Here is a 72089-nt window from a genome sequence, read left to right as displayed (position 1 = left end):
TGTGGACCTCTCATGCAAGTTTGCATGCTCATGCAACACTAAGGCACGGAAGACAAGCTGCAAAGGGCCGTGGGCACCATCCCTAACAAGGGGGGAAGAGGCACAGATGGTGTGTACAAAACCGTGTGCACATAGGCTTGACGTGAGCACGACATTGAGGGGAGAATTCTTTGTCTTAGGTTCAAAGGCCGAGGCACACCATAGAGATCACCAACTCTCTCTCTCTCTCTCTCTCTCTCTCTCTCTCTCTCTCTCTCTCTCTCTCTCTCTCTCTCTCTCTCTCTCATGGAATCCTCTGCATGAGATAGCCACTACAACAAAACTTTTTTATTTCACACCAACTAGCCCGAAAATTTGACCTTGGGAAAATAATGGTCCAAGAGAGGGTGACCACGGGCCCCTCCCCCTTGTCTCATCGGGATTTCAGTTAAGCTTCAAGTCCGCTTAGCAAAAATCAGGAAAATCGATAAGTTCGTTTGAATTAACGATTTCATTTTTACATTTTAATAATGTTTGCAAAACTATTCAAAGGAAAAACAAGGTTGTGGTGATGCAAAGGCAAGGCCTTTTGTTCCCTTGGATGGGAGGTGCCAGAAGTTTGGCATCATGAATCTTTGTTGCTCAAGGAGTAGTAGGAAGAGATTTAATTTTTTGTATAGCAAAACCAATCCAATGGGTTTAAAAGTTCACTAGAAACCGGTGCATACAGGTAGTATGGAGGAACTCAGGTATGCTTTGATTCTACAATTACTATTGGTATTGTTATGCTACTAGTATGGTATATTGTTTGACAAGGTCAATAATTGATGAGATTAACTTTCTTTTAACTCTTTTTAATTTTCCATTGCCATAAGATACATTACACGATCAAGGCTTCATATACAGACACTCAACACACTGACTTGCATATTACGTTGGCTAATATATTTTTTATATCTCCTCCTTGTCTAACTAGAGGAGGGGGAAAGCAAGGCTTTAAGGAGCACAGATCCATGCATTGGATGCATAATCACTTCAAAACCATTGTAGCTTTCTTGGGAGTAGGCAACATAAGTATCCAAAGCACTAGAAAACACATTGACATCCGCAGCTATGAGGTCATTCCAATGACGACCACCACACATACGAGATGATATGACTTTCAATGCAAAGGGCAGCCGATAAGTATCTTAACTTTAAGTTCCACTTTTGAACTTAAACACTTTTGTAGGAACTTTCACAATGCCAACTTGTCAAGCAAATGTTTCTTTGATCTAACAGTATTTGGCAGCCTGATGGGTCCACCTTCCAAAAATACCTATAGCACGTGCATTAAAGAGGTAATTATAAAACCTTTCTACACACACACTTCACCGTGAATTAAAAGACCTTTCTTCCTTCATAAACCCATAAATTTTTTAAAATTTTGTATTTTTAAATCCCTCTTGTACATGTAACTCTGTAACTCTTTGATATTAAAAAAACCCCTTTGGGTGAACTCACGTGCTACACCTACATATTTTTTCAGGTGGACCCCCTGGGTTTGGCAATAGATGGACTTGATAGCTAAGTTGTAGATGCTATCTCTACCAATATTGATAAATCTCATGATTCTCAATAAGATGCATGATTTGGCAAGGCCAATTCTCTATGAAATTTTGATAAGGTCGATTCTTTTTTTCTTTGACATATGTGTGTCACCAGGAGCACATGATAGCTATGAGCACTCAGGCTGGTCTCTGTCTCATCTTTTTGATGAATTTATGAAAAATAGGGCTTCAATTCAAGGCAATTTTGTAGAAGTTTCCAAAGATTGGAATATGCTATCAACATATGGACCTTGGGAAACTTGGCACCATGACTATCTGATTTTTTTTAGAGGTTGGTATGACCCAAGCCATGGTGGTAGGCAAGGTACATCGAATAACTCTCAAATTCTTAGCATACATGGCTATGAGCCAGGTTCAAACAATGGCCGCTCGTCCTAGAGGGGCAACAAGGTTAGTCAATTTCAAGTTATACTTGTTTTTTCTACAATTTAAACTTCCAGTTCAAAAGATTTCTTTACAGTGCAATGCAAAGTGCTTTGCGAGATTTCATGTGAAGCAAGGCTTCTCTTATGTGCCAAGGTGTTATCAATTGACTTCAAATCAAGGATAATGGCACAACTCTTTGGCACTAAGTGGATATAAGTTCACATTTGGAGTTTGAAAACAACGCATTGTGATGTATCCATGCTAGTGTAATCGTGCAAGGCATGTATAGTAGTATCTCACAAGGTTGAGACTATTATTGAAGCCAAGGGCTTAAGAATCCATTTTTTTTATATGCATGCATGGCATATGATGGTAGTATAGTCTCCATGCATGCAGTTTCTTCTCCAAACACCTAAGAAAATCTAGTTTGCCTATTTTTCTTTGGGGGTATTTGGCATCTTTCTCATCAGTTCATAGAAGAATAAGATTATCTCATGACTTAGTTGTGAATAAGATTCTAGTTGGAGAAGATCTGTTGCTTAGTTGCAACATTGATTATGTCTCTAGGAGTGGTTTTGTCAGGAGTATGACTCCGCTAATACACAATTATTCCATAGGTGTTGAGAGCCATGATTTGAGACTTCAAGGAAAGAAGTATGTAATCTACCAAGGGGTAGTGGAAAAATTCAACTTTCTTAGTTGATTCCTAACACTTTCAACCATGGTGGACTATGTTCGTCACTCATCGTTGGATGCTAGTTTGAACAAATTCCATGCAAAGTCTAACCAAGCAGTTTGACATTGTAGAAGCTAACCAAGGGGTTTGAATTGCAAAGGCAACACCTAGGGTTACCAGCTCCTATTGGTTGTTTTTGGCTGAAAGTAGGGTTTGGTGGTACAAAAAAAGGACAATTTTTTTCCACCTTATTAGTACTAGCGGAAAAGTGGAGACCAGTAAAATTTTGTAGTTTGTGTCAAAACTTATCGGAGTTTGTTTTTTTATGTTCTTCTTTCCAAGATGTATCCAATGATATAGAATATGGTAAGTGATTTCTTCTGGGACTTCAATAGATTGCATTACAAAGATTTGTCAAATGTCAAGGAAAACCAATTTTGTACCACCATCCCTTGCTTTTAGCCTTTTCACTAATCTTTTCTGTAATGTTTAACAAGTGGCCAATAACTACATCTTCAATGTTGGTTTTATGGTAAGTCACCTTTCCAGTTGTATGTTTTAGGTTTACAAAGTGGGCATAACTATGCGTAAGTGAACGTTATGTTCAACCTCTAGGTATACATATGATTTGGTTTATTTCCATTTTTGAATATGATTTGCTTGAATTTTTCAAGACGAATGAATAAGCTTGAATGCTACCATCCATCTTTGCTCTTCAAAGAGATGATGAGGTCATGTAAGAGCCAATAATTTTGGGCCATAGTGTCCAAAATACATTTTTGCATTACATAGTGTAGAGCTACTTGTAGGGTTTGATTGGGCACATGTTGTCACATGGGATACATCATGGTTTAGGAACTCAAGGAGTTTGGTCTAGCCAATGTGGAGCAAGGTTAATGAGGGTCCCTCTCACGGACATCGTAGCGTGTTTGCAATCGCCTCCACACACAAGTACATCTCGTACTTGAAGGATTTTTTTTTTCTAGACATCCTTCTTTGAGACATATTCCACATGTGGAGAATATGAGTCTCTAGGACTGATACTGGCACCCTTTTTTTTCAATTATGTGGTGCAACAAAGTCCCTAGATGCTGGTCAAATCCGTTTATAAGACCATTTTGAGCATGTTGTATCACGAACAATTTCAATGTGCCACTTCCCCCAACTTGAGAGCCCCGTTTTCCTGTGATTCTTCACGTCCCTTGTATTCGGAACTTTCTTGCAATATTGATCATTCGTTCGCGTCCCTCAATCTCGTGTCCCTCTTGCGTTCAGTTTTCAAGTTGCGTTCTTGTGTGCACGTTTGCTTGCCTGCAGGTCCCGTTTGCAACGCAGGTGAGCCGGCGCGGTCCCGTTTCAGCGACGTCCCGAACGAGGGCGTCACACTTGGTCGGATACCTAGTTAGACTTGTTAAGGTACAAGTGTTGTTAAACAACTTTAGCAAATGGTTGTTCATACATGTCGCAAGGCTCTGTTCTGTCGATGAACATGTTTCATTGGTACCTAGGTGTGATTGTCCAATGTGAGGCCAAGGCCTAGGGTAATACCGTGTAGGCCAAGGAACAACCCAGGGGGGGTTATGGAGAGTATAGGCGAGGAGGGAGCTTTTGAGGTAAAATGAACGGGCTAGAAAATTTATTGAAAAAGATCTCTCTATGAGCACTGTGTTGGTTTCTCCAATATTATGCAAAAAGCTTTCTTTGCCAAACGATGAACTATGACTTATTTTGGAGTCCGTTACCTAACATTGTACCACCACATTAATAGACAAGGAGATGGGGGATGATTGATTGGTTGAAGGTTATATTTGCATTTTGAACCATGTGCTTGCAAGCAAGATATAGTAAATGTGAAGACAATTGCATTAGTCCAACTTTAAAAACAATTTAACTAAATTATGAGGTTCAAGGTGCTGGACATAACTAATATGATGCAACGAATGTTGCGTGGGGGAGTTGAGAGAGACAGATAGAGAGAGGTGTACTTGAAAATTCAAGAGAGACAATAACACCGCAATCATCATGTTACAATAGGTGCGATTTTCAGGAAGACCTTTCAAAATTTTTTTGCACATGTTTTTTTAATAATTTCTCAAATATCAGAGTCCCAACAATTCGACAATGATGGACAAAGGGAGAGATAGTTAGAGAGAAACTAGACGAGAGAGGATAAATCCTGACTGCAGAGCTGGAAATTTGTGATTGTAAGCACAACTACAAACAAAGTAGAAACACAGTGATTGCAAAGCCCACTGAAACATGCTACAACAACACAAACATTTATTTACGAAAGACAACAAGAAGCAATCGTTCATAGTGACTACAAAGATTATCAATACACTATGCGAGTCAAAATTTGAAATGGTTATTTGAGTTGAGTGTTGGGAGAATCTGATTCCACAATTTTTGGATGTGGTTTAATCAATGATGCTTCCTGTAATGCTCGATCCACCTCCTCATCAAGCTTTCTATCTCGCTCTTGAATCTCTCTTAGCCGTTGCGCTTGCATTTCAAGAACTGGGTGCAGTTTGTTGGAGAACTCCTCATTGCTCTCATATATTTTCATCATTCAACCCATCTGGATCCCCAACAAAGACATTGCTCCACAGTCACCTCCGTATTGCACGGCAACATCGTTCTCATTTATATATGGGGAAGCAACAAAGAAACCAATGTCCACATTCCATACCTCCTGGATGACAAACAATAGTCAAAGACAGTAGAGAAACTTTACTATGATATAGGGATGCCAAAGTGTACCTTGCATAGGTGTCCCATCAGTCTCCTTTGTCCAATCACTCTCTTCCAGCCCATCAAACTAGGCATCATCCGATGGTTTGTCAATTGCCTCTGAAGTCCAGGTTTGCTCTTTTCTCATTGCGGACACCAAAAATGTGCGCACAGTTCTATTATCTTTCTTGCCTATCAATGTCTTGCAGACAACAACATTCATGTGGTCTTCATGCCATCCAGTTGTAGTGGCAATATCATGCACCATTCCATAGTTATCTGATAGACATACAACTACAAACACACCTCTATGTTCCCCGATGCAGACAGTGATAGATGGGCAAGCTGTCCAAACTTGCATATCTCCATGTTGTTCCATTTAGGCACTTCAATATTTGACAGCCCATACACAGATGTATTGCGATGCAAAAAAACAATGGAAGTATTTACTACTGAATCCATGATTGATTCATCTTGTAAAAATGAACGAAGGGATTTTTCCACAATATGTGGCCTACCAGAGCACAGCAAGTCCATCTTCAAGTCATCTTCTGTCTTGTCCGAGCCAAAATGAACAATCTGAATATGGTCACCATTGCTTCCTGTAGATATCTCAATTAGCAAAAGATTGATCTCGAAATGCATTGCATTCTCAAATCAAGATTTCCCGTTGATGGGTATGTAGCCATTGGTAGGTCTCAGACATACTTGTTGCAAAATCCACCACCTCCTTTGCTAACATTCCATTTCTCTTACCTGATCACCAAGACAAGCACAATTTTTAAAGCGCATGAAAATATGTTCACCATTTCGATGTTAGTAAGCATTCTTACATTTCTCTATTGCACAAGATGTCCCTTGCAAACCCAAATCCTCCTTGGATTGCTCCATCTACAAAGAATTATCAAATACATAATTCAATACTAAATCTAACAATGTGGATAGGTACTATCCAATTATGAATTCATCAATTTTCATACCTGAGATGTTGTATCATACCCCTCCATTTGAGGTCTTTGGACACTTGACTCTGCTATCACAGATATTTCTATGTCTCCATGTGCTCTTTCCTCTTGTGTTCCTTCTACTTGTTCGGAGGGAAGTATCCCTCACCATACTCCAAGAACAATGGCAAATCCTGGTAGACTTTGCTTCTAAAGCTCCATGCTATCCGCATTGGCTTAAAAAATGCTCCGAATTTTCAATTTTGAGCATTGCTTGCAAACTCCTGACGCCTTTCAAGTTAAACTTGCAAACCCGCAACCACCTCATATGAGCAAGAACATAGCTATCATATTATAGTTCATAGTATGTAAGGTTTAGGGCTATTGCGCATACCTGCAAAGACATCTTTTTTCGGCATCTGCCAATGCCTTTCTCAGCTCAGATTTTCTTCCCTTTTTTCATCACACCTAGCTCTAAGCGAAGGTCTTGCTCTTATGTATCATCTTAGAATCTTCAATGAATGACTCACTGAGTCCAAACCAGGCATCGATTGTAAATGTATACTGCGGGTACAACTGTATACATTTTGTGCCTCTCTAATAACGGAATACCAAAATACTTTGATCCTCAACCACTCTAAAAAAAAATCAGACTCTCTTGTGATGATGAAAACAATGGATATGTCAAAATGATAAAATCTACCTTCATAACTCACGAGTCCAACAACAAGGCAATCAAATACACTCACTAGTCTGAGGGATGTCTAGACTTTTCACATCTCCTAGATCACTAAATTCCATCGCACACAAGATGAAGGTTTTTTTTAATGACGGAAGAGGTGCAAATGCCAACCCATATAATCTTTCCTCTGTTATCCACTTTGGACGACTAGTCCACTCGATTGCGCGCAATGTCCTACACAAGAGTCCAAAGGATTCAATGGTAACCTGCAGTAGGAGTTGTATTTGTTCTGACTGAGAAAGATAGACAAGACCCAACCCACCTCCACTATTGATCTCCTAAAGTAGGGTCGTCTATTGCCAATGCATATCTTGTCATTTCTTTTGACTGTGTGTCTACTTCAAAGAATGCTTTTTTTGTATCGGGCTAGAACCACGATCGGCAACATGCTATTCTTTTTTGCCACAATTTTTTTCAAGGCAAGTGTATATTCTTCATGCAAACATGAGGACAATGATCAAACAAATTTATGGATCTATAACTTTTTGAAACTCAATAATTGAACAATCTCAAAACACATACTGGATGTAGAAGCTGAGACATTAGAGCTACAGGTACACTGTACCAGAACTTCTTTCCCACCCTTTTATCTATGTTTTCTTTCATCCAGCTATATACAATTCATGGCAGTTTCTCCATGATTGCTTCCCTAAAAGGAAGACCCATTGCCCGCACCATCCATACAATGTCTGCAATGTTTAAATATTTGTTAGTCAATCTTGCACTATTTTAAGACAATTGCATACTCAAATACATCAGAGAGATTTTACTTGCATATACGCATCACTATGCTCAACATTTTGGCTTCATTTGTGGAGTCTAACTTGACTAGTTCAACTCGAACTCGAGGGTGTAGATCTACATCTTTCTTGTAAGCAACACCTAGCATCATAAAAATAGATTATTAAATGTATTTTTTAACAAAACCGCAAATTGATACCATCAGCAATGCAACTAGCTTACTCTCTTTCAGTACTCCCATCTAGGCCGCAAGTCTATGGTTGCCATCCCACGAAAAGTGTCAGACTATAAGTTTTCACAAATAGATTGCTGGCTAAGTTGGTGGCATGTGCGCTACCCTCACTGGAGAAAGCACTTCGTTGGGATAAAATAATGTATTTTAATGGAGATTAGTATAATGTTGCTTTTGTACAATACCTTGATAACAATATGATGGAGGAGGTGGATGATTTGTCATACATTCCTACTACAAACCTTGCTGAAACAAAACACACAAGTTGGATAGCTGGCAAGGGAAACAAAGAAATGCTGAGCTTGTACGATGCCTGCGTTTTTTATCTTTCAAACGCTCTGTTGCAAAGTGTAAAGATCCTTGCTTTTGTCGAAGGTAGATATCATGGAGCTCGGCCTTCTGCTGAAAAACTTGGTTGTAGGGCTCATCAAGGCTGGGAACCAAGTTTAGCTGCTCTAGCTAGAGAGATTGAGGATGATCTAATAGGTACACAACTCTATTGTGCATAGACAATGGAGGGAGATAATATTACAGTTGCCAAGAAGCGAAAACATACTGCAGCAATGAGCTATGAGGAAGAGAATGCATCGCATAGACCAAAATATGTCACACATAACATCCCGCAAAGTCGTGGGGGACCTCAAAAACATCCATGTGAGCAAATAATGTGGTCAAAGAACAAGAAGGAGGAGGGATGATGGTTGAGGAGACAAATATTCACAAAACAATATGGGCAATCCGTCGTATTCCGAAGGGGAGCAGGGTACAATGCCAGGGGTGGTTAGGTTCTAGATTTGGCAAATGCAAAAAAAAAAAAAAGAACACGGGTGCGGATTCAGTTGCAACGTCCTTCTAAGGGATTCGCACTTGGGACAGAGCAGATGGCATTGGTCAAAGGGACTGGTACAAAGGAACAATTCATATGGTTTTGCAATAATAATGTGGATCACACATGGAGGATTTGAAACATAATCACCCAATGCCCTGCAAGAGTCCCTAACACTTGGCCAGTGGAAAGGGGAACAAACTTGAATGCTTCAGTGCTATTGGAATTGGAGACGGGAGGCTTCACATTCAAGAAAATTGCGGCAAAGGAAACAATCAACACGTGTGATCGGATCGGAGTGTCAATTCAAGCCTTGGAAAGAATTGAGTCGGCTGCAACCATGGAGGCACAAATTGTTTAGCACACCATAGTGAAGGCAGGCATGCATGAAAAGTTCATGGTGGAAACATCTTCTTCCCAAGTCGGGGGAGAGAGGTATGAAGTTCATGTTGCTAGTAGCCTGATGTGTACATGTGGAGACTTTGCTGAACGAGTGGCACAAAGCAAACCATATATGGCCTACAAGCTTCCTTTGCTACATCTTCCTTTGCTATTTTGGCTTGGATCTGAACCACAATATGTATATCCATAAGAGAAAGCTGACTAGTGAGAATTTGCTATATGTATTCAACTATCGACGAACAACATAGAAGATAATGTTGATTGGGAAGATAATTTTGATTGATTTGTTTTATTTGGATTTCATATTGTACATACAAATCTATATGGTACAAGATGTAACTAATGACTTAATATTGTATTTCTTGTTGTGAGAATTCATGGTTTGAGGAGATGACTTCTATCTTGCTCTTGGTATAATTTTTGAATGGTGTGCTCTATGGATTGCAGATGATATAATATGACACCCAATTGTTATGTTTCATGAATACCATGGTTTGATAGACGGGCTTGAAGCTAATAAATTGATGTTTGCTGAATGCCATGGCTTGATAGACGAGCGTGATACCATGGAAGTGTGTTCTTTCTTTGGTAGAACGAGCTGTTTAAAATTCCTAATAACAAAAAAAACACTCTTGAAGGCACAAACTCCAACTGCCTAGTAGATATATTAGAAAAAGCTTCCTCCAAAAGCTCTCTCCATTCCCATCCCCGGTTATGGATACGCAAGTTTGGATTTTTTTTTGTTAAATGCATGCACACTAGGTGTTATGGGTCCTAGTGTTTAGCAAAGGCTTACTTGGAGCGGCATGCATATTCATCACATTAGTTTCTTATGAAGCATTTCACACTCTATATGTAGTATCTCTATGAGATTACTTTTGGATATACCAATCATCAATAGAGGTCAAGGCTTGGTTTGGATGCTTGTGGGATCTTTCAAGTTAACCAAGATGGTTATTCATGACATTGTTGATTCCTAAGCAATGATGTACAACATTGTGATCCCTGTTGACCAATCATTTTCAAAGTTTATCTGTAAACCATTGGGTAACACACCTCACTATTGCTAGTTATCCAAAGAGGATAGGCAAATTACAAGTTTAATCTTGTGCTAAAGGATATGTGAAGCACGTACGTTAACACCAACCAATCCAATTAGCAAGCATGTATCACTCTAGTTGGAGTTTTCTTACCATAAGGTAAAGCATGTTTGTGACTCGGTTTATTCCCTGGGGGATTCACCATGAGAAACTTAGAATACCATGTAAGTGCAAGGGAAGGGGTTCTTTGGGAGGATAGACAAGCGTATAAGTTAGGGGCAGGACCCTAATAATTTCTCCTTCATTAATAAAACATAAGTAAGGGGGTTGTGATATATCCTTGAAGGGGGAAATGAGGGGTTTTTGGAGGTAGTGGAAGAGATTGATAGCATACATATAGACATATAAATCAAGGATTTTGTGGTTACCCCATTCGATGCCCCAATAAAGAGAATACAAGCCAATATGATTAAGGTATTGACTTAATGGGTGTTGGACAAGACACTGCCAACACTATCTACACTAATAGTCAGAGCACATTGGTAGTTGCGAGGAACCCAAATTTTCATGCTCGCACAAAGCACATTGAGGTACATTACCACTATGTCACGGAGAGGCTCTCAACAGGAGAGACCAACTTGGCTTATGTGCCAACACAGGACAACCTTGAAGTTCTTTTCACAAAGGAATTGTCTCATGAGAAATTCGAAGCTTTTCACAAATATTTGGGCTTACTCCCCTTTGTGGACTGATCGTGTCCTCAGGGCATGGCACTTCCCTATACTCTATGTACCAACTTTCGTTCAGTGCATCACTTCCAGGCGGATTTGTTACCATATACATGTGGTAGTGATGTGTGTGAGCAGACTTAGGACCACCGAGGAATTTTTTGCCTCGCTAGGATTTTTTTCCCCTTGTGCATTGTATATACACCCATCACTCTAGGGTTGTCTTATATTTCCATTGCACACTAAGTAATACACTCTCTGTTGTGTGTCTTAAGCTTCCATCATCTTCTCAAATCTATGTGTGTCATCCTACAACCCTAATTCAAACAGCCTCATATTTGCATAACCTTGTGGCTGCTCTATATACACAGTTTCCTCAAGTATCCATTCAAAAATGCATTCTTTACATCCATTTGTTTCAACACCCATCTTAATGCGGTAGCCACTGCAATATACACATGAACGGTAGCCATCTTTGCTATGGGGCCGAACGTGTCCTCATAATCAATCCCATAAGTCTGTGCATAACCTTTGGCCACAAGTTTAGCCTTGTACCTACTCACACTGTCATCAACATTATGCTTTATTTTGTAAACCCAATTACACACAATTTCCTTCTTATCCTTTGGTAATGACAAGAATCCCATGTTCCATTTGCATCAAATATAGCCATCTCTTCATCCATATCTTGCCACCATTTTTCATCCTTGACAGCATTCTCAAAACATGTGGGTTCTACTTCCTCTATAATCTTTTCCATAAATGCATAATGAAGAGCCACACAACTGTCATAAGTCAATCTCTGCACATGATTTCTTGCTTTTTTTGACCTCCGTTGTCGTGCCGCTCCGCTTCCATGACAAGAAAATGAGCAAAGGAATGACAATCAGGTTTATTTGAATCCTACAGGATTATTCAACAGTAATGAGGGCTTGTTAACAAGACAATTTTAAGTTAAAAGTGTGTCGGATGCGGCTCTAAGGGCCAAAAGATGTCTTGGTAATGGTAAACAGTGAGTATGCTTGAAGTGGTCATAGCTAGGATTTTACTAATCAAAGTTGAAGTACTCAAAGTGCTCTACAGGCCTATCTTTACGGCTCGTTGATTGGAGCTATGGTAAAGAAGTTATGGCAGTTTAAAGTGTAAGTCGATTGCAGATCCGTACCGGATTGGGCAACTGCAGTTAAGGTGACAGAATTGAAATGAATGCACGGGCCTAAAGTGCTCACTTTGTGGAGTGCATCAGTATTTTCAGATCAGTGGTCGGAGTCTCGATCGCTAAGATATTGGCCGATAAAGATGCATCGGGGGCCGGTTCCGTACTAGTCGAGTCTGCTTGATCGGTGTGCCATTTTGAAATTTTGAGCAGCAACCAAGGTTTTGAACGCAATAGAGGCAACAAATTTCATGATGAGGTTTCTCAACAGGGGCTGATAGGGAAAGGTGTTATGCTTACTAATGCCTTGCCCGATATTGTATCAGAGTGGCGTATATGGGTATTTGGAAAGCTTGCAGTGTGATTGAAGCCATTGACAAAGGAAAGCACATTCATGATGAGATTGTTGGTAGGGGCTGCTTAAGTGAGATGTTATGCTTGGCGATGCTACGGCCGGCATGTGTGCTCAAATATGATGCCCTTACAATGGCCATGGCCGCCCAATGAAGTAAATAGGCCGTCGGCCCAATGGGTAGAATAAGGGCAAATTGGAATCGAAGAAAAAGAAAGAAAAAGGCATGGCGTGAGCTGCAGTAGCGAGGACGAGCACAGGGGAAGGGAGGAAGGCTCGCGTCGGGCTATAGAGCGGGCGATTGAGGGCGTGCCTGAAACAAAAAATGCTCAGCAGGGCAGGGCGACACCTTCCGGTGCCACTCGCAGCGCCTTTCGTGAAGGTCGAAATAGCAGGCTGCCATGTCATAGGGTGGCTACCCATTAGCGACATCGCTAATGGGTTGGCCAATTTTAGAAAGGAGGTCCATGCAGCCTATAAAAAAGGGGCGGATCTCTTTTAACGCTCTCTCCTCTTTTCATCGAACTCCTTCTCTCCCGGGGAAGAAAGCCTTGATATTCATAAGCTCCTTAATCCAAGCAAAAGCTCTCGATCTCATTAAGCCATCATTAGCCTTGATAGATACAAGCTCTCCAAGTCAAAGATCATAAGCTCTATTTAGCCAAGCCTAATCTTAATCTCATTAGCCAAGCTTAATCTCTAATCTTTAATCTCGCTTAAGCCAAGATTTCCTAAAGCTCTCAAATCAGAAGCCTAAGCTCTCTAAGACAAGCCTCTCAAACTCATTAGCCGTCAACCTAAGCTCTAAACCAAATCCTTAAGCTCCTTAACCCGGATAATCCTAATCCCGGATTTCCTTAACCCGATTAATCCTAAGCTCTAAACTAGGTCATCAAAAGCCATTAGAATCATAAACTCTCTTAATCAAGGCGACATAATCCCATTCAAATCCGGAATAAAGCCATAAATCCCAAACGGAACACCTTAAGCCGGAAACCTTAAGCCAAATCGGACCACCTAAGGCCATTGGAAGTCGAAGCTCATAAAGCCATAGCAGGAAGAAGCAGAAGAAAAACGAAGCAGTCCAAGGTAGTTCAGTATTGATTTTCTTAATTAGCACCTGGATTAAAGCAAGATAGTCCTTGTAAGGAGCATAAACGCCTCCATTACTGTTTGATTAAAACAGGGGTACTGTTCAATATTCAATTTGAGTTATCAAGTTTCAATCTGTCTGTTTTAAGTGCTGTCTTCATTATTTGCGTCTGCTGCACCTCTTTCCCTCACACCTCTCATAGTCAGGGGCCCCGTGCCTTCCCAGCTCACCTTTCAAATACAAATCCCCCGACATTGTGGTCCAAGATCACTTGCAGGTGCCCCATTCCCTACTTGCATTCTTCTTGCACTCGAAGTCTTCATAGAGGGTATGCCAAGCTCCTCATCTAAACTCTGTTGAGAACCAATACTATCACCATCATCATAACCAACCCTCAAATTTGGCAACTTAGGGGCATCATAAAATTTTTCCTTTCCTTTCCTTAATACATTTGAAGAGTTTTCAGGACTCACTCTTTCACATAACCTGCCACTCCATGGATTCTCACCATGATTTGCATTCGAGGACCCTTGCCACCCACTCAAAACTTGTTGATTGCGCACCTATATTTTTTGCACCCACATTTTCTCTTACATCAGCCCCCAAATCATCTTTTACATCAGCATACCAACTTGCCATTTCATAAAAAACAACATCCTTGCGCACCTCACTTTATTGTGACAAGAATTAACAATTGTACCCTTTTTGCTCAAGAGAATAGCCAACAAACACACATTTTTTTTCTTTTGGATAAAGTTTACTTCCTAGCTCATCTGGCACATGCACATAAGCAATACATCCAAACTCTTTAAAATCTCATACATCTAGTTTTTCACCATTGAACTTTTCTTCAAGTGTCATATCATGTGTTGCAACAGTAGGGGTTATGTTCATAATGTGGACACTTGTAGCAACACCTCACCCCAATAAAAATGAGGCATGTTCTTCTCGTATATCAATTCTCTAGCCACTTCTACAATGTGCTCAGCAACACCATTTTGTTGCGGATTATACTTGCATGAAAATTGCCTCTGAATTCCATATGTTTCAAAAAACCATTGAATTCATTGGAGAAGTATTCTCCCCCTCCATCTGACCTAAGACACTTTACATGTTTTCCAATGTGTTTTCAACCATAACTTGATAAGTGTGCCATCACTTTGGTAGGTATATCTGCTTGCTGTAGTACATCTATAGTATCATTGGCAAAGATATGCGTATCCACCAAGGCACGCCAGTGATGTGATGACTGTTGATGGTAGTCATCCAAGAGTCGTACATGTTGATCTTGAAATCTCGACATTTGCGGTACATCTTTGTTGTGATAACTCGTTTAGCATGCTCATCTCGGTTCTAAATGGAGTCTCCACTCTATGATGGATATATGTCAATTACCCAAGACGGTTGCAAAGGGACATCAATCTGAAAAATCAAGATGTTATTCTTCATTTCATTGAATCGCCTACAGAATCATATTCCAGTTAAACAAACAGCTGGATCCATGAAGGATTCCACTCTGGAAAAAATTAGTGTTCTTATGAAGATACAACCACTTTTGTTTTTGAGGACAAAGACACTTCTCCAAGGGGGAAGTAATGTCACGCCTAGGGTAAGACCACGCACGCCAAGGGCCAAGATGGAGCCATGAGGTTGAAGGGGGGCCTATTATTATCATGGAAGGGCATATATAGGGCATGGAGGGTTGAGAGATGCAAGCTCTAGTCCACTATGTCTCACAGAATATATGCAAATTGATGAACATGAGGACAAGAATCAAAACCAGCCAATGGCACATGTGATGCACACTCACAATGAGTGTAGTCATCCTAGATATTGACTCAAGAAATCTACATGCATTAGCAAGCACCCTTAGAATGCGTTGCACACTTACAATGACTGTAGTCATCCTAAACATTGACTGAAGAAATCTACATGCATTAGCAAGCACCCTTCACCCACAAGTTGTTGAGTCTGGTTATATAGGAACATTTTAATTATTGTAGTATGTTGGGGGCTTTTCGCGTAGCTCAATCCACCGACATAATGTCAAACCAATGGATCGATAACCCGGCTAGTGCATGAAGGCATGGAATCACTAGAAGTGCAAGAAGAGGATCCTAATCAAGAGAGTTAAGAAGAAGAGAAAGCTATGAAGAAGGCTAATCACTCAATGCCTACTCTTTAATCTTCTTTAATCTCAACAATCAAGAGGACAATGGGTGCACACTCTCATCAATCACACACACACATCAATCAAAAGCTCAATGAGCTCACAAATAATGTAAAAGTGAAGATAAATGAGAGAGGGAAACACTAATTAGAGACTAATTTATGCTTAAAGACACACCATAAACACAATTGACAAAGAGAAAAAAGAACAAAAGCACTTAGCTTTCCATTGCATGCCATAGAAAGTGGGTGAGCACAAGAGGAAGCTCCAACTCCAAACATCTTCACCTCTATCTTCTCTACAAGCTTTCCATGAAAGCTTAACTCACATGAGGATCCCTAAAAAATGACCTAACTTTCATTTTTATACCTAGGGCATAAAAAACATGTCCAACCACCCATGAGATGCATAGAATTGTGTGCATCTCTATAGCTCCTAGGCATCATGGTAACATCAAATATACAAGCTGGAACTCATGTAGAGCCTGTAAATATGTCAAAAGTACATATACAAAATAATGTGTCTGTCAAAAAATGAAGCAACGTATGCTAATACATCATAAGCTGAAGGTCATTTGCTACTTTGTGTTTGCGCTGCCAAACACTGCCCCCCTCCTAAGCTTTGTCGTCCCTGACAAAGCCATGTTGTGGTAGATGCTATGTGAAGAATGGACCTGAAAAAGAAAAAGGCAATGAGGTAGCAAGCTAAATCATATGGCAATAAAGCATAAAGGAAAGGAAAATCATTTATGTGGTAATGAATGAATACAAATAATTATGGAATGCTACACTGCCATTAAGGACAAATAAATTGCACTTGCTGAAATTAATGAATCAAAATTTTTGGGCTTATGGATGAGTCTATCAATTAGTTAACTACAACTAAAGGTTAAAAAAATTACTCTAGTACTAGTTAAGTTAGAAAGATTATCTAAATGTAAGATTCCCTATTTATGTTTTTTTAGCTTTGATTAGCTTACTAACTCTCACAACTCCGAACAAAAGCTTGAATTTTTTACTTGAAGCTCAATGGAAGTCTTTTTCATGTCTTTTTTTAATTTCTTTTCATTTTTCTTTTGTTTTTCTTTTCTTTTTTTTCTTTTTAAAACATGTGTGTATATTTTGTATGCCTGGGGCTTTTTGCTTCTCAAAGAAAACCGCCCACACTGGGAACCTCTAGGACTCTAATACCATAGGCAATACAATGAAGCTGGGATTTCTCTTCCAACTTTTCCTTCCACTTCCTTTGTATTCTCACTAGTGGTCGTTGTTGTTTGAGTGAGCAAGCCTCTCTATGCTTAAAACACTCCTAAGGTCTCAAACACTCAAATAATATTTCCAACTAAACCTAAAGTCACAGTCTCCTAACATCAAGGCTCATCAATAAGATTAAACTTAAGGTCAATTACCTAAAGCAAAGACAAGTTTATACATCTTTAATGGCATATAACAAAACATATCTAAATGCACTCAATCAAACCATGGAATACAACAATCAACAAACATAAATTGCCACAAACATAAATCTCCACAAACATAAATCATGGAAAGTAGTACACCTGGAGATATGTGCTGCATATCGTCAATAGCCAAGGAAGAAAACATGTGAAGCTGGAACTCGAGATGTCCATGCTGTGTGAAAGCTAAAGTCCATCTATGCTGCAAAATCATAAACAAAACACTACCACCTAGAAAGTTGTGTCAGCATAGAAGTGGAAGTTTTATTACCTAAACACAAATAAAAATAAATCCTAAACTAAGGTCTCAAACCTAGATGTCTAGAGGGAAAAAACCGAAAGGGAAAAAAGTGCCTCTAGCATATGCGCATGTATCTAGTGCACCATAGTCAATCAACCTGTACAAGTCAAGGGTCTCGTGCAACTAGGAGGGATAAGAGAACTCTCTCCAAACAATAAAACTTGTAGTCTCCTAGCTCTCTCTAAAATGGTCATCAGCTGGCTAGCACCTAGCTCCATGTCAATGGTAGAATCTATAGCACAACTAATGAATCTAGGGATAACATCAATCTGAGACTATGTGGTCAATGAACTATGTGGCTCAAGATCCCTGAATGGCCGACTCTTGCCAAGCTCTAAGTCAACAACATGGTCAATGGAAACCTCAGACAAGCTATGACTAGTGTCAACCTATGATGTGATAGGTGGTCGGCTCTTTGGTAGCCAGATCTTCAATCCCTTCAATCTCATGAGGAGGTCATTGGGAGATTTCTTCACATGTGAATGTAAAGATCTCTCTCTCTCTGACACAGTCTCTATGGTTGTGGTCTCTCTAAAAATGATCTCTGAGATCGTCTAGAAGGTCTAGAAATCTCTCTCAAGTCTCTCGTAACCAAATGTGATCGTGAATGCTCACTATGTGCTACAGCTCTCAACATGGGAACCCAAATCTGTCTATGTCCCTCATAATAACCCTGTGCCTCTAGTGATCGTCTAGATGTGAGCCAACCATGTGATAATCCATCATGTGTAATCCGGCTCTCTATCCACACATAAGTGTCATCACTAGGCAATGGTCTCATCGATATGTCTCTCCGTGGAACATATACTCGTCGAGTCCTATAGGAAGCTCTGGGTGTAGATCTATATATCTGATGTGGAAGTGGTAACTCCTTGGTAGCACTACTCTGAACTCTATCTAGAGAAGGCTCTAATTCTCGCTCAGAATCAGACAATCCTTGTGGTCTCCAATAGAATCTCGCAGGTGCTTGTCTATCCTCATGATGTAAATGTCTAGAGGTCATACTAGTCTGTGTAGGCTCAATGATATGTGGTGTGACCTCTATATGTGTGGTATCTATGTGGTGGTCTAGAGGAACCTCATGTGTCAATGTCTCTGCAATTGTATCTGCTCGCTCTATGATCGAGGAATGAGATCATGTCTCTGCAAGAATAGATGGCTCTATGGCAACATCTATGTGATGTGGGTGCTTTGTAGGTGAATCAATCACTAATGTGTCACTCTGCTGCACATCATGATGATGAGCAACACATGTCAACTCTATGTCATCGGTCTCATGCTGATCTAAGCTATGAAGCTCACTATGTGTTAGGCTAAGCTCAAGAGGTCCATCTAGGGGTGGCATAGTCCTAGTAATCTCTCGTAGAGGATCACAATCACTCATGGGTGTAGGAGGTGATCTATGACCAGACTGGTGGGCTAAAGCTGTACTAGGTAGTCTAGTGCTACAATGTGCTCGATCGATCAATGATCTAGGTGTGTATCTCACTCCAATAGTCAACACATAGATGGCATGATCAGTGCCTCTATATACACGCTCTTGAGGATCTTGATCAAACGAAAGCATGGCAGTCACTCTCTGACATAACTCACTAGATGTGCTAGACTCTCGTGTGTATCGACATCCAGAGTCGTCAACATATGTCTTTGCCTGCTCAAGTCTATACAACTCTACCAATGTGGGATGAGTATGCGTATCTAGGGACTCGACATATGATAAAGGCTCTATGGTCTGTAAGTCAATCTCAAACATCGGCAAGTACATCACATCATACTCGTCTCTAAAAGATCCTGGCATGCCTAGGTTAGGCATAACTCGCACTAAGTGATGTGTGGGAGGATCCTGAACAAAGCGCTTGAGTTTCTGAAAGAAACTCGATCGGCTCATATCATGAAATATGCATAATCCCATCCTCTCACCACACAAGACTAGCATAGGTCTATCTGTCTGCAGAGTAGTGGCTAACTCGTGTAGCTCATCTCTCATCGTAGGACTCGTGTACTCGTCGAAACTATAGCCCCATGTGACATAACTCTCTCATGGTCATGTGATCCTGAAACATCAATATGGCTCAATGTTATGGTCGTAACAGCCTCTCTAGCTAAATGAATGGTATGCTCCGTCACCAAAGGCTGTGGATGCTCTCTCATGGGTCCGCAATGTAATCGTCTCATAGTCAATGGCTCTATGTGTGGTGCACTCACGGAGGGTGCTCTCATCTCGATGACTCGTGGTGACTCTGATCTCATCATAAACATAGACTGTGAAGTGCTCATCATGTCGAATCTAGCTCTGTGTGGTGTCTGTGAGGACTCTGATGTCAATCTTGTCTCGGTCTCTATGCGTGGCTCTCTCAATAACTGCTCGCAAGTCTCATCAATCTCTAGTGTCAATCTAGATCTATGGTCATCGATAGAGTCCCGTGGACCAATAGGTCTAGGTGGAAAGCCTGGAGGTGGTCTAATGGGTGATCTCGCTGTGTATGTGGACTCAAGCTCAATGCCGACACTAGATGTAGGTGATCTAGGGCTAGGGATAGGTTGATAAGGTAGGCCAAAAATCATCGTGTAGGTACTATAATCATCAAGGCCATAATAGGTCGTACTACCCATGGATCTACCAAAATCTACCTAAGGCTCTGGTACACGCATTGTGACTCTCTCAAATACATGCGTGCATCATCATCAACATACAAAAAACTATCATGCATACGTTGTAATTGGACTGTCACTGGATGGTATCGTGTGTCTGCAACATCCTCTAGGGATGGTACTGGGATAGAATGGATATCTTGTACTCGATAGAGAACATCTAAGAAATCTATGAGCTGATCAGACCTCGTGGGGTGGGCTCTGGCTCTAACTGACTGAAAAGCATGAGTAGAGTGATCATGAGGCTGAAGCCTCACAAAATAGCGATCGGTAGATCGATCTCTATAACATAACTGTCCCTCGTACTCTCCTACTAACCATAGCAACACCAAATCGGAACCTCTCATGGCCATGGTCGTCATCAATCTGGAGAGTGCAAATACTCAATGATCATGTCGAAGCTCACTATGACTGATCTAGATCTCTCAAGGAATAGAAAGCAATATAATAAGTGTATGGAAAGATTGTGCTGTGAATGGTGTGATCAAATGAAGCTATCACACGGGTGACCTATAGTCAATCATGCATGATAATAGTGGCTCATAAATCACATCACAATGATGTCAAATGTGTCGAGAGTCCACTAAATCCTACAGTGTGCTATGTCAAACAAGTAAGCGAATCAAGCAAACGACTCTCCGGACGTATGTACTCTCAGTGTCTAGTCGTGTATAAATGCGCGAGTGAACGAGGTATATAAGAAAAAGTACAAGAGAGATATCCTCGTAATACAAGGTCCGAAAGAGGCCGACTAGATGCGCACATGCATGGGACGCCTACAAAAAAAGAGAACAAAAAAAGTGTCTTTGTTTTTTTAAATTTATTTTTTTTAAATTTTTTTTAAATTTTTTTAAATTTTTTTAAAGGGTTTTTTTAAATTCAGACGCTCATGCACACACTCTTTTTATTATCTTTGTTGACTTTGTTTCTCTTTCTCTCACCTAGATTCTTTTCTCACATGCCTTGTCTTTTGTTGACTTTACTCCCTTTCCACACACCTAAAAACATGCATGCACATGTGCTTGACCCCCCACCCCCCTTGTTTGCTTGTGCACTACACTTTACACACACCCAAATTGAGGATGGTACACACCCCTCTTAAATGATGCACACACCTAAATCAAGCAATGCACACACACACCTAAATCAAGTAAGTGCACACACACACCCAATTTAAGTAAATGCACACACACACCTAAATCAAGTAAATGCACACACACCTAAATCAAGTAAGTGCACACACACACACACCTAATTTAAGTAAATGCACACACTGTCCCAAGAAGTGAGACTTGTGCACATGCAAAGCTAAAAAAAGGTCGTGAAGTGCGTACACTCTCAATTTGGTGAAGATTTTTTTTGCAATTAACACTTCAAAATCACACCCAAAATCAAATTTTTATGCATTTTGCATCCAAATTAGGTCGATGTTTGCTTCTCTTTTTGCTTAATTTTGACTAAAAATTAGCATAATTAGCAATAGAATTAAGCAAAATTAAGCATATACAATTGATCATCACACTTTGAACTTTGCAATTCATCCAATTTCACATCAATTTGCAATCAATTACAAGCCCAATTAAGTATACACACACAAGCATAATCAAGCACTAATCGCTAATCAATGCACACACAATCTAGCAAAAATTGGGCAGCATTTTGACATTATTTTAGCAATGAAAAAACTGATCCATAATCATCATAACAACATCAAGCAATCCAATGCTTTTTATGAACCCAATTGGCACCAATTAAACCATAATTTGCACTAAAAAATGTGCACTTTGCCTACACATAGGCACACTAATTGCACTTAGATTGCACTTTTTTTTTTGAAATTTATCCTTAATCAAACTTGCAAATAAAATCAGCAAATGAATGGGTTATTGCACTCACAATAACAATAGCATCGCGTTGATTTTCCACTCCAATTGATGCCTACACACATGTGTGTGTACTAGCAACCGCTTAACCGCAATTCACCTACAATCAATCAAGCACAAAATCTCATGTGTAGCATCATTTTCAATCAAATTAAACACATAAGAATGATAATCACACTTCAAATCAATGATTTAGCTATGTGTAACACAAAAATCATGTGTGATTAGAGAGTAATTGGAGAGCCTAATTAGGAAAAAATCCCTAATTACACACTCAAAAATCACTTGATTTCACTCAATTTTTTTTTAAATTTCTTATCAAAAGAATGATTCTTAAGCCTCTAATTAGGCATACACACATATAAAGCACTCCAATTGTTAGTGGATTAGTAGAAAATTAGTGAATAATTAGTGAAAAAAGAGAGAACAAATTAATCACAATTTCTTAACCAAATATCACCATAAATCCACAATTCACCATCACCAACACCTAAAGCATAATCTAAAATACTCTAAAATATGATTAATGACTCTCAATACACTAATGACTCCTCTGGCTTAGGTAATCGATCCCCGGCAACGGCGCCAATGTTGGGGGCTTGTCGCGTAGCTCAATCCATCGATATAATGTCAAACCAATGGATCGATAGCCCCGCTACTGCATGAAGGCATGGAATCACTAGAAGTGCAAGAAGAGGATCCTAATCAAGAGAGTTAAGAAGAAGAGAAAGCTATGAAGAAGGCTAATCACTCAATGCCTACTCTTTAATCTTCTTTAATCTCAACAATCAAGAGGACAATGGGTGCACACTCTCATCAATCACACACACACATCAATCAAAAGCTCAATGAGCTCACAAATAATGTAAAAGTGAAGATAAATGAGAGAGGGAAACACTAATTAGAGACTAATTAATGCTTAACTACACACCATAAACACATTTGACAAAGAGAAAGAAGAACAAAAGCACTTAGCTTTCCATTGCATGCCATAGAAAGTGGGTGAGCACAAGAGGAAGCTCCAACTCCAAACATCTTCACCTCTATCTTCTCTACAAGCTTTCCATGAAAGCTTAACTCACATGAGGATCCCTAAAAGATGACCTAACTTTCACTTTTATACCTAGGGCATAAAAAACATGTCCGACCGCCCATGAGATACATAGAATTGTGTGCATCTCTATAGCTCCTAGGCATCATGGTAACATCAAATATACAAGCTGAAACTCATGTAGAGCCTGTAAATATGTCAAAAGTACATATACAAAATGATGTGTCTGTCAAAAAATGAAGCAACGTATGCTAATACATCATAAGCATATGCTAAAAATAGCATAGCTGAAGGTCATCTGCTATTTTGTGTCTGCGCTGCCAAACATAGTACTTGAATGCTTCCAGATTGTAAATCACTTGAAATGGTTCTCAAGTGAGCGAGGATAAGTTTGGTAGCACTACAAGCATCAAAAGGAGAAGTCAAACAAAGACCTAAAAAATAGAAATAGGAGAGGACTTGACAGTGAATCATGAATATTACATCTCTATCCAATAGGTTGAAGATAATAAGACTCCAATGGGCCATGCGGAAGACAATGGGGTCTAGGAGGGACTCTTTATTTGGCACTTTAAGAGAGTCAAACATCTAGTATGAAGAACACAATCAAAAGAAATATTTTTAATTCAAAGAGGCAAAACAATTAGTTTACTTAAACTTTATCCCAAAATTTATTTTTATTCAAATTTTCTCCCAAAATGAAATTTAAAGTCTAGTGGTCAAAACCGTAACATCTAGCATATCTACGGAAAGAGCTCGATGAGTAGACCACACATGTATAATCGTGAATCAAGTTAAAGATTGTACGTAGAAGTTATGAAAGGTTAAGAATCATAAAATTATCCACCCTCCCCCGCCGGCCCCCCCTTTATTTTTGGGGGGGGAGGGAGGAGGGAGGGGGCGGGGGGGATGCATTCTTTGACCCCCCTTTTTCTTGTTGGGGGGGAGGGGGGGGATGCATCCTTTGACCATTCTTACATCTCCCTTACACACCCACCATTCTTGTAAACATTGCATGCAGCTATTTTTCTAAGTGTTAATCACATCCATAATGTTATGGTAAAATATAGCGGCCCTCCTAGACCCCCCATCCTCTTCCTTGTTCTCCATAAGAAAAAGAGCCATTAGCCAAGAATAATACGATGATATAAAAGAAATTTCGGGAGTGAGACTGTGAGGGCCATGCCAAGGACCGTCGACTACACCATCTCCAAATAAATACACCAAAATTCCTAACATCCCTCTCGCTTGAGACCGACACCAAGACAGGACTCCTCCGGCTCTTTGATGCCAACTCAAGGGGGTGATAGAATTCATTTTTTCTCATATGGAACCCTTAACCTCAAAATATCTTTCCTTATCGATTCAAACTTTACAGTTGAAGTCATCAGACTAAATGTGAACTCAACCTTCCAAGTCAAATGGTGGGATTTCTCTAATTCACCCTCCTTGGTTCAAGGTCACTAACACTTTTTCCTCGATTATGGGCGCGCACAAATGTCAGTGCGTTCCCCTCAGATGAATGTATTTATTAACTATACGAATACTTTGCTACCAATTTTGATCCCCACTTCATAGATCAAAATTTAGCTTTCCCTTAACTTAATGGACAACATAAAATTGGGTTCAACTTTTCATGCCAACAAATTAACCCTTTGGAATCCACCCTCCCACCGAACCATTCGATAAATGCACATTTCCAAGGTAGTACTATGATACTAGGAAAACAATACATTAAAATGTTTAACCAAGAATACATTTCAAGCATTTGAAAGTAGCATGCAGATTGTTGAATACCCTTGCAAGTGTGCATTTTACCAGGTCGTTTCCTCCTTTTTACTTTTTAGAATGTTTTACTCCCTTTTTCCCTTAGTATATTAAAGTTATCTATTTATCTTTCAAGAAATCACATATACTTCTCCAGGCATATCCCTATCCTTGTCTTAGGACTTGGGTATCCTATCTCATCTGCCACGTGTGGAGGCAACACCTTTGCACAATTTCCATTTCTTATTTTTAATCATCTTGTTTGGGAAAGGCTTATAAAATTAATCTACCTTAATCTTCTTTTAGATAAATAATTCGAGAAGCAGAGCAAAGGTCTGAGTGATGAGGACAATTCGAAATAGCCCATTTAGGTTTTGATCCTTTCCAAGGTTCCTTTTTGCCAAACAATTGGAAGAGTTTCTTAATTAAATCACATCTTCCTCCATTATCCAATCTCTTACTGGATCCATTTTCTTTCCTTCATTCGTGTTGTCATTAGGCCTACCCTGACTATACCAATTTCTAGATATATGCATCCGTGGATCAACCACCTGGTTGGGACACACTCCCATCCAATCCCAGTTCTAGGTCCATAAATGAACTAGGGCTCAAATATAGACCAGCGGTTATCAGTCCTTGCCAGAAAGGACCATCCTTGGTTGCATCCCACAAGTAAACCCCTGCACCGGACTTTTTCCAAACATGCGAGACAATTTTCATACCTTAAAACTTCTATGTTATGCTAGGGCTATCCACGTCAAATCTTATTGATAAAGTTTCAATCCTAGGTAGGATTTACATTAGGTTCAATGAGTTATAATCCCTTAGTTCCTATTTCCTTTTAATGTATACTCAAACAAGACCTTAAGAAATACAACGAGTCTCTTGGGAGTTTAAGGTTTTGTTTCGACGTAAGTTTAGAATTAGCCCCATCTTGGGAGAATCCCATTTGTTTTCTTGCATCATTTGCCATCCATGGGGCATCTCCATGGAAGCGGTGGGAGTTTTATGTTCAAGCAACACCATCATCACTTCTATGAATCTATCCCCTTACTACCCCATATTGCAATTGCAAGACAAATTGATGATCTTTGCTTTAGTGTGCACCATGAATTGCAAACATAGAACTTTAGAGTGCACCAACTTGAAATCGTAAAAGTCTTGTAAGTAATTATGCAAGAGTCAATGCTTGATTGTATAAGAGTAGAACCAATCAATAAATGATAGTTCTTTGAAGTGTCTAAAAGTGCTTTTAAAGTTCCTATATGTGCTTCCACATGTCCACCCGCTTCAAAGTGTCTAAAAGTTCTTTTGAGATCTCTGAACACTTTTAAGTGTTGCAAAGTGCTCGCCAAACCAATCCAAAGTGTCTAAAAGAGCTCTTGAGTGATCTAAACACTTGTCAATGCCTTAAAGTGCTTGCAAATGCTATAAATATTTTAAAGTGCTTGCTAAAACTTCTTTAAAGTATCAAAAAGTGTTTATGAGTGCTCTAAACACTTTAAAGTGCTTTCCAAAACTACTTCAAAGTGTCTAAAAGTACTTATGAGTGCTTCAAAGTGCTTGCTAGTTCTCTAAAATGATCTAGACATCTTGAAGTGCTTGAAATTTCGTGACAAAACTACTTCATAGTGTTTGAAAATTCTTTTGAGTCCCTTGAAAAATTTTAAGTGATTCAAAGTGCTTGCTTGTGCTCTAAAGTTCTTTGAACACTTTTAAGTGTGTCTAAAAGTATTTTCAGAGTCCTTGAGAAATCTTTCAAATATCTAAAAGTGCATCTAAGTGCTCTAAATTTGTTTGAAGCATTCAAAATATTTTGAAGTTTTCCGTAAGGACTTGAGAACTTGAGATACACTCAAGAGAGAGCAAGTTATGGTCATAGTGTTGAGATAGTTATGTTCATCCACGGATATATGGTATTATTCTAAGCATTGTTTTTGGTATGTGGTTTTGATGTAATTAGAAAGTGCATTATATTATGGTAGTGCCTAATGGAAATTTAAAATATTTTGAAGTGCTCCATAAGGACTTGAGAACTTGAGATACACTCAAGCGAGAGAAAGTTATGGTCATAGTGCTGAGATAATTATGTTCATCCACGGATATATGGTATTATTTTGAGCATTGTTTTTGGTATCTGGTTTTGATGTAATTAAAAAGTGCACTATATTATGGTAGTGCCTAATGGACATGGATATTGATTTTGTATATAGCAGGAGGTGGAGGCTATGGAGGCCTCGTTCATGGTGCTCCATGACAAGGACTCTATCGTAATAGAAATGCAAACAATAGAGAAAGTTTGGATTCAAATTTGGTCCTTTTGATGCCAAAGAGAGAATTTGTCTAGCCAATGGAGGTCAATGGGTCACTTTGATTTATCTTATTTACATTTCATTTTTTTGCTTTTCTTAAAAAACAATGTTCAATTTCTTGAAAATGTGAAATTTTTCATATAATGGTCACTTTGATTTATCTTTTTTACATTTTTTAAAAAATAGTGTTCAATTTCTTGAAATGTGAAATTTTACATACACCGCTATTTGGGTAAATCTTCTTTCTGTTACGACATATGTAGGACAAATGTGGCGTAAATCAAATTGAATGCATTAAAGTTCCTATATGTGCTTCCACATGTCCACCCGCTTCAAAGTGTCTAAAAGTTCTTTTGAGACCTCTGAACACTTTTAAGTGCTGCAAAGTGCTCACCAAAACTACTCCAAAGTGTCTAAAAGAGATCTTGAGTGACCTAAACACTTCTCAATGCTTCAGAGTGCTTACAAATGCTATGAATATTTTAAAGTGCTTGCTAAAACTTCTTTAAAATATCTGAAAGTGGTTATGAGTGCTCTAGAGTTCTCTAAACACTTTCAAGTGCTTGTTAGTTCTCTAGAGTGCTCTAAACACTTTAAAGTGCTTTCCAAAACTACTTCAAAGTGTTGAAAAGTACTTATGAGTGCTCCAAAGTGCTTGCTAGTTCTCTAAAATGATCTAAACATCTTGAAGTGCTTGAAAGTTCTTGACAAAACTACTTCAAAGTGTTTGACAATTCTTTGAGTGCCTTGATAAATTTTAAGTGATTCAAAGTGCTTGCTTGTGCTGTTTAGTTTTTTGAACATTTTTAAGTGTGTCCAAAAGTACTTTCAAAGTCCTTGAGAAATCTTTCAAATATCTAAAAGTGCATCTAAGTGCTCTAAAGTTCTTTGAAGCATTTAAAATATTTTGAAGTGCTCTGTAAGGACTTTAGAACTTGAGATACTCTCCAAAGAGAGCAAGTTATGGTCATAGTGCTGAGAAAGTTATGTTCATCCATGGATATATGTTATTATTTTGAGCATTGTGTTTGGTATGTGGTTTTGATGTCATTACAAAGTGCATTATAGTATGGTAGTGCCTAATGGACATTGATATTGATTTTGTATATAGGAGGAGGTGGAGGGTATGGAGGCCTTGTTCATGGTGCTCCATGACAAGGACTCTGTCTTAGAGGGTGTACTAATCTTCTTGAAGCATGAGCGTGGAGACTTCCTAGTACCTTCCTCTCCTTCAAGGGGGAGTGCACTAATTCTATGGTCATTATCAATGGGACATATGTTGCATGTGGATAGATGATTTTGAGCCATCAACTGGGAGGAGTATTCTTCTTGCGATGTCATCATAAGTTCCATCCTTTTTTTGTGTTGTTTCCTTCTAGCTAGCCTATATCCCCTAGGCTATGAAAAGGATGTACCATATGTTGGTGCTCCGCACTTGGTAGTGCATATGATGAGTTTGCAAGTGAGCTTATTTACTACTTTATTTTCAATTTGGTAAGTCGATAATGCTGAACAAGTTTCTTGTAGATGCAATGGTAAAGCCACAATATTCTACAAAGAAAGGAGATGCCAAGGAGATTGACATGGAGTTTTTGATGAAGTGCTTGCTCGATGGAGTTTCTATTGGCAATAGTGAGGACAACCTTCATGTACTCAATGATCGATGCAACCCTTATTTTTCTATGAAAATCAAGGCAAGAGTCTCATAATTGTAGGGGTACAATTCAACATTCAAATATATCCTTGTTGTGGAGGGAGAACCCCATGTTCCATGTAGAATGAGAGTTCCATTTTACCTACTTTTGGTTCCACCTAATATGCTCCTATTATTGCCCTATTTCCATATGATTCTTCCCCTACTACTATCTTATCTGCTCTTGCTTTTGCCCCATCTACTCTTGCTATTTCCCCATCTACCTTTGTTCTTGCCCCAGCTGATCTTGATCCTACCCTTGCTATTGTCCCATCTACCCAAGGTTCTGGTACTACTTTCAATGAGGTGGCTTGAGGAGGAGATCACAAAGTGGATGCTACCATATCTGAGATATTGCAATATATTGTAGTAGAAATTTGAACATTAGAGAAAGTTTGGATTCAAATTTGGTCCTTTTGATGCTAGAGAGAGAGTTTGTCTAGACAATGGAGGTCAATGGGTCACTTTGATCTATCTTATTTACATTTCAAATTTTTGCATTTCTTTAAAAATAGTGTTCAATTTCTTGAAAATTTGAAATTTTTGATATAATGGTCACTTTGATTTATCTTTTTTACATTTCAAATTTTTGCTTCTTAAAAAACAGTGTTCAATGTCTTGAAAATGTGAAATTTTAGATACACCGCTATTTGGGTAAATCTTCTTTCTGTTATGACATAGGTAGGACAAGTGTGGTGTAAATCAAATTGAATGCATGTTCACTTTTTTTATTGAGAGTTTTCATGGTTATCCCACTCAACCCCTATCACTTGTGCTTTGCTTACCATCTTCTGCACAACTGATTACATTTTGACAATGCTCTCTTAGGCACACTACGACTTACGTCACTCTGTTTTATGCTATACCAATAATCACGTGGAGAAAATATGAATAGAGAGAAGATCACCTCATTGTCCATCCAACTCTATCAACTCAATAGAACTTTTCAATAGCATTGATTTGGGCCATGGTTAATGGCTATCAAAAGCTGTCACCATTGGTAGTTGGGTTCTTTTGTAGACAAGAAGAAGCAAGGAGATAGGTAATGATTCTTCAATAGCTAAAAAGGACATGATAAAGTATTTTAATTGTCCCGAATAGGGAAGAGAATGAAGGAGGTTCTCAATGAGCATGTGTATATGCACTCTGAGCTGCAATTGCGAGTGGAACCATTGGGGTTTCCTACTAATCGACCCAACTATGCATTTATTTGACTTGATAGGAGTTCATTTTGTTAAATTGTTCAATATAGTGATTGTTGATTATGCCTTGGATTTTGTAGATTTTTATTTCTCCAACAATGAATATTGACAGCCAATGGAATACATAATTTCAAATTTTGATGACTTTCATGCATCGGTGGATGAACTTCTCTATAGAACTAGCACTAGGAGAGCACTTGTAGAAAGGAGGGTCTTTTTCTTTGACCACTTCTACAATGCCTTGCACTCTATCCATGGCTTTGGTATCCCACAACATCTGCAACTTCCTCACATAGCCCAAAGTGGACTATCTTGGTTTGTAAACCTTTGAATGTTTTAGAGTTAAACTTCATCAATCAATTCAGAAGTTCTTATGATCAAACATTGCAAGCAAATAGGTACATGTCTCTAACTTCATGCCAATCCATGTAGTTGTAGACTTATTTCATGATGAAGAGGTGAGGAAGTCAGAGACCATGCACATTTGCAAGTCATAAAGTTTCTTGGGATGTCCATGAATTTGATGGCAGACTGTGCAAGGTATATAAGATGTCTATTGTGTGCAAGATTTGATGAATTTGATGGCAGATTGTGCAAGGTATATAAGATGTCTATTGTGTGGAAGTGCATGATAGCCTCTCAAAACTTCATAGCTTCCTTCCACTATTATGAGGTGGCATTGAATGAATGGTTTCTTGGTAGCTCTAGACATAACAATTTCAATAATCACCTCAAAGTTCTAGAAGTAATGTGTAAAAATGAGCTGTTGATTGTTCTGATGTTTTGAGGCAGTGTCACGCTAAGTTAGGTGGGAGGATTTGAAGAATGAAATTGACTTCAACATACCTGCAAAATTTCTCTTCAAATGAAATATACAAAAGGTCATATGGCTCATACATATGTAGAAGTTAATGTGTTTATGCATTCTTTGTCTTAGTGTGAGCATGTTGTTGACTAAACTCTATTTTTGAATGCTTTGCTACACGTACCTAAGAGAAAGGACAAATATGCTAGTACGTGCAAAGATTACAAACGATCGATAGGACATTGTGGAGTGGTTGTCTTGATACAGAAATTGGTATTATAGATAGTTGAAACAAAGAACGTTTAAAAAACTCTAGATGGCATGTGTGACAATTTTGTAACAAGTTGTACACAACATTTCTTGTAAACTATCTGCAATCATCAATATGGATATGAAGCCAAATTTTAGTCTAATTGTTCTTATATAAAAAAAAATCATTGAGTTCGTGATTGATTTACAAAAGAAGGCGAGGCAAGTACACATGGTGCATGGTGAAGAGCATAGGTAGGGGCATGAGGGACAAAGCATGAGCTAGGGAGTGTCTAATGATGTGAAGGAGAAGTTGGGTGCTGAGTTGGAAAGTTTCGATGTTCGGGGTGAGGAGAAACCTCGACAATATTTTGAGGAGAAAAATGCTCGATAGTTTTTTTCTCCTCATTTGGTGAAATAGATATACGTGTCTTCACAAGGTTGATTATATTTTGGATTGTTGCGATCTTGAACAAATCAACATATGTTGTCCAGTTATTTTTCATGTTTCTTGCTTAATCATTCAATAGCCTTTGAGGGGTCACTCATAAGAAGTCACCTATATCACATGCGCTTAAAGGGTACTATAAAAACCATGCTATACTTACATGCCTTGAGGTAATAAAACCTTCCTCTCAAGCATAGAGAAAACCCATTTACAGTATTTTCTTAAAAAATCTAAGAATGAAAAAGCGTAAGGTAAATTTCTTTCATATCTCACTCTAGTTGTATCCAAAACTCCTTAAATTGGCATGTTAACTTCTTTGTTAAATTGGCATGTGATTAAAGAAACCTTGCCTGATAAGTGATATCTTGTTCTCAAAGAAGGATATACCTATAGGGAGACTAAGATTTTGACATGAGAATAGTAGGAAAGAGATGAAGCTTTGAAACTAAACATAAGTATTATCCCCAAAAAATAATTATCCCCAAGAAAACCAAGTAGTAGGCTCAACACTAAAATCATTGGAAAGTATGTCTCCATGATGTTTGAAATATATATATATATATCTCTCTCTCTTGCCATGAAAATCCCTCTCTCTCTCTCTCTCTCTCTCTCTCTCTCTCTCTGCCCCCTTCTTTTGCTATGAAAAGTTCTCTCTCTCTCTCTCTCTCTCTCTCTCCACTTATTCCCATTTAGTCGATCATAGTAAGGATAGAGCGCTGCATATGAAACCGTCGAGCGTGTTTGAATACGGGCTTGATAAGAGTGAGGGTTACGTAGTGGTGAGAGTCCCTGGTGAGAGGATGAGAATTCTCGGGGGGTTCACCTTTCAAAAATACCTATAGCATGTGCGTTCAAGAGATATTTTTAAAATCCCTTTACACACACACACTTCATCATGAATTAAAAGACTCCCCTTCTTTTATAAACCTATAACTTTTTTCAATTTTCCATTTTTGAACCCCTTTTGTACATATAATTCTATAACTCTTTGGTATATTAAAAACCCCTCCGGGTGAACTCACGTGCTATACATACATATTTTTAGGTGGAACCCTCAGGTGAGAATGAGGAGAGGGAAATAGATCTCTTCATAGAAAGGAGAGGAGACACAAGGTTAACTCTCTCTCTCTCTCTCTCCTTGTTTTATTTAGTCATAGTTAGGGTAGAGGGCTACTTGTGCAATCATCGAGCATGTTTGTGCATGCATTTGAAAAGGGTGAGGGCTACGTAGTGGCACGAGCCTCAAAGAGAGGATGAGAACAAGGAGAGGGAAACATAGATCTTCAGAGAAAGGAAAAGAGAAACAAGGTTAGAGGATGAGGACGAGGATAGGACAATAGAGGGCAAAGGGAGGGATAGAGGAAGAAGCATAGAGAAGAGGGAGGTTTGGTGAGATGGAGAGAGGGACCGATAGATGTTGCAATATGGGAGAGATGGAGACAAGAAGTCTAAGATGACCTGGGGCACATCCAAGGAATATCCCACTTTAATGTCAATTTTTTAAAGAAAGTGGCCACTGTTAGTATATAAATGCTAATCATTGAAAGATTTTAAGGTAGTATACCTACTTGTTTGAGTTGATTTCTAACTCTTTTATTCTAGTCTGTATAGAGATCCCGGGGGCGGGGTCCAATGTAGCATGTGAGTTCATCAAGAGGGTATTTTTATTTCAAGAAAGTTACATGTTTACATCGGCAAAAGGAGTTTTAGAAATCACTTTTGGAAAAGAATCTATAGGTTTTAAAAAGAGAGGGGCCATTCAATTCATGAAAATATTGGTGTGGAGAGGAGTTATTCAAATGCTGCTTGCATGCACATGATATAGATGGTTTTCTAATAGTGGAGGCCCCGACATAGGGAGTAATCCCTTTTTCTCCTAAGTGGCTTTATCAATGCTAAGGTATGGTCCGTCATTGTTAGTGGTCCATGTCAAATTTAGTAAGCTTGTAGCTCCAACGTAGATTATATCTCTCATTAGAGACACCAAGAGACTATCTAGTAGCTAGGAAGATAAAGACACCAAGAGATTGTGTGCTTGGCTACATTATAGAAGTCACAATCATAAGCAGACATAGAGACAAAGAATCATCTTATCCTGACCTCCTTAATATGTGGTCATTATACACTAACAAGAGAGGTCTCAAAAACTAGCTAGCTCATGCATTTCTTAAATCCCACAAAGGAAGAACTTGCAGTGAAAAAAAAGACACTGGCATCATTCTTTCATTTGTTGATTGAATGCCAAGGAAGCTTGGCGATTATCAACATATCATAACTAGCCTATGTTATGAATGCTCCATTATTCTTGTTTAGAGATCAAAAGGCATCAAAAAAGGAAAACTAGTATACACGAGTATATATTTTTGCATGTGTAGTAGATTCTTCCTAGATTTGCAATGTCCATGGAATTTGCAATGAAGGCATCTATTGATAGGCTTGTTGATAGGAAATTATTGAAAATGCTAGGCCATGTTGAATTATTGCTGGTATTGAGCTTACAAGGAAGTAGGATGTGCTAGTAACTTTGACTACACAAATTCCTCTCTCTCTCTCTCTCTCTCTCTCTCTCTCTCTCACTCACTCAGGGCAGCCCTTGGGAGGGCGTTAAGCCATGAGCCCTGCCCCCCCCACCCCTTGCCTCAGCTCGACCGCCGACCTTGCTCAGACAACAGATGCCAACGGTGCAATCAGCCAGCCCGACCTCTCGACCTCCCGACTTGCCCAGTGCAGGGTGCGCAGTCAACCCCCCCGACATCCTGACCCGACCCTCTCGACCTCAGTGAGCAGGCTTGAGCGGCTTTCTGAACAGAGCTCATCATATTTTATTTTTTTACACTAAGGTCACTGTGAAAAGTCACAAGAGCAGGTTCCCACAGCAGGCTTACCCACAGACAAAGGCTCTTGCACAGCAGATTGAAGATTTCTCAATCATGACTTCTTTCAACACACCGACCTCTGACACACGCAAGAGTTTTCTTGTTGTGGCAGCTGCCCCTAGGAAAGATCTCGCCGCTCGCCAAGACGCACGGATCACGGCCCTAGAGACTCAGATCCAAGAACTTGCTTTGGAGAATGCTGAACTGAAAAAACGTTTGTGTAAGCTCGAGGATACAAAAGCAAAGGAGAGTGAAACTTTGCTTGCAAAGAAACTCGAAGTTGAAGCTTCTCTCATCGAGACTGTCAAGACAACTCAGAAAGAAGCCAATGAGGCATCACATAAGAAGATTGAGAACGACATACAAGTAGCCTTACAAGAATGCCGGATACAAGAATCCCTTGCCCTCAAAATTAGGATTGGAGGACTCTCCTCACCATGGTGCACCGAGGAGGATTCCCTCGAAGAATCCATCGTCAAGCTCAACGAAACTCTTCAACCAATCAACATTGAGCAATGCACTGTCTCTTGGATCAACGACACACATAGGCATGTGCCTCTTGGACAGTGCATCCTCACTTTCAAGAACAAAGAAGAACGGACGAGGTTGCTGGGCCAATCGTCACCTCAAAGGGACAAAGCTTTGAATTGCCGAGGAATTGACTACAAACCAACTCAAGCACAAAGCAAGCTAGCTCAAAAAGATGCATGAAGCTCGTAAACAAGGTAAATGGGCAGTCTATCGTGGCGGTAAAGCCATCATTCTAGAGTTTCGAACTCCCAAGCCAGCTCCCCCTCTGCCTGACCCCCCCTAGGTTTTGTTTTTTGTCTTGTATCCTTTCCTTTTCCTTTACCCCTGATGGACCCTCAGTCCCTAACTGATATGTATCTAACGCTTCCACCCCGAAAACACAAATGTAATGTTTTTGTTTTGGTCCCATGGATCATATCTGACTTCCGTGGACGATAATTAAATCTATCTATCTATCTATCTCTCTCTCTCCGCCCGATTTTGCTTTAGGGGCACTTTTGTATGCATGCATATGTGCACAAATAAAAGAACTCGTGCCATGTCATTGTGGGTACTATGTTGGAATTTCCACAAGCGACATTTAGCAATGTATGTAATATACTATTAGTATGTAGGCATTGCCTTTGACATTGACACATCTCTCTCTCTCTCTCTCTCTCTCTATATATATATATATATATATATATAAAAAGAGAGAAAGTGGGAGGGATTTTAGGTTGAGGCTACTTGATGAAAGATTTGGATGCCTCTCGATCCCTTCATATACATATAGATATAGCCTAGATATAGATAAATATATGAGATACCGTAGGTAGTGATCAAAACAATGGACCAAATGTGACTGGAACCCGATTTCAAATTGGTGCCGTTGGGTTAAAACCCACTTTTCTCTCTCTCTCTCTCTCTCTCTCTCTCTCTCGATTGAACCCGTACAAATGAATAAGCCAATCGCTAGGGGGTGTACGTGTATGATGAGAGCACTTTAGAGCAGATTGAGAGAGTGTCTATAGAGAGAGAGAGAGAGAGAGAGAGAGAGAGAGAGAGAGAGAATGATTGGAGGAGATGAAAGTGAAAAGAAGAGCATGCATGGCAAGCGCTAGCGCGTGCATGGCAAGCGCACACTCACTCCCTCTGCCTTTCACTGCCTATATAACTTCTTACCCTCTTCATCTCTTCTACTCACAGCTATTCAGAATATCTCCCTCCAAAGTTGGCTACCCGCCCAAGTGTCCAAACCAGCAAGACCTCTCTCTCTCTCTCTCTCTCTCTCTCTCTCTCGCTCCACACACACACACACACACACATACACACATAATGACACCGCTTTATGCTCAAGAGGCTGCTTTCTGCAGCAGAACTTGCTGCATCCCCAGCGCCGCTTGCTCGGTTCAAGAAGGGGACGGGGATGATGATGACTCTCCAGACGTGGCTCCAGCCGCCTGCAGGCCTTCTTCCTCTTCCACTTACCTCTCAAATCATGACCGCCAGGTATTAACCAGCTCATTAACTATTATTTTCTTTAATCACCAACCCATTTTCCATTTAGTCCTCAAAATTCTCGTATTTAAGGCTTATGTGCACAAATAATCACTAATATGGATGCATTATCATGTGAAGTTTCCCCCTTCCAGCAGTAGCTGATTGGCTCTCTGTTTGCTTTTTTTTGGACAGGTGGCATGATTTTACTGGCTGCGGCACGCCGCCCCACGCAATGATGGTCATAATAACTGCTCATGATTTGAGTTCATGACTAATCCCCTTTTTGTAAGGCTCTAGTTGTACTTATAAACCCTCATCAACACAATTGATGCTGCTCAAATTGTAGCATACATATTAATCTCCTAATTACCACTTTAATTGTACCTTTAACGTTTCAATTTAATACAAACATTTCGAGAAAAGTGCTCTTTTGAATCTCTTTGAGAAAGGAACTCTTTTCTCATGGTTTTTCACTATAGCGTTCAACATCATGAGCTACTCCTTGGGAGCAAGACCATGTCTAGCTAGGTGCAGATGAGGGTAGGGACACCCCTGAACGGCATTTCCGTACCCCCAACCCGCACCTAGCTAGGCATCCTCCCTCCCAGGTATAGCTCAAACCTACACCAAGCTAGGCAGTGTGGAAATTATAATGAGTAGTTGTCCAAAACTTTTTGTGATAGGGTCAAGTGGAAGAGCATGTTCCATAATAAAATTGACAATGCACACTTGCTATTTTTCTTTATCTAGCTTTCAAAGCTTACAGCAATGTTATAACTTGTGCCTTGATGGCCACCATATTGTGCTAGTTGTAATGAGTCATTGAAAGCATATTGATGCTTTCCTGTAAAGTGGTGCTAAACCAATCTTTTGTCCTTCATTAACAAATATAATTGAGAAATTGTCTCACCGTTTCATTCACCAATAGCTCCCTATGTTTCATATTGAAGTTGTCAAAGAGAAACTTTGAATATAATATTGAAGTATGTACACTCATGGTAAATTGAATGATGTAACCCAATTTCAATACATACATTGTAAGTTCTATTTTCTCATCAACCACTCCATGTTTTTCTTCATAATCATAAGGAATGTATGGGTCAGTTTGAAAATGTAATGGCATGATGGCCAACAAAGAAGAGTAGTTCTGACAAGGAAAATGTAATTTAGTATGATGTCAACAAAGAATAGTTCTTGCAAGGAAAATGTAATGGCATGATGTCCACCCTTCATAATCACAATGAAGGTTGAGCTTCAAGACAATTGTTAATAATGTTCTTCCAATGATTTGGCTATTTGGTTCGCATTCTAATTGTAGCAATGTTTCTTACCCATTTGTTGATTGTGTCTTTTGCTTGTACTTGCCAGGCACCAAACTAGACTGGAAACAAAGCACTATGGTCAGCTATGGACATGTTTATTGTTCGGTACGCCTTCATAACCAACCTTTTCTTTCGAATATGTGTACGATTTTGTTTTGGCTAAAAAACAAATTTGAGACAATGATATTGGCATTAGATGTAGGCGAGAATAGGGTAAGGTAAACATTGTCTAATCACCAGAAGGACACATACGTTAGTTTCCCATTTGTGTTGTTCAAGCTCCACACACTCATAACTCTGGTGGAACTTATATGAATGTGAGGCCAACTCTTGAATGTTGAAAGCTTCTATACATGAAAAGTTTATCCATTGGACTAAGTATGTACCATAGTCTATTCGGATAAGGCCAACTTGTGGTAAGGCTTTCATAAATTGTCTAGCCGCCCCGATGAGGTCATCAACACCTTAAGGTTTTGGGATCTATATGGCTAGACCATTTTATGTAAACCTTGTTACAAAGTGTACTGGTGTGATGGTAGTTCTATGTTGGGTGTCCTCTTCAAAAGTTGTTGCCCCATGAGCCATTAATTACTACTAAACAGAGCCATGGTGTGATGCATTAGAAGCCTGCATGGTATGTAAAGCCTATGTGGATAAAGCAGGTGTGGAGAATATTAATGAAACTTGATGAAAGTACATCCTCAATTTGGCTTAATACTAATTTGGTACCAAAACAAAACTTTAAGTGTCCTTTTTCAAAGCTTTGAATAAAGTGCCATGTCAATTGTATCTTTATCTTTTTGAGCTTATCATGATAGACAATGGGACTCATAAAGGATGCTCATGCAAAGCTGCATGAATAACTAAAAAGGATTAAGTACAATAATCTTATAGAAAAATTCCAAGACTTGGGAAAGAATTACAGGTAGCTCATCTAAACTAGCCCCACATGTTTGTTATGTTTCACTCAATTAAAAAATGATTTAAAGTTGTATTAAATTATATAAACTTATGTGAGTCCAACGTACAAGTCATTATGAGGACAAGGTAGGACCAAGTGGGGGCACACTTCCTAAGCAAGGATGGCTAGGTATGTGAGTTCAAGGTCTCCTAAAAGTAGGTCAAGTGGCCTAAAAGAGGCGGTGGTTGGGTGGAGAAGAGCGTGCATTAGTCTCTTTGGCCTTTTTGTTGTATTAGAGCTATGGTAGAGAAAGGAGGAAACATTCTCTCTCTATACTTTGTAGATCCTCTCAAGATTAAAGATCAACCGTTTTAATACCAACAACAATGCCAACACTATACATTTCAAGAACAAAACTAGGTCTTGCCCATTACCTAGTATCCACCTTTCCTCTGCTATTTTTCTTGGCTTGCCATTTTCTCTCTTACTCTTCGATGGGGTAGCATGCCTTGTTTTTTTGTGTGTCACATGCTCCCTTATTGACTTGATACCAGGCTATATATTTCCCCCAAAAGAAAGTAAAACTCCAAGAGCTCGTAAAGAATTGAGGCTTGGGGGGGCTACTTAATATTTATGTGACTATCACGTGAGTGTAGAAGAAGGGGTTATTCAAAATTTTTTCTCACATTTTTAAATACGAAAGGGCACTATAAAATCGATTTGGAAATTCTTTTATAGACTGAATAGGAAAAGGGTGTATTTTATTTGTGAAAAATTCACATATAAGAAGTTTTAAAAATAGTCCTTGAATGCACACGATATACACAATTTATGCATAGTGACCCCTTGAGAACTGAGGCTTATGACTAATCAACCATAGTGTGAATATACTAGTATTATTGAATATCAAGCAAGGTGCCATGTGAAACTTACACTTGGCAATTGGAAAAGCCCTGAAACACAACCAATCCAAGCTCTCATTATGCCCAATTCTCCATGAAGCGGGAGGAAACATGGTTGCGTGGATCATATTTTTATTGTCCATATGCTAGGTGGCAAGCATGAAAAGTTTTTGTGATCTCTCAATCGCTCACTATAAAAAAGTTGACATATTTTTCAAAACCCCGAGTCTACTAGAGCATTCATGATGAACATCAATATTTTCAAGAATGTAGTTAGCTCTCAACCTGGTGTTTTCATGTTGTGCAAGCTTTGGCAAAAATCAGAACTGTGTATGTCCGAATGTAGCATCACAATGTTTCTACATTTTGTGATAACCATATTATAAATTTCTTTGCATCCAACCACCTTAAAAGCACGTGACGAATTATTCTATATGCTGCTACATGAGTGATAACCATATTATAAATTTCTTTGCATTTAACCACCTTGAAAGCACGTGACGAATTATTCTATATGCTGCTACATGAGTTCATATCTTGTTGCATCTTATTTGACCATGCCAATTATACATGTATAACCCTGGGCATGTTTCATGCTTGATCTCCGTATCCATTTAGCTATTCCTCCCTACATGCTGCTAGAACCATGCATCTATACACGAGTATATAAGCTACTTATTTGATTCAACTATAGTGAGTAAAATTTCTAGCTTTGTATGATGACTCACATCTTCACTTTCTTGCTAGATGTCATGATATTTCAGCCCCAATGATTCATTTCACAAGCAAAAGGAAGCCTTTGATCCCTCCTCTCCATGGTACTCACGTACATGCATCCATTGAGGTCAAATGGTTAAAGCTTACCAAAAGGAAGCATGCTTAGACAAGACAATTGGCCTTTTGAATCATATATAGATTTTCTCAACATAACTACAATCAAGGCCTCTACGTGCCCAATAAAGTAACTAATATGCACTAGGTATGGGAAATCTTCATCTATCAAATGTGACAGATAAACACTCTTTGGGGTCACTCACAAAAATGTAAGTATAGCATGAGCCTTCAAAGTAAGGGGTTTTTAATTGGGCAAAATTCAAAAGATTAAGTATTACATCTATGGAAGGGGGTTTTAATTTCATTTTGGGAAGAAATATGTAATTTTCTTAAGAAAATTGGGCTATTTTATTACTTGAGAGAAGTAAATATAGGGTGTTTTAAACCCTTTGAACGTATATGATCTAGGTAATTTCTTGTAATTGACCCCCTCCCTCCCCAAGTAAACACTTGCCAACTTATGCACATTCTCAAGAACTATCAGAGTTAGGGGCCTATCTAAGTCGAAGTTATTACTCTAGCTTAGACAAATCAACAGTTACTATATCAATTGGGCATGCATCTCCAACTTCAGCACCTAACTCCAAATCCTTGGCAAGCATGTCAATACTAATTTCATAAAAAAAATTCAGATTGGCACATAGATTATTCGTGTTGTCAATGGTCTTAGCTTCTTGCATATTTGAATCAATGCACAATAGAAAGATGAATTCTATCAGTGCCTCTTTGAGATTTTATAACTTGCAATCTCCCACAATATTTTTATGTGAGAATCCAAAGTATTGTCATGGAAATACATTGCCATACCACCCTTTAAGTAGGCCATTGACCCTCTGAATATAGTATTCCTCTACCCACACCTTGGCATTGGCCCTTGGCCTGGGTTTGTGACCCCCTTGGGTTTTCCCTAGGCCCTACATTACTCCCCCCTTGGAGAAGTGTTTTTGTCCTCGAAAACAAAAGTGGTGATAGCATCATAATGAATATTAAAGTTTTTGAAAGTGGCATCCTTCATGGATCTAGCTATTGTTCTGACTTGAGCACGGTTCATTAGGAGGTTCAATGAAATCAAGAAGAGCATCTTGATTGTCCACATTGTTGTCCCTTTGTCATTGTCTTATGTAACTGGCCCATAACCATCATAGCATATAGACTCCATTTGGAACGCACTTGAGTATGAGAAATGAGTCATCACAACTAAGATGTACCCAAATAAGCACTTGTTTCACTTTCCATGAAAGTAACTGGCTGGCATAACTCATCAGCAAAGTACAAGTCCTTGACTTGTTATCAATCTTCATTAGTAAACAAACCCACCATAACTAGTGTTCAAGGTTGAGAACCTGACTTCAATATGAAGAGACTCAACCTAGTCTCAAACATGCTAGAGTGATACATGCTTTCTATTTGGATGGCTTGGTGCTAACGTACATGCTTTCCATATCCTTTAGCACAAGATTACATTTATAATCTGCCTATCGTCTTTGGATAAGTGACAATATTGAGGTGTGTTTCCCCACCATTGATAGATAGTCTTCCAAAATGACTGGTAAATAGGGATCATAGTGCCTCATAACATTAATGAGAAAGAAACAATTTTATGAATAACCATCTTGGTTAACTTGAAAGATCCACAAGCACCCAAATCAAACCATGACCTCCATTGTTGATTGTTAGATCTATGTCATGAATGGGCATGCCACCCCAAACCAGCCTTTGCTTAGCTGTAGGGCCTATAACAGCTAGTGTGCATCTATTTAGAAAAAATAGATCCAAACCTGCATATCCATGACCATACTTGCCAATACTTATAGTGAATAAGATGCACATAACACAAATTTAAATGAAAGAGGAGCGTGAATAGTTCTAAAAGGAAACTAAATAATTTCTATTGCAATCATTTTGCAAGCCTTGCTGAAATGTTTGAACCATAATAGAATTTGAAACATAAGTCACTGCTAGGTACAAACAATGCAACATTTTCATTAACAACACATATCCTTGCTGTATGCATAAAAAACCATCCATTAATCTTATTTAACAACACTTGTAACCTTAACAATTTGTTTTGAGCACCTAACAATATATGGCCACCACTAAAATTGTTTCTAATATTACATGCTCAAGATGGTCTATAAAATGGATTTGACTAGCACCTAGGGACTTTGTTGTGATCCACATAAGTAAAATAGCGAGTACTAATGTCAATCCTAGAGACTCATATTCTCCACATGTGGAATATGTCTCAAATAAGGATTTTTGAAAAAAGAACATCCTTCAAGTACGAGATGTATTTGTGCATGGAGGTAATTATAAACACTCAGTGATATGAGTTAGAGAGACCCTCATTAACCTTGCTCCACACTGGCTAAACCAAACTCCTTGAGTTCCTAGACCATGTTGGATCCCATGTGACAACAAGTACCAAAGAAAACCCTACCTATAGGTCCATAAATGCATAATACAAAAATGTATGTGGGACACTAAGTTTAATTCATCAGAATACATGAATACATTAAGAGAGCCTCCACACAGGTATTTTCTTCTATAAACACCTGAGAAAATCTAGTATGACTATTTCTTTGGGTAGAGACTAACCAAGGGGTTTGGATTGCAAAGGCAACATCTAGGGTTACTCATTCTACAGCTTGTTTTTTTGGTTGTTTCTTTCAGTTTTGCAAAGTGCACGTGACTACGGGTAAGTGAACGTTATGTTCAACCTCTAGGTATGCATATGATTTGGTTTTATTCCATGTTTGAATGTGATTTGCTTGAATTTTTCAAGTCAAATGAGTAAGCTTGAATGCTTTCATCCGTTTTTCTCTTTAGAGACCTGACAAGGTCATGTAAAAGCAAAGAATTTTGGGACGTATTTTGAAGAAAAGTGGATTGGGTCTTTACCCCATTTCTTGGGAAGTTTGTCAAAGGGTTCATGTATTATTTTTGTGTATACGGTTCAAGGGAAGAGCATGTTCAGGAGCTTGAAATGACTTTTGCAAGGTATGATGAATACGGGGGTCAGTTAAACCCTAAGAAGTGTCATTTGGTGTAGCCAAGAGTGAAGCTTCTTGGACATGTGATGGGATTGAAGCAGATCCAAAGAAAGTAGAGTCCTTGTTATTGCTGTCATCTCCAAAGGATACAAGACAGTTGGCCACTTTCGTACAAAAGTTTAAATATCTGTCTTGATTCATACCTTTCGCATCACAGCTATTGTATCCATTGCAGCAAGAAATTGAGAATGATCCATTAGAGTGGACACGTGAGTGTGAAGATGTTTTTGATAGAGTTAAGGGAGTTTTGAGTACACTACCCATTATGCAATCTCCTCTCACTGGAAAAAGAAATTTTATGTTAACCCATCAATGGGAGATGATGCCATTGGGGCCATGTTGTTGCAAAGAGGAATCTTAGTATATGTTGTTTCATATACTAAGATTCCTCTTTGCAACAACATGGCCCCTGTAGTTGCTTGATAGCTAGGCCATGCCTAAGTGTTACCATAGAAACCATCATTGGGATTGGCTACACCTTGTGCATAGAGACAATGTAAAGTGCCCACCGTTGTATACATATACAACAATTGAAAGCCCATCTACCGACCTCAATTCTTCTTGGAAAAAGTAGCATATACATATACATATACATATACAACAATCGAAAGCCCATCTACCAAACTCAATTATTCTTGGAGAAAGTAGCTGATGTTATTGTGAAAATGTAAATAGTGATGGAGTGAACATACTGCCATCTTAGTCGCATGCCATGCATGCATATCAAAAAAATAGATAGATAAGCCCTTGGGTTCAATGACAGTCTCAACCTTCTGAGCTACCGCTATACTGCCTTGCATATTACATGGATATATCATAGTGCATCGTTTCCAAAGTTAAACTGTGAGCTTATATCCACTTAGTGCCAAATATGTGTGCCATTATTCTTGATCTCAAGTCAATGGATAGTACCTTGGTACATGATAGAAGCCGTGCTTGGCATGAAGATTGGCAAAGCACCTTGCTTTGCACAATAGAGAAATATGTTGCAAATGAAATGCTAAATTATAGGAAAAACAAGTATAATTTAATTGTACTTACCTTGTTTCCTTTGTGAGAGCAGTTATCTTTTCTTGAAGCTAGCCAGTATCCTTGAAAAAATATGAGATACACATGGTGCCAAGATCTCAAAGTCCGTATGCTACTAGCATATTCCAAAAATTGGAAATTTCTAGGCTAAATGACCTAAGTTGAAGCTTTGCTTTGCATAATTTCATCGAGTAGATGAGATAGAGTGAGACCTAAGTGCTCTTAGCTAACATGTGTTGTGGGTGACCCATAAATGTCAAAGCAAAAGAGAAAGGACAATGTCTTATCTTTCATACAGGAACGGACTTGCTAAATCATGAAGCTTAATTATTGATAATCATGAGATTGCCCAATATTAAGATATAGCTTCTGAACCTTAGCTATGAAATGTCATCTAATTGCCAAACACCCCTTGATCGAAGAAACATTTTCTTATCAAGTTGGCATGGTAGAAAATCCTACAAGATGGAATAATTTCAGGGTCAAAACTTAACTTTAAGGTTCTTACCAATTTTTTGTAACCTTCTCCCTTGACCTCAAAAGGTGTAGCATTTGGTGGCATGATTGTGCTTTCAAATGTATTGCACATACTTATTTTGCATGCACTCTAGCAAGCTGTAATGACACTGGATCGATTATGCACCCAATGCATGGAGCCATGCTCCTAGAATCCTTGATTTTCTCCTCTGCTTGACAATAAAAAGAAGACACAGTAAAGAGATAATGACCAATATATGGAGCCATGATCTGTGATGCCTCTTATAGCATTCTCATACTTGAGACATGTATTTGAAAGTCAGTTCTATTGGTTGTTGACCATGTCAAGAAATCTACTACACTAAAAGCTTCAAAATGCCTATATTAACTTCAAAAATAAAGTGTACTTGGGCCACCCAATACTTATGGCCTTTACCCTTGCCCACAAAGGGTTGATTATGATCATTTCTTACTACATCTGGTTCAGCAATAAACTGATATAGAAGCCATGCCCCAAAACTATGAACTAAAAGAGAAAGATGCTTGTCGGCTTCTTAAAATTGGAATTAATGATCGGCCTTGCCAAGTCTCTTTGTACTTTGATTCGTAGGCCATGCTTGAGAAACTCTTGCTGCTAAGCAACCTTTCATATTTTCATCACTTATGATTGCAATGAAATGATAAAAGGTTGGAAAGAATTTACCTTGTTTTCATGACACATGTTGAAAAACATCAGAGAAACTTGCTAAGATCCTATCAATCATCCCAATCTTGGAGTCCATATGATGCAATTCAAAAGGAAATTACCTTTCAACAAAAATATATGGAGCCTTGCTACTCCTTTCACATATGCTTTCCTTGTTATTCCACCTTCATGCTTCTATCTGGCAAATTTGCATAAAACATCCTGCATCAAGATTTGAAGGTGTCAATTTTGCCAATTGTAATCGTGTGCCATGCTTGTGACTTGATCTTGGAGCTGTTAGTGTGGCCATCGGTAGACCTTGCATGCAGAATGTTGAATCCAATATATGACAGCGAGCACTTGATCCAAGGAAAAACTTGGACATCTTGGCCCTTGGTCATTTGCCTTTGCCATTTCCAATTTCCAAGAGAATGCATCTTTTATTTTGAAACCTTAGCCTGGCTAATTGCCAACCATATCTATTCTGAATTCTTGGCTCGTAGCCATGTGGAGAAAAGGAGGATCAAGGATTTAAAATCATAAATCATCATTGACAATTTAAAACACTTTTGAATACCAGAGATTATGCTGCACTATTACTACAGGGTACTGCGCAGGGATGGATAGAGGAGAGGCTCACCAAATAGGCCACAACAAAGATCGTTCTTGTGTCAAAAAAGCCTCCTCAGGCCAGGGCAAAAACACACACACACACACACAGAGAGAGAGAGAGAGAGAGAGAGAGAGAGAGAGAGAGAGAGAGAGAGAGAGAGAGAGAGAGAGAGAGAGAGAGAGAGAGAGAGAGAGAGAGAGAGAGAGAGAGAGAGAGAGAGAGAGAGAGAGAGAGAGAGAGAGAGAGAGAGAGAGAGAGAGAGAGAGAGAGAGAGAGAGAGAGAGAGAGAGAGAGAGAGAGAGAGAGAGAGAGAGAGAGAGAGAGAGAGAGAGAGAGAGAGAGAGAGAGAGAGAGAGAGAGAGAGAGAGAGAGAGAGAGAGAGAGAGAGCTTCACGATTCGTGATGGTTGATGCTGCCGGAATGTGTGCGATCTAGCTGGGAAGGTGCAAAACCTCTGGTTGTGAGAGTTTGTGATAAAAGTTACAAAGAGTTTGTGAAAAAACGTTTGTGGAGAATCACGAACCCTCTTTCTAAGGGTGACTGAAAATCTAAGAGCGTACGTGATAGCAAAGTCACAAACACTCTTTCCTATCGTGCTTGGAAATTGCTTGTTTTGGTAGTTGAGATTATGATGAGAGGATCATCAAATCACATTCAATTTCACTTAAAAAGATCATTTAAAAACACTAAAGTTTTAGCCATGAAACCTCAATGCTCATACAAGCACAAATTTCAATCAAAACACAAACCTCTTTCATGGTATCATGTAGCTAGCTTGCCCCCATTTACATTGCCACCTCTAATATTGCAAAGATTTATGAGCTTATAAATTGAATCCCACACACCATTTTGATAAGGGGAAACCCTAATTCACTTCCTCACAGGCTCAGATACACGATTACAAAGAGGCAAGACTGTAGCACACATAGATTGGGCAAGCATGGAAGCTATTGCATAGTAGAGAAAAATGGCAGGTTTTTTCTGCAAAAAGAAGTCCTCTCCTACCCACGGAAATATGAGTTGATGTGTCAATTTTTGGGCCATTTTGCTACTTTGGACCAAAACTAGGTCATCTTTAACTTTAAAAATGCCATTTTTTATGCAAAAAATCCCAAATGGAGTTATAAAAGTCCCTAAATTTGTGGGATCACTCGCATAAGCATAAAAAGCATAGATAAGTATCATTTTTCATCAATGTACCATTTTGGGTCACTTTTCATGCAATTTTGCAACGGTGCATGTTAGCTGCTATTATTGGTAGTTTTTGCCCGCATCACTCTTTATAGGTGAGATGAGTGTGCCACCATGAAACACTTGGACTATGTACATTCTCAAACCAAATTAAGCATCTTATCAAGTGAAAAAGCACGCAAATGTGCCACATCCAGGGCCACGACTCCCCGGATAGGTATGTACGTGATAGCTTTTATTTGCATTCATTGAGAAGTGTCAAGAGTGAGGAGAATGTTTTTACTTCACACTACTATGGATGTGCCATGGCATGAAATCCACCCCCTCTGAACCTGCACATCCTCCGATATGTTCCACAACAACATTTGTAAAGCATCAGAACCCTTGGTCATAAGCCATATTTTCACTTTCATCCTTTGTTTGCAAATAGTTGGATTCATCATCCTCATCACTTGGTTGTGCATCCCCTCTTATTTTGAATAATTTTATTCTTTTACCTGCAATGGGAATTTTCATTTCTATTCCATCCAGTTTACGCAAGGTGTAAGTTGCATTTCCATGCACATGTTTGACAACATAAGGCCAAACCATCTCTTTGCAAGCGTCCTTATTATAGAGTGCTGGTTTTCAAGACTGCTATCATACACCAATACCCAATCACCTTCTTCAATGTCTTTTGGTCTGAGCCTATGCCTCTTGTCAAATTTGTCTTTGTTTTTCAACCTTGCATCCTTTAGTTGAGCTTTTCCAAGCTCAATGTCTTCAGGCCTTCTTTCCAATTTCCGTATGCGCAATGCAAGAAGGTCTTCTCTACTCATTCAATCTTCCCATGGCAATACATTCCACGTAAGAACTACATCTTCAATTGGAGTCACATGTTTCTGAGCATACATCAATTCAATAGGCATATAGCTAGTGACTGAACTATGTGTTGTACGGTTAGCCCACAATGCAAATGGCAGCAACCTTGGCCACTCTCCAAGCTTACCTTCACAATTATTTGCTAAATCTTTGATTATTGGAGGATGCCCTCTTTCACTTTTTCCATTTCCCTCTGGGTTATAAGCACAAGTTAAAGCTAGTTTGATGCTTGCTTCATAAACATCCAGTTTTCCTCTATCTGCATTTATCTTTCCCACGCGTCCATAGCAACCGATCACATCTCCAAGAAAGAGTTTACATTCACCTTAGTGCACTTTGACGCTCGACTGAACGCCTTGTATGTGTCATGCAGTGACCACCAATCCAACCAACCTTTGGGCAAGAAGACCTTGAATTGGCTGAAGATTGGTCTAGACTCTACTAGACTAGGCATGACTAGACCAGCCAGGGACGAGGAGGACTAGACGAGGGTCGAGGAGGTCTAGACCAGGGACGAGGACAGGTTGGACCAGGGTGAGAGAACAGTTGGACCGGGCAAAGTACTAGGCAAGGTCGACCAAGCTAGGCAAGGTAGGCGAAGCTAGATAGACCCAACTAGCTTCAAGACTTGCACCTCATAGAGTGAGATTTCAGTTGAGGTCCCACCGTGATCACCAAAATGAGAGCACCTGTAGCACCGATAATGTGTCGTGCTCTCAACAGTGGGTGGTCCTCAGTGCAGTGTGCGTGACAATCTCACTCAAACAGACTGAATAGAAAGTAAACAAAACACATCAATAGAGCTCACAAAGACACAACAGCAGACCAAAACATATGACTCGACTATCTCAAAGACTGATACAGACTCTGGCGTGGCAGCACACTCAGCTCTAGCCCAGGACTCACAGATACAATGGGGGTTTCCAAGCTCAAATGTGCAAGGATGGTGAAGACGTGCTCTGTGTATAGACTCACTCTAGACGACTACGTATAAGAAGTGTAGAAGATGATGATGTGAAGAAGATGGTGATAATGAACCAACATGTGTCACTGCCCAGCCCAGCCTAGAGAGTCCGTCCAGTGTGAACCAGACCAGATGGTTCACCCCAGACCAACTGTACTAACTGAGTGTCCTATGAAAGTGACATTGTAGCCTCCTACAGGTGCTACATGGCATGTCATGAGAAACTACCTCCTCAAACACCTTCAACTTCACCAAAAATACTACAAAACAAATCCTCCTCCTCTCCAACTTCCGCCTCTTTCCATCTGATGCTCACATACCTTGTTGCTTTGCTGTCAAGACCAGCTGAAAGTTCCCCTTCTTGATTCCAATCTATCCGGTCTTGGCCGCTTATTGAGCCTCTAAAGCCCTCTAGTTGGGGTCCCAAGATCGTGAAAATTCATCTGTAATTGTCTTTCCACCCATCAACTGTCCCCAACTTCATCAGATTGTAACTCACTGACAAGGCATTTGATTGACAAGCTATCATGTTCTGTCAACTTTGCATGGTGTGTACTACCTTCTCAAACCGTGTCAAGGCCCAAAAAGCACATGATGACAATATTTCCAATGTGGTCAAACCGGCTCAGAACCGACCCTTGACAAAACTTCATCTCGCAACATCTCTCCCAGTATGGGCCCGATTGATGATCTGAAAAGACCGACAGGCTCTATAATTCAAGCTCTACATACCCACCACTTCAAACTATCTCTGACCACCTATCTCCATTTTCCCTATCTATCTCATATCTGCAACACATTCTAGCTTCAAAGTTCAATAACTTTCTAACTTGGGCTCCCTATTTGCAACACATTCTAGCTTCAAAGTTCAATAACTTTCTGACTTGGGATCCCTATTTGCAACACATTCTAGCTTCAAAGTTCAGTAACTTTCTGACTTGGGCTCCATTTTTTAGGAGTCGTCTGGACTAGCTTGTAAATCACTTCAAGTACTATAGTGTTGAAGTATGAAACAATCATTGCCGCATCTCGTTTTGTAGACATCAAACTCATTTGATGGCCTCAAAACTACAATTAGTATACATTCCAATCATCTCTTGATGTCATAGCAGAATCTGGCGTAAATCATAAGTTTGGTGAAAACCTTGAAAATGCAAGCAGATCCTTATCTTCCAAAATGTGACCACAAAGTGACACAAGAATGTGGTTTCAAGTAGCTTCATGATAGTATTGAGCATAGTTTTTTGCAATTACAAGCGAATCTAACTTATTGAAAATGGGTGCAAAACAAGTTGTTCATGTCTATTTTTTTGGAACTAAAGATGAAGATGTATAGTCTTGGGTGGTTTTTGAAGATGATGAAATGTATGACTTTGGTATTCTTTATGGTGAGGCGATAACCTACTTTATGTATCAAACATTGCGGAAAGATTTTTGGCAACAGTACAAGACGTGCTTAAGGCTTGTGACGGCCTTAGTGACAAAAATTCATGGGGATATTTTTATCCTTGGCGTTGCTAAAACCGTCGCCATGAGTGTTGCAATGGAACCGTTAGCTGCTCATCTAACAAAGCCAGAAAAAGAGAATCAAAGTGACACCACTCTCCTTTTTTCCCAATTGATTGTATTAAACCCTTTTCTATTAATGATAAATCCCGCAAAGTCTAAATTTGTTGTAATATTATTGAGTGCCATGAGTGTAAAGGGGTCGAGGGCTTCAAAATTTGTACTTTATGCAGCTCTTTAGCCTTCATGTTGAGCCCAAACAGCTCGGAATTCATTCTTTAAACCTTGGCTAAGGTACAAAAGCCAACTTTTGTAATTTTGACCTATGTTTTTTGGACAATAAAAGTGAGCGTATGCTGCAAAAGCTTACTATACATGTGAGTCTACTATTTCTTCAAATCTTTATGTCTCTCTCGTATGGTGTTGCATTGCTATTCCGAGCATACTTACGCGGTTGCAGGTGAAAGATCTTCCATTTAATGTAGCTTGCTTGCGATGAAAGTGTGTTTTTAGTAGTGCTCATCTACAAACTATTTTTTCTCCCTATGCACAATACACGCACCCAAAACTAGTTTTTGACCTTAGGAATAGATAGAGCATGTCTAGAGAAATCTAATGAGTGCTTTGGAGGCCGAAACCGATTGACCTAAAATAGGTTCTTTTAATCTTATACGTGATTTTGATCTGAGTGTCAAAAATGACATTTGAGCACATGAGAGTGTTCAGGATACTCTGCTCATGCTAGGCATTAAGTTTTGTTGCATTCGGAGTCTCATAACTACACAAATTTGTCTGGATAAGGTGGCGGTAAGGAAAGTATCTTTTGATGTTTGACACACATTTGAGACCGAGTTAGGTAGAAACCACATAGACTTGGGTATTGTGAGGGATTAGCTACCTCTTGTAGCCTCCATGCACTAGTTGGGTCAGCTACGTCCCACGGATTGACAATTTTTATGTTTGTGGTTCTCACTTTGCTAGCATTGATATGGTGAGGCTTGGCAACTGACATACTTTTGGCGTCGTTGCCCGAGATGAGGCAACCTAGACTAGAGAAAAATCCAAAGCATTCGTTTGAAGTTCCATTACTTCCTCTAGTTTCAACTAGAGTAACACATTTTTTGACTTTATCATGACTGAGAGGTGCTTGAGAGTAGGGATACTCGGTAAAAAACTCAAGAGCTTTAGTTAGTAGGACGAACTAGGTAGAGTGTCCTTGAGATAAGCTAGTGGTTGGTAAGGGCATCACCTAAGTAGAAAGTAGAGAATTGAGTCTAAAAGTTGAAATTTTCACTTTCTGTGTTCTTTTCATGTTCAGTAGAAGTAGGTTAAGTAGAAAAAAATTAGGATTGCATCTGATTTGAGGTGCATTGAGAAAACCATAAAAATTGACGAATCTATGTTATGCGAGTCAAAGATAGATTGGGGATTTTTGGGACTAATATTGGCAAACCGAACTTGCAAGGTGGTATAGCAACTTGAGTGCACTACTCCCTTTTATTTTGAAAACATTTGGATCACTAAAACACTTGTTCAAGCCCAACATTAGAAAAAACCACAAACTTCAGAGAAAATTAATAAGAAAAAGACAAATGTGGCTAAAACTTGAAACCAGGGTATGGATAAATCCTAAAACAAGAAGAGGTGAGGCCTAACAATCAGGATAACTTCTATATCGATCGAAACGGGGTACAGTACGGCAAGATATTGGATCTTGATATAGTAGAAAAATGTGGATTTGAGGTTGATACTCTAATTCCAAACAAGGTTGTGAAAGGAGGACCTCCGGTACTAGAATTGGAAGGATATGACTTGATAGATATCAAAACTTTGAGATATATACCCATCGGCAATCCTACACTAGGAGTCTTTTGTTGGGAAGCCAACAATATCATGGATCTGATCTGGACTACTTATGTCAAAAAAGGACAATTAACACCCTTGAAGATAGTGTATATCTTCAAGATCAAGGAGAAGGGATTAGCAGAACTACCGATCTATCTTTTTAGGGATTTTTATAACAATGATTTTGTTATCATGACTCCAAAGGAGATTGAGCAGACTAAATACCAGAGACATTCGATTCGAGAAGTGATTACGAGAACATTACACAAAACTGAACAGTATGATAGAGCCTATGATAGCATGTTCAATCAAAGAGGAAGCACAACAAAGAGCAACCGCCTCAATGATGGAACCAAGGCTAGAAATGTAGAAACCACCTAAAATAGGGAAAGAATAAGTGACACTAGGAAAAGAAGTGGTCCACACGAGTCATATCTACCAAACTGCTGGTTTGAAGGTCTACTGGGAGAAACACCGTCTAGAAGACAAAGAGCAGGTGTTGAGTACAATCATAGAGTTAGACTAGTAGACTTCCATTGGTCAAAAAATATAATGGGTCAGGGGATTCATATGACCATTTAGTGAGCTTTAGACAGGTTTTGAGAGTTGAGCGCATAACCAACTTCCATACATAGTTTGAGGGATCTGGAATGACGTTAGAGGGAAAAGCTTGAACTTGGTTCTAGACTATATATACCTCCTGGGTCGATAACCAATTTATCAACTATGACAATGAGATTTCTTGTTGCTTGTTCTAAAATGGTAATAAAGCATAGTATGGTGGCACACATCTATAGTTTGAAACAAAAACAAGGAGAGATTGTCAAAGATAGTGTGAGTCGGATGAGACAATATATAGATATATGTCCAAAGTTGGAGATTACAACCAAAGAAAGACTTGTCTCCTTGTTTTTAGAGGGACTATTAAACAAAGAACTCCATGCTATTCTGTATAGCAAGAAACACATGATTTGGGAAGCGTGTAATCTAGATGCAATTGACTTGAGTGATAATTTAGAGATCTTCAATGAGGACATCAATGCTAAAGATACAAAGAGCGAGTGAACTACATCCACTATACTAGCACAAGTAGGACTAGTTGTTGTAGCTCCTGCCAATGCTATAGAGGACATGCTTAAATGCATGAATAATATGATGACCAACATGCAAAGGATGCCGATGAGAGACTTGGGACAAGGACCAAATTAGGGACAACCTATGGGACAACAAAGACCATTGAAATGGTGTGCCATTGAAAGAAGATGGACAAATCATGACACAAAAAAGTGCTACTACAAGCCCAAATCTGATGGAAATGTCCAGTATGTGCCAATGAGGCCACAAGGACAACCCATGTATAGATATCCTCCGAAGGTGGCAGATCGCCTATGAATATGGAGAGACCACAACCAATATTAAGCCAACAACCACCACTCCTAGGGAATAATGATATACCAGTCAAGCATATGTTTCCTGAGGGGCAAGTGGATGAACATGCTCTAGTACCTACTACTCCATACCCTAAAACGAGTTAAGTAACAATGGGGGTATAAGAAGAGTGGTATACTAACACAGGCCCTTGTAGAGCCAATGTATCAAGTACCTACAAATAAAATCCTCTTTATATCATTGCAAACTAGAGAGCAAGACTATGATCAAGCAAATGGACAAACCAAAAGCCAAAAATTTCCATAAATGTGGAGCAGATGACCATTGGTAAAACAAAAATGAGATAAAAAATGAGACCTATAGAGGTATATTGTGGAGCATGTGGATGCAAGGGTGGACACTTTTCTGAAGACTATCCTAGGAGTCTAGTGAACAAAGGGAAGACCACCATAAATGTAGTTCAAGTCGTGCCAAGTAGTTCATCAGAAAGGGAACCAACAATTCCTGTTCAAGTAGTGACTACAACACAAGCCAAGCAGAACAAACAGAAAAACACGAGTGGATCTAAAAAATCTAGGAGTTCTTCCAAAAACTCCAAAAAAGAAAGACACAGACAATACAAACTCATTAACAAAAACTATGAAAGGAGTTTGAAGGGAAGATACAGAAGGAGGTAGAGGAAATTGCAGACTCTTTCAACAGACTTCAAAGAACCTGAAAAAAATCAACTGGATCGATACTAGCTGATAAAATTTATGAACCAATCAACGTAGCTTTGGAAGCCTTCCAAGCTGGACTAAAAGTCGATCAAACATTAGAAACCAAATGGGGAAACTATCCAGCACTTGATATGGAATCATAAATTAGAAGCCTACAAAAAGCTAGTCCAAATCACGCAACCATGCTGGAAAAACAAAAACCTCAGTTAGAAATCATAGGAAAACTGGCAGAACTTGAGACCAAAAACATTAGAGAAAAAGCTCCAAAAAAGGGTGGGTTGGAAACCTTGGAGAATGATGACACACAATCACCTAAACTGATAGTTCTTGATAGTGAAGAAGGATGGGATGGAGTGCCAATAGTTGAAGGAGACTAGCCAAATCACTTGTGAGAACCAGTTAGGGAAGTAAAAGATGGGAGTTTGACACTAAAATCAGCTCCAATTGAGTGAAGTTTGGCTAGATAGACTACGCATGGAACTAGATGAACATTCCTTGTATGGAGACTGGGGATAAGAGAAATCGGGCTCTACAAAGTTTTGAATGTTGTGGGTATTACCTTATTACCTAGGTGAGAATGAAGAGAAATCGATGGTTTGAAAAACAATGAAACTAAATATGCATGCACAATCACTTTGAGTGAGATTTTGAGGTTTCGACCACACCTATGGGGAGATTTGCAAACCACCATGGAAATGATGGGATTAAAGGAAATATCTCAAATGAACCTAGAAAATTTGCAAAAAAAGAGGCACAAATTAAACTTGTCAATTTAGTGCCCATGAACAAGGTAGGAGACTACTGTGAAGGGAATGAAGGTAACATTACCATTCCAGTACTATACAATGATGTAATGAACATGGCTATTTTAGATAGTGGAGCATCCATTTCCATCGCGACCAAAGATATCTAGGAAGCCTAGGGAAAGCCACTAATCAAGCAAACGAGGTTGAAATTTCAATTAAGAGATGGACACAGAGAAACCAATGGGATTACTAGAGAATGTGATATATCAAATCCTATGGGATTGACTACCAACAAACTTTTTCCACTGTAGATTTTGGAAAGAAACTCAACTACGAAAACATATTGGAAAGACCGTTCCTGAGATAGATACAGTCAATCCAAGATTGGGTCAATGATTATCTCTACTTGAAACAAGTAGGGGTGATTATTCAAGTGAACTTGAAATACCATTCCTATAAGGATGTCCTAAGGACACCTATACAAGAGTTAGAGTCTGAAACCTCAACAGAGACTAAACTGCCATCGTAGATACATAAAGACACTCTATTTTGGATGTGTGGGGCGTCTGAACTAGATAGTTTACAAAGGTAGGAATGGGTTCTAGATAGAGAAGTGAATGATGCAAGCTACCTACCTGAACCATTCCTTGGACATTTTTTCTAGCCTTTTAAGTGGACCCAAATTTTGCCCACAATGGATGTGTGCGTCAATGAATCTACATCCATGCATTTTTTTAATGAGGATGGTTATGATATAGTCTCCATCCAGATGGTATTTATCCAAATGATTGAGGAGAAACAAGTCTTCTCTAATCACTACTATGATTCCACTAACAAGTTGAAAGAAGAACCGACTACAATGAAGGAATTGAACACAGATTAAGAGTACGTAAGAGACAAACTTCTACTCAGAGGAGCATAAGAAAAAAAATTCGAGTTTCCAAATCAGCATCAAAGATGCCAACAAAGATATCGCAAGAAACAAGACAATAACTCAAGAAAGAAAACACCAAAACATGCACTGAGAAAACAAAACTCAATTCTTGATGAAGGTGAATGCAACAGACTACATAAAAGACCACATAACTGGAAGATATCCAGACACAAAACATCCAGAGCAACAAAACCAATGTTGTGCAAGCCTGATAAGACCAAAGGTAAAGAACATCTGATGGCAAAAACTGAATGTAAAGCAAAATACAAAGGCCATATACCTATAATGAGACATTTGAAAGATTAAGGAAGAGATTGAGAAACTCAAAGAGGCCAAGTACTTCATGTATGAAATAGAACACACTGATTGGTTATCACCAACTGCCATGGTGCTTATCAAGAATGGAAAACTTAGAGTGTGTGTAAATCTCAAGAAGGTGAATGCCACACCACTATACGAGATAACTATTCTCTTTCTATTACAGATCATGTGCTAGAACGAGTAGCTAGCAAAGAAGCTTAATATAGCTTTTGTGGTTACAAACAATTGATTATAGATCCCAAAGATCAACATAAAATATCTTTTGCCATGGAATGGGGAGTTTTTGCTTATCAAGCCATGCCTTTTGGTTTGACCAATGCACCAACAACATTCCAAAGGCTAATGAGCCATGCTTTTAAGGAATATCTACGGAATTTCCTGGAAGTATACATGGATGATTTTTGTGTATACTCCACAAAACAAGAGAGTCACTTCAAACATTTACAATGTGTCTTTGAGATATGCCGTCTATATAGGATTTGTTTAAATCTTGGAAAATATGTCTTTATGGTTAGACAAGGCAAAATTCTTGGACATATTGTGTCAAAAAATGGTATACCCACCCATAGACATGGAAAGGGTGATAGTGATTGCCAAAATGGCTAGGCCAACATCAACCAAAGAGGTTTAGGCATTTATGGGACATTGTGGTTATTATTGCAGATTTATCTACATGTGTGCAATAATCGCTAAAACCATTTATGGCCTTATGACTCATTTTAAATGGAACAACTAATGTGAGTAATCGTTTCTAAAACTTAAGCAACATTTCACCAAAACACCAATATTGAAAGCTCAAGATTGAAACAAAGTATTCTATGTGCATGTCAATGCTTCAAGTTTTGCTAGTGGATGCATCTTAGCTATGTCAGGAGAGGGAACCATGGATTTTCCTATCTCCTATGCTAGTCAACAATTAAATCTAGCAGAAAAGAACTACATAACCCCACTGAAAGAGAAGGTCTTGGTGCATAGAAATTACTATAGGTTATTGCAAAAAATTCAATGTTCAAAAATTTAAAATTTTAATATCGTCAATGCATTTAGAACGTTGAGAAATTATGGGATACACTCTTTGATCATGTAGATCCGAGTTACATGATCTGAGTCTGAGTGTGAGGGATACATTAAAAAAAATTGCCCAAAAATGTGGAACAAAACCTGTTGCTACTACAAATGTTGTATTTCTAAATAAAGTTCTAAAAAATAAACATTGTGATCGGGTCTAGAACGTGCCAAAATCTCAACCCAAAATCTTGGATCATATCCACCCGACTTTGTATGCCGGAGATATGAAAAAACAATGTTTTGGAGCCTGAAATAGTAAAAAAGAGCAACAAATTATTTCTTTCTTGCTTTTTGTTTGTTCTCCATGAAGAAATGTCAAGGTTTCTATCGTCACTCCGCCAAACCTTTGCTATCGAGAGCACGCCAATGTGAAAGGTGTGTAGTACGAGTCTTTGCGGATTGTAGAGTGGTAGATTGCGAGTATGGGTGGAGTACTAGTAAGCGGTCAGACATCGGACATCTGGGGTCGAGGAAAGGCACATGTTTCCTTTACCCCAAGTGAGGTGACAACTCTTGTCTTTAAGAGCCATTGAGTCGAGGTTCCAACTCTTATGAGAAAAAGGAGTAGATTGTTTTCAAGAAGCTATTGCCAATACTCCAACAAGGACATGGAAATTTCAAAGGCATCATAGAATTTCTTAGGGGGATTCATGTTACTGGCACCATGAATGATCACTTGGGCTTAGAGGAGAGAACAAAAGGCTTTTGCATGAACAAGGTAGGTGAGATTTTTGTATGCACGATGAACTCCGTTCAAATGGAAATGTATCAAGTAGATTTGCATCAAAGGATACTATGGATATCCTCCAAATGTGGTGCTAAATTGGTGGTTTTGAATAATCCCTCGGGGCTTGAGGTGGAAACAAATGGATTCCACGCAGTGAATATGTGAGTTTTCTCTCAAAACAAAAATTGTGTGTATCAGAGGAGGATACATTGAGATTAGATCTGCGAGGGATTGTTTTTTAGAGGGTGCTAGCTCATCATAACTTTTGACGATCATTTACATGAAGACTATGTCGAGGGAGGGGTAAGGCATACTACCCACTCTAACTTTAGACGGATTGCTCATGATCATGTTTGATTTGTGAGATAAAAGAGAATTTAGGCAAAGGTTAATGAAGCGAAACATCGACACCTTGCTGTGGCATAGGGCACCTTACAATAACAAACTCTAATGTGGACTTTGTTTAAAAGAAGAAGAGGCACGCCATCAATAAGATTTGAGCTATTGCACGGCATGGTGGTATAAGGTGAGGGGCTTTAAGCTCACCCACTATAGTTCAACCCCTGAACCATGTGGGTGTGGGTGTGGGAGCGAACCATGTGGGTGTGGGTGTGGGAGCGCAATCCCGTAAAACTATTCAAAGCAAGGCTTTGAACGGCTTTAAAAAAAGAAAAGAAAAGATTAGAGCTATTACATGGCATTTCCACGAGGGAGACTGGTTCTTGGAGGTAGGCTTGTAGCTTGTCCTCTAAACCTAGAATTACGAGGTTACAACAAGATCTAAGTGTCTACTCGTCAGGTAAGACTAACTAGGCATGAAGGAGAGTCGGTGGTACTAGAGTGGAGAATGCCAAATGAGGCTGATACAGTGGTCACCTTTACATTACCGATGCCCAAATTGGAGACTTTGCGAAAAGGCTTGTTGGGGAGCTCAAATTGGAGAGGAAAACCACAGTGCAGCACAAGAAGTTTTAGACGGCTTCCCTTTTGGGAAGGAGTTCCTCTTCCAGTTTTCCCCATAGTACATCATAAGCTTCTGCAGGCTCGGCACCGCGCACCGCGCACCTCGCCTGCAAAACCTCATGATGTTAGTCATAATTCACAATGTGGGAGTAATTGTGGGAAGCTATCGAAAGCTTCGGTCTTTAATGGAGAGGGTCACAGTTCTTTAAAGTCTCACAGTGGTAGCGAGATGTAGGGCGACCAACCTTCCAAACAATAGAGTAATAATGAAGGAACTGAATTCCAGGCCCAACGGCATGCAGGTGCACCGACCCAAGGACTTCTGGGGGAGGCCGTAATTAACGCTTGAGGGATGAAGCATCTTGATGATTCCCCATGCCGCAGAAGAACGTCATTGTCCGTGTTGCAACCATAATCCTCAGACGGAATGGGAAACTCCGTCCAAGAAACTACAAAAGGTAGATCCGTTGAGCATGACGTAAATAGTGGGCGCTGGTGCTGCAGGTGTTGATCTTATGAGAATTTGTGAAGGCGGGGATAAGGAGTATGTGGCGCTGGTCGGTACTGGAGGAGATGGAGACCGATGGCGATATTAGTGATGGACGTTGTAACTGCTAGGCGGGTGTCATTGACGGAACGGGGCTTACCTATAACAAGCTGGTATTTAATTTAGCAATAGCGGCTGTACTGTGACCTTGAGAGGTGAGTGGAGGAGATGGAGATCGATAGCACATCAGCCATGGGCGACAGTGCCGGTCATCGGCGGCGGACGTATATTGTGGCTGCATCCATATTTGGGGTGGGTCTAGTGAACGGGGTTGGCCTATAGCAGGGTAAGGTAGTACTGTAGTCCACAAGGGTATTTAGCAAGTAGCACCTGTGTACTCAACAAGGGTATTCAGTAGGTAGCGACTGCTATCACCAACAAAGTGTACGTAAGGAGATAAGGAACAGGTGAGGGAGACACAACTAACGCCTCGAGGAATCAGATGGAGAATAAGGAAGCGCTTCAAGGCACAAACAAGGCACTCTTTGAGTAACTGCCAAAGAAGAGGTATATGCCCATCAACATAAACTTGGTTTTTAGAGAGTGGAACATGTTGACACATGACTAGCAAGAAAAATTGCTATACTTCTTTGAAGCCTTTATGGGATCCATAAGCATAATCGTTGGGAATAATGCAAAAGGGTCTCAAACAAGCTATTTTTTAATCGTCGGAAGTAATGCAAAAGGGTCTCGAACAATTTATTTTCTAACGGTTATGGGTGAAACTAAAAAACTCTATGATGTGTTGTATGTACCACAAATAAAAAAGAATCTAATTTCAATTGTTGCAATCAATGATCTTGTTTTTAAAGTTTGTTTTTTTAAAATTGGAGCAGAAATCATGGATTCTTAAAGAAATACAATGGGAAAGGGACTGACAGAAAAAGTTTCAACTCGGTTATGGCATGAGAGATTTGGTCACCAAAGTATTGTTGTGCTAAAAGGGATGCAAAGATATGGAATGGTTGCACACATATCTCAAATCTCAGATATGAATAAAGTATGTGAGGCTTGCATAATGGACAATCAACAAAGGAAGGCATTTGCATGAGAGACTATTAATCGAGCACACTCTCCTATAGAGTTGGTACACACAGTTTTTTGTGGTAAAATGTCTACGCCTGTTATGAGGGAATTGTTCTATTTTTTATTGTTAATCGATGATTTTAGTAGAAAGATATAGGTGTATTTCATTTGTTACAAGTCTAAATCTTTTGAAAAATTTAAAGTTTGGCACAAACTTGTAGACTCAATAAGACAAAGAAGGACAACAAACGCAATGTGGTATTTGACATACTCGGTGAAGAAAATAGGTTCCTTCAATTGTTAAGTATGGAGCCTGATTTACCCCTTGTAAGTTTTTGTGATAAAAATGCACATTTGTAAGGACCCCATTATGAAGAGAAGCCATCGTGCATGAAGAACAATCACTCGCGGGAAAAAAAAAATCACGGCCAAAATTCAGGGGCAAATTTTTTTTTCTTTTCGTCGAATATTCCTTTTCGTCGAAATATTATGGCAGGATAGCGACCGGAAAGTGGTCGAAAACGATTGATCGGTTGACTGATTGGACGTGGCCGGTAGTCAATGGCCGGTGGTCGGTGGCCAAATTCGATGGTCGGTGGTCAAATTCAAAACTGGACTTGTCTTCTCAAGGGCGGCCACACATGGGCGGATTGGAGGGTCCGATTTGGACTTATCACACAAGGGCGGCTACACATGGCTGCCTCTCATGAGAGAGGGTAGCCCTTTTGGCCTATAAAAGGGGGTCATTTCTACACACATTTCATAGTGTGAAGTTGATGCAACAAGTGAGTTTGAGGCGGTGAAAGTGAAGCAAGGTGGGAGCTCCATTAAGGGTATAATCCCTTTATAAACTACTTCTTGTTTTGAAGTACTAAAGCCATTGAGTGGCTGCTTTCCCGTGGACGTAGCCCACATTGGGTGAACCATGTATATCGTGTGTACTCTCTCTCTCTCTCTCTACTCTATAATCTCTTGTGTGTGAAATCTATCTCTCTCCATTAAGTAATCTACTTAAATATCTATTTAGCTACGTCATATTTCCTAACATTAATTTCTCATTAAACTAAGAAACAATCCAACTTACCTTAGATCATTGTCTTGTAAAACTGAGAAGTTGTCTGACGATGATAACTCAGACAAAACTAGCCATTTTTGTATGGCATCACAAGAGAAGCCACCACCAAATTGGGCTCAATGGCTTTTTGATGATCAAATACTCGTATTCACAATCCTTGTGAAGAAGAAGATGGTTTGAGAATGTCAAAGAGAATAGAGGAGTAAAAACAAGCCTCAAAATACATTTTCAACATGGCTCTAATGTCTTAAATTGTTGTCTCTATATATAAAGAAGCTAGCGTTTGTCAAAGAGACTACGACAATTAATCCAAAGTGAAAAGAAGCAATCTCATGGGGGTCACTATGCATTAAATGTCTATATCGTGTACATTCAAGGACTATTTCTAAAACTCCTCATCGGTGAAATTTTCTCGGGGGGTTGATCGTTCAATACTCCCCTATATAACGTGCGTTTGCGAGGTATTCAAAAAACCCCTCTTTTAACATGTCTGAATGAATACAATGACCCCTTATTTCAGGAAAATTTTCAAAATTGAATAAAAAAACATTTATTTTAATATATCTCTATTAAGTTTCCTAAACTTTTTGCATTTAATACCCCTCCTTTCAAACTCGCGTTATACACTAACATGATGTCTTGATAGCCACCAATATCACCTGAATGATCTCACTAGGTTGTGTACTCGCAATGAGGAAATACTCTTGAAGCTTCCATTTCTAGCTTGGTGATCTCTCATCCTGATAGCTACCTACCTTTTAGCTTCCTTCAAGCCTGAAAGCTATCCATCAGCTACCTTCTTTCTTGAAAGCTACCCACTAGCCACCAACTATCCACTCCCATCTTGATCGCCACCAATATCACCTGGATGGTCTCACTGTGTAGTGTACTGCCAACCGGGAAGTAATCTAGAAGCTTCCACTTCCAGCCTGGTGACCTCTCATACTTATAACTACCTATCAGTTTTCTTCACGCCTGAAAGCTATCCACCTACCACTCCCATCCTGATAGCCACCAATATCACCTGGATGGTCTCACTAGGTAGTGTACTGGCAACAAGGAAGTGATCTAGAAGCTTCCAGTCCCAGTCTGTTCACCTCTCATCGTGATAGCTACCTTTGAGCTTCCTTTATGCCTGATTTTGTCAACAATCTTAAAAAAATTCCTCTTTCCACGAAGGTAGAATTCTTTCTTGACTTCAAAAAGAATCATTTAGAGGTACAAATATTCCAAAGAGCATTTGATAAGTTGAAGCCTTATTTTGTGTAGAATCTATGCGATCGATACACAAGTTGTTGCATCTGACATGTCCAAATGTCATTTTTGTGAGACACTTTAAACTAGGCAAGGCATGTTGCTAAAGGTGTGCATGGAAAAGAGTGTGCATGTCAATGTGGTGTATGTGATGGAGGTGGGAGATGCAAAGTGCACACACAAACTTACTCAAGCCTTACAATGACGTGGGAATAAATTTTATGTCCAAAGGCTAGAAGTTCATACCGTTTTAATTTGAAGTGTTTGTTGGGGGACAATCATGTGGACCTGCAAAGAAGCTTTCGATATGTCCAGTGGAGGATTTAGGTGGTGTACAAATGAATGTAAAGATATTCAAATTGATCAAATAGAAAGTGGCAAGAAAATGAAAAGAGAATTCATGTCTCATAAAGAGGTGTCAAGAAAAAAACTTCTTGATTTGTTTAGGGATCATTTGAGCAAGTTCATAAAGCACAATTGGCTCTACAGTGTTGAGAGAGAAGGAGAGAACACAGAAGTAGAACCCCAAAGTGTGTAGAATACACACATGAGATGATGTATATATAGAGGGGACCTGGGTGCCATATATAGAGTAGCTTCACATATAAGCTCAACACCCCCGCTCAAATAAGGGTCCCTAACTGTGGATGAAAAAACCCTTGGGGGATCAAGGGAAAAATCCACAGCTCTATATACACCCACCGTTATATTATAAAAATCATTGAATATACAAATGTTTACGAGGAGCTACATCACTCCTTTTACAATGAATGTTTTATGAGGAGTTACATTACTCCTATCAAATACAATAATGAATACAAAGGTTCAATAAAGAGGTGTAAAAGCTATCGATTAGCTTGTAATCAAAAGTGTCTCCGTGAATCTGCTGTGTAGCTTGTCATCAATATCACATCACCAAACATGTCTTCATGTTGTCATCAATATGGCATCACCAAACATATCTTCATAAATCTTTTATTGTCACCAAGTTTGTCTTCATAAAATCAATTCTTTGATCAATCCTACATAGATCATAGACTCCAAAAAAAAACATGTCATGAAAATTATTAGCATCGTTAATGAAATAATTACGTTCACAATGCTATAAGAGATGGTTCGCGACGCCACTCTTTTGACGACATATATACGCACGACAACATATGGTACATAAAGTATAAACGTAAAAGTACAAAATGTGTGATTACGTGATACAAATGATATGTGTATATACTACATAAAACAACATTTATCAATGTAGTGATCAATGAATACCATCAAAGTATTAACAAAATATCATCATTATGTCAATAAAAATGAATAAATGATCATGGTATCAACGAAAAGCATCATGATATCACCGAGAATACTCATTGTATCAACGAAACAACATCATGGCATCACCGAGAATAACCATGGTATCAACGAAATATCATCATGGCATCACCGAGAATAACCATGGTATCAACGAAACAACATCATGGTATCACCGAGAATAACCATGGTATCAACAAAACATCATCATGGTATCAATAAAAATCACCATGGAATCAACGAAATATCATCATGGAATCACCGAGAATAACCATGGTATCAACAAAATATCATCATGGCACCACCGAGAATAACCATGGTATCAATGACATATCATCATGGTATCAACGAAAATCACCATGACCAAAGTATTAACAAAACATTATCATGGTACCATCAAAATCACTATGGTATCAATGAGAAATTATCAATAAAACGACGTAAACTATATCTCTAAAAGAATAATTATACGAGAATCAATGAACGAGTATATCATATAACAAAAGATCATGTACCAACAGTAGCTCGATAGAATTTGAACGATCATCAACGGCTCGACTGAATCGGAACGATGTGTAACTGGCTTCTGCAGCAAAGTTACGTCAGTAACAAATATATGATTGATGAAGAAAAATATAATTGAAAAGTTTTCAATTATGAGAAAAATCAAAAGCAAAAAGTAAAATTTTGATTTTCAAACATATTCGCAGTCTGAGACGATAACCCAAAATTGGTGCAGAATTTAGAGAAACTTTCTTCTGCAAAGTTATAGACCACATCGATTCCAATCCCCATCGCGGGTAGTTTCTTCTGCAAAGTTGTAGAACACATCGATTCCGGTCTCTCACGCGGGTAGTTTCTGCAAAATCGTTTTCAATAAGCAGAAAAATAAAAAACAAAAAACGGAAATTGCTTTTTAGGTATGTACGCAGTCCGCGAACGATAACTCAAAATCGGTGCAGAATTTGAAAACACTTTCTTCTGCAAAGTTGTAGACCACATCGATTCCGGTCTTTTTCATAGGTAGGTTCTGCAAAATCGTTTTCAATAAGCACAAAAATCAAAATAAAAAAGCGAAAATTGCTTTTCAGATATGTACGCAGTCCGCGAACGATAACTCAAAATCGGTGCAGAATTTGAAAACACTTTCTTCTGCAAAGTTGTAGACCACATCGATTCCGGTCTCCTTCACGGGTAGTTTCTGGAAAATCGTTTTCAATTAGCAGAAAAATCAAAAACAAAAAGCGGAAGTTGCTTTTCAGGTATGTACGCAGTCCGCGAACGATAACTCAAAATCGGTACAGAATTTGAAAAAACTTCCATCTGCAGAGTTGTAGACCACATCGATTCCGGTCTCACACGCGGGTAGTTTCTGCAAAATCATTTCCAATTAGCAGAAAAATCAAAAACAAAAAGCGGAAGTTGCTTTTCAGGTATGTACGCAGTCCACGAACGATAACTCAAAATCGGTGCAAAATTTGAAAAAACTTCCTTCTGCAAAGTTGTAGACCACATCGATTCCAGTCTCTTGAGCGGGTAGTTTCTGCAAAATCGTTTCCAATTAGCAGAAAAATCAAAAACAAAACGCGGAAGCTGGTTTTCAGGTATGTACGCAGTCCGCGAACGATAACTCAAAATTGGTGCAGAATTTGAAGAAACTTCCTGCTGCAAAGTTGTAGACCACATCAATTTCTATCCCTCATGCGGGTAGTTTCTGCAAAATCGATTTTGATCAGGAGAAAAATCAAAAACAAAAACGTACTGCTCTGATACCATGTTGAGAGAGAAGGAGAGAACACAGAAGTAGAACCCCAAAGTGTGTAGAATACACACATGAGATGATGTATATATAGAGGGGACCTGGGTGCCATATATAGAGAAGCCATATATTGAGTAGCTTCACATATAAGCTCAACATAGAGATGGCAGGCTAAACAATTCAAGGAGTGTCTACGTCACTTCCCTAATGGCGTGGTAATGTAAGTTGTGGACTTTTCTGAGAACTACACATTCGAGGAACAAAATCAGATTCAATCAATGCACTAGTTATCTTGCTAGGTTATACTCTTTGTTCACATTACGTATTTGCAAATAGAAGGGAGTGTCCAGTAGTACTATCACTTCTATATTTATGATGATAAAACTCATGAAACGCTTTTTGTTCAACATTTCTTCATGCTCCATCATGGTTTGTTAAAGGACATTGGTGTATTGCTAAAGGAGCATTGTGTGTCGTCATATGGTGCTACCTCACAGCTCAAAGAAAAAAGACCATTCTCCTTTGTTGCCCGGTATGGGACTCTCACAAGTTTGAAAATGATGTGGAATTTCTCGGGTTCAAGTCATGGGAAGGGTGAGCACGATGGTAGAGGTGTGGATATCAAGAGACATTTGACTCATGAACAATTGAAGCTAGACTGTTGAAAATTGCAATGTGAAGCAGATGTAGTTACATTATTGAGAGAGACTATGTCTGATGGGGCTATCACCACATATATATGCTTCCAAAGCACGGTCAGTGACAAGGGTGTTTTGGGAGGTGAAGGAATGTGATGTTCATAGGAGAAACTATTGTAATTGCAAATATATGGATGGATTTCGTTGGTTACATTATGTCCGTGGATACTTCTTAACATATGGAAAAGCTCTTAGGTGCATGCAATTCTCTTGCTTTTGTATTTCTTGTCTGCAAGGCCATTGGAGAAGATGTTCTAATAATGCACATGTTTGGAAGTGGGAGTACATTACCCTTGAACCTAGTGAAAATGTCAAACCTCATGATTAAGGTGCAATTTTGCATATGAGGTCCACCATGATGTTTTGAGCGATGCCCTCCACATCAGTGACAATTCTGTTGTCATAGCTCCTCATGACAATGAGGAGTTTGCAGATTTCTTTGTCTTGAAATGCACAAGTGAGAAGCAAATGACTCAAACCTTGATAATAGATGCATGGGGGAATGTTTTCCATGTTGGTTTATTTATTATCAAGGGACTTTGGTATGAACAAGAAAAAAAAAGTCCCTATGAGCTCAAGCTATTACAAAGTAAACCTGAAGCTAGCTTGCAATCCCACCTTGTAAGAGCCATCAAGATCCCAATGGAAAAATCTCAATCTAGGAGTACATTCTTGATTTACTCAGAAGCATATAAGGCTATTTATAATAGCGCTCCATATGATGTGTAGCTTTTATGATCTTAATTCAATTGATCTTTTAACTCTCCATACAAATTTCCCTCACTTTATGTACTGGTTCACTGATTTACTTTGTTGTTCATAAAGGACCCAAAAAGTGATCTCTCTTGAAGCTTCTCAATGATGTCTACATAATTTTCTTTGTAGACAAATATGTATGCACAATACCAAATACAATTTTATATAGTAGAAGCAGGAAGTAAGGAAATGTTGAAAGTACACACACACCCGTAGAAGAAATTTAGCAGAATTGGGAGGAGTTTCTTGGTTGATGCGTTTATCGAGGATTCACTTGTTCTTTGAGGGAGATGGATCAGATACAGTCTTTATGCTCACAACTACAGGCTACCAAAGGGGGACTCTCAGCATACAAGATAATCCTTGGTATCGAGATGAGATTTTTAGCACCGTGGTCAGCATTACCCTTTGGAACGTATGGTGCTCGCTGTTGTCACATCCTAGGTACATAGTGACCAACTAGAGTGGACATTCTCACTGACATTTGGGTTGATAAGATACATTCATTACGTAGTCAATGGGAGTCACTATCAAGATCCTCGATGGTAGTTGGGGAGAGCGTAGGCATTCTTTTGTCAGACGATGGGCCAGATTGTGTATGTTTTCTAGATTTTTTAGAGGCCAGATCCAGAGGCACTTCTGGCCACCCAGTGGTTTATTTTGCACTCCTCCCATACACACCTTGAGGAGGTAGACATAGTGGCAGAGATGTTATGATGCACTCGTTTCTTAGTATGGTACATCCTCGGAGACAGGCTATATTTTTAGCATCTCTAAGGCTCTCTTGTACACAGCGGTATATAGATGTTTCTTTCCTTAAAAAAAAGAACAAACTCAACAGATCTGTACATGGTTATTACCTAGATTCCATAGAAGTACAAAAAGGTATAGCTCCTCCGATTCCATAACAAAAGACATATACTATGAGGGGATACAAAAATATGTTCCATCAATAAACACAGTGGTCCATCTACCAAAGAAAAGTAATTACAATTTTTTCACTACCATGTGGCATAATAGAGTGCTACATTACAAAACAAAGCCATTACAATGTTTTTCCACTGCCATGTGGCATGAAGTATGGCATACACTATACAGGGGGGAGGGGGTACATAAGTATATTCCATTACAAGTCAAAGTTACAATGTCTTTTCACTTCCACATGGCATTTAAATTGGAAAATATTGATACTTCTCCCGCCATTCGCAAGTTAGGTCTCTATCCTCATTATCAAATTGTCTTGAAAATTTGTTCATTCTAGCAAACTGTGGTCGATCAGGAGAAAAAATCCACCTCTCTAACCAAACTCACAGCGTTCCAGACATATATAACCTCATATCCAAGGAACCTTGTTCTTCCATTTTCTTCACCACACATGATGTGACAGGAGTGTTAAATAGCATCTTGTACTTTGAGTCGTCCACCATCACTGTGTTTTGAGGAGTGATCCACTCCTTGACCTCCAAAAATGTCTACAAGTTCTTGTGGAACACAAGTTTACCCCCTGGTCCTCCAAAGTCTTTCTCTAGTGTGCAAACCATAGTTACCCAGAACGGGAACGGGGAACGGGAACAGTAGGGTGCGGAACGGGACGGGAACGGGAGGGAGGAGAGGGGCCGGAACGGGAACGGGGCCGGAACGGTAGACCAAAGAAACTACATATATTATATGTATTATAGGCTCATATGTAAGCTAAGCTTTTGAATTCGACCATCCTAATTAGAGCCATATTTACACATGTTCTACGATGACAGAGCTTGAGACAAGGATGGAGTTTGTCTCTTGAGAGAGAGAGAGAGAGAGAGAGAGAGAGAGAGAGAGAGAGAGAGAGAGAGAGAGAGAGAGAGAGAGAGAGAGGAATGGAGCTTGAGACACAAGAGGGAGGGATGGAGCTTGAGAAAGAGAGGTAGAAGCCACATTTGTTCTTTGAGGGTGTTGTGCTTTCCGCCAAAAAGAAACAGAAAGAAGCCAGAGCTCCATGTCCAAGCTTAAAGCTTTAGCAAGGAGAGTAGCTCAGTAGAGATGTTGAGAGCTTGAGGAGGAGGTGAGACGAGCCTCCAGAGTCCAAACAGCCCCAAATCAGCCCTCTAAATAGCCCCCAAACAGCCCCAAATCAGCCCTCCAAATAGCCCCAAATCAGCCCTCCAAATAGCCCCAAATCTGACCCCAAATAGCCCCCAATAGCCCCAAACATGCCCCCAAATAGCTAGTGAAAAAAGTTGACTTTTTGGTTTGACCGTTCCGGATTCCCGTTCCGCCGTTCCGGGTGCCGTTCCGCCCCGTTCCCCCCCGTTCCGGGTCGCCGTTCCGGTTACACCCCGTTCCGGAACGGTGTTCCGTTCCCGACTCCATTTCGAGAGCGAGACCCGTTCGGAACGCCGTTTCGGAACATTTAGGGTCCGTTCCGCCCGTTCCCTGTTACTATGGTGCAAACCCTGTGCAAGGATAGTAGCAAACTGCTTCCAAATTTTGGGAAAGCACACACTCAATATTCGTTTATCCTTTGCAACTGACAACAAGTCTGTATATACACATCAAAGTGACTGAGGCACCATTCCAATAATGCTGGTGCATCCTTTTTAAGTTCTGTGTGAAACCCTTTTCTCACTTGCGCAACATTAAGTTGGTTCCAGTAAGCAGGCACTAGCTAGTAAATCTTGTCACATACAGATGTTAGCAAGACACCATTTATGTCAAGAATTATTGATGGGGATGGTACTCAAAAAGGAATATTTTTGGATTCTTCCATAGGGGTATCCAATACTGCTCTTTGGGAATCATGCATCCACCTCATCACCAACTTCGTTATCATCAATAAATTGGATGCCACCAGTATCAACACCAGAGTCTTCTACATCATTGACTTTTGGGTCTTGGTCAACATTACATTGGTTGCCACAAGTACCAGCACCAATATCTTCCACATCATCAACTTTCACTTCCTGGTCACCAGTAGATTGTTTGCCACCAGTATCAACACCACATTTGTCCATTTTATCTTCAACTCTACACTTTTCTACCATTTCAATAACTCAATCCACATTGGGATTCAAAGAGGCAGCTTCAAAACATACAAACACCAATAACAAGATAGAAACTAATTAGAGGCAAAAAGGCAACCTCGTAATCATTGGCTCAAAGTAATCATAATATTTAAGGCAACAGCTTCAATACAAAGTTGCAAAATGCAAAATCCAAAAAAGGGTAGAGCTAGTCATGGCCAAAATACAAAAATAGCTAGGGTTAGAGTCTTTTTTTGACTCTGGTTTTGTAGACACATTTTCTTCCCACGTCTTCAACAACATTGAAAGATGCCTCTTCATATACCTCATTGCTTGAAGTTGGAGGACGTTGCTTTTTGATGGTTCTGCAACAAGAACAGGATTAAGAGAGGCTCACGAATTTGTTAGCACATCTTCTAGCATTAATAAAAAAAACTATAAACATACCTTTCATCTTTCTTTTTTTTCCTTTCTTCAATATCACCAGCATTTCCAGTAGCATTGGACTCCCTCTAGCAACATCCTCGCTCTCTGGTAGTAGATGCTCAGTTATCTCTCCCAACTTCCATCTCACCTGTTAGCATCCTTTTACATTTGGCTATTAATATCCACATTGTCCCCCAAAATCACATCTTCGTTTTTAGTTTCAGCCTCCATATGTCGAATAGTATTAGGGCCTTTAGCATTGGGATGCAAGGGGCACGATTTCATGCTCGAACCTATGGCCATGGCATTGTCATCCATGAAATCAAATTTTTTGCCATCATTAGGATCTACCATCATATAAACCATACAAGTCCATCATTGACCTTCATAAGCATTACACCCTGCAAGTTGACAAGGGGGTGACACTTTAAAACAAAAGGAATATTATAGTTGGGCACTTATAGCCACCAAGATTCCCTTGCTAATCACCAGCCTTGTTGACACTATTACCTAGCTTGATAGTTTGGGGCACTATGTAATCTTGTTAATGTATAATGTAAGTTCAAAAGGAGGGGTTTAAAACGCAAAACTTTTAGGCAATTTAACAAAGATACATTAGAATAAAGGGTTTTTATAAACAGATATGTTAAAAGAGGGGTTTTTTTTATACCATGCGAACACACATTACATGGG

The 72089-nt window shown here is 39.3% G+C and overlaps 1 protein-coding gene and 1 long non-coding RNA gene across 3 annotated transcripts; one reads left to right on the top strand and one right to left on the bottom strand.

The window, feature by feature from the left end:
- Positions 1-36196: 36196 nt before the first annotated feature.
- On the top strand, positions 36197-43098 carry LOC147439203 (uncharacterized). 2 transcript variants are annotated; one of them, XR_015184558.1, is made up of 3 exons: positions 36197-36501; positions 36685-36777; positions 37861-43098. It is a non-coding gene; the product is annotated as an uncharacterized LOC147439203 (long non-coding RNA). The 2 variants fall into 2 exon arrangements; XR_015184557.1 differs by lacking the exon at positions 37861-43098 and having other exon boundaries at positions 36685-36914.
- A 15940-nt stretch (positions 43099-59038) lies between these two features.
- LOC147439202 (uncharacterized) lies at positions 59039-60031 on the bottom strand. Its single transcript, XM_086484268.1, has 2 exons — positions 59788-60031; positions 59039-59649 (listed from the first exon to the last, which is right to left on the bottom strand). Exons 1-2 carry the CDS (start codon positions 59901-59903, stop codon positions 59511-59513), a joined length of 255 nt encoding a protein of 84 aa, XP_086340394.1. The 5' UTR covers positions 59904-60031; the 3' UTR covers positions 59039-59510.
- Positions 60032-72089: the final 12058 nt, after the last annotated feature.

The sequence above is a fragment of the Adiantum capillus-veneris genome, chromosome 16 (genome assembly GCF_014529385.1).
Source record: "Adiantum capillus-veneris isolate H3 chromosome 16, ASM1452938v2, whole genome shotgun sequence".
NCBI classification, from domain to species: Eukaryota; Viridiplantae; Streptophyta; class Polypodiopsida; order Polypodiales; family Pteridaceae; genus Adiantum; species Adiantum capillus-veneris.
Note: the sequence above shows the minus strand (reverse complement) of the source record. Positions and strands in the feature narration are given on the sequence as shown.

Bases quoted from the DNA above. Each gene is read 5' to 3' on its own strand.
- LOC147439202 (XM_086484268.1), bottom strand. From the start codon at position 59,903: ATGCTTCATCCCTCAAGCGTTAATTACGGCCTCCCCCAGAAGTCCTTG. The intron at 59,650-59,787 runs GTTGGTCGCCCT...GAGGTTTTGCAG, and splicing joins ATTACTCTATTGTTTGGAAG to GCGAGGTGCGCGGTGCGCGG.